At 50.6% G+C, this 71,581-nt stretch overlaps 1 long non-coding RNA gene across 1 annotated transcript; it reads right to left on the minus strand.

The window, feature by feature from the left end:
- Positions 1-14,598: 14,598 nt before the first annotated feature.
- Positions 14,599-52,347, minus strand: LOC123277589 (uncharacterized). The gene is made up of 3 exons (XR_006514647.2): positions 52,249-52,347; positions 25,987-26,124; positions 14,599-15,200 (listed from the first exon to the last, which is right to left on the minus strand). It is a non-coding gene; the product is annotated as an uncharacterized lncRNA (long non-coding RNA).
- Positions 52,348-71,581: the final 19,234 nt, after the last annotated feature.

Raw genomic sequence — 71,581 nt, forward strand, 5'->3', positions numbered from 1 at the left:
GGGCAGGCCTGGGGGCTTTGGGGGACCTGTGGAGTGGAGGGTGACCCTTTTCAGAGAAGAGAGGCGGGCAGTAAAGTCTTTGGTTCAGTCACAGTGCCTTCAAAGGGCACCACGTTCATCTCTTGGTGTCATGGCCACATTGGCAGCTCTGAGCTTGGCCAAGCCGAGGGGGCTTCTCAGCTTCACTGTCAGCAGAGACGGAGGTGGATCACCGCGTCCTCCTGATTTCCTCTCCTCCCAAGTGAGGCAGAGATGCCACCCAGCCAGGATCTAGCCTAAGGAGACGTTTTCTCAAGCCCTGGAGACAACCTACTGCTCACATGGCTCCAATCAATATCCAGGTTGGTACAGAACAGAGGGAGGAAATCTCCACTCCCTTGGAGAGGCAGCCTCCCCACCTCACCCGGCTGTGAATCTCTGGCTGAACAGAGGAGTGGGTGGGATGCTGGGTGGTTCTGGGTGGTATTCTCCAGCCTCCCCCAGCAGGGGGAGAGCTAACAGCTGTTCACAGCACCCCTGCCCTGGCCTGGGAAGGGTAGGACAGCCCTGCAGAGGACTCAGGCTGCCCAGGTCCTAACGCCAGACCTCCCTCAACCTGTGACTGCCCTACTGTGGGCCTCAGTTTCCCCATCTCTACAATGAACGGGTCAGACTAGACAATCTCCAAGGTTCGGTCTGGCTTTAAAGTGGAATGAATCTTTGGGGCCATCACTGAGGGACCAAAGAGTAATTTGGCCACAGAGGCACACAGTGTCCTCAGCCGGGGGCCGCCTCTTGCTTTCACCAGGAGTGGATGTGGCAGTACATGGGGCTGCTGGAGAAGCACCAACCACAACCAGCTGCAGTGAACCGGGAGGGTGATGGTGAGGAGGTGGCGTCCACCAGACCTGGGGGAGGAGCGAGCGGCAACGGGGGCGGGGGGGGGGGGGGGCGCTGGGGGCCTGAGACGAGTGCTCCAGGAGTCACAGCAGCACCTCTGACGGGACGGTGAAGAGCGGGGGTTAGCTGGTCCTTGAAACCATCATCGGGGGGTCTTCCCATTACTTACTGGGAAAGCTAGTCCACTTTGGGGGTGCATTCAAGGACAACCCAAGCCCACCCCCTCCAGAAAGGAGGCGTGTCTCTTCCCATTTGAAAGCCACTCGTGCAGCCACCCAACAACATCTGTGCTTCCTAAAGTGTATCCCAGTTAAAGCTGGGCCTCCTAACCTGGAAGACGTGATGGAGGTGGACAGCGGACAACCCGGGACAACGCCTTGCCTTGGGGTTAACTTGGAGCCCAGACAGAAGCAAAAGCAAGGCCGAGTGGAGCAGGGCTGAGGGCCGCTCTGTGAGCCCAGGACTCTCTGCAGGATAGATCAGCATTGGTGGATCAGAGCCCTGCTCTCGGCCCTGCCTCGGCCATCCCAGTCCTTTTTTCCTCCCCCTAGCACTGGGGCAGGAGTGCAGGCGGGAGTTTGTCACCTGGCGGAACGTGCTCTCGACCTTCTGGACGCTGGCACTTTCCTCCCGTGCAGGATAGCGTGGGCTTCGGTCTGCAGCTACTTCCTTCCACGAAAACTTTCTTCGTCTTCCCCTCTGCTCTTTTCCCCTCACTTTTTTGATTGGACACATGTAATTTACGGGTTGTGATATACTGCACTTCAGAATTGATTTTTGTGCTCAACTGGTATAAAGCATTTTTGGTGGACTAATGCCGCCGGGTGAGAGATTTTCTCATTATTGATGTGTGCATGGGGCTTTTGTCCCCACATCGTGGGGCCCTCTGGCCAGGGTCACTGCCTGGTTCCCTGCAGCTGGAACACTCAGCCAAAGGCGCAGGCAGCCTTTTGAACTAAAGAAAATATTAACTTAAGACATTGTTTCAACACAAAATTACGGGAGCCTTCAGAAGCCCTCGTTAATTTGATTCAGGGCCGAGTTGCACATAGTATCATAGGGCTGAGATTGGCCAACTTATGAAAAGTTTGTTAGGGGTGAGCTAACAGAGAATTCTGCAAGGGCCCCCAGAGTTTCTATTCCCCATGCCACCATTTCCAGGTGATTTGCCTGGAAACTCTTTGGTAAAGAAAGAAAAGCAAAAATACCCCTTGTCTTATCTTTGGTGTCAACGCCGCCTGGGCAGGTACTGGGCCCACAGTTCCTGAGGCAGGAATTGGACCGTGTGGTCTGCCAATTGCGAATGCACTTATGGGACTGTAGGAACCAACAGATATTGCAACTACATGGAGAAGATGGATCCTGTGGTCACCATCCATGTAAGATTCCGACAATGCCGCCCACTTACCCAGTGCCACGTGCCTCAGGAGACCTGTCATCAAGGTGGCATTGGTCCCATTTTACAGATTAGAAAACTGAGGTCAATAGTAACTTGGCTCAGGTCATTCACACAGGAAGAATGGTGGGAGAGATGAGATCCCAGGGCTTTCTGATCCCAAAGCACACACTGTCCCATTGTGCCAGACCGCCTGCCCAGTGCTGGGCTGTACTGTCCTGCCAAGATGACCCCACCGTTCCTTCCTAGACAAGTTCACGTAACACAGCCCAGCAGAGCAGAGTTACCGTCTCTGTCTGCCCTCTGGTCAGTACTGGGCAGGTGTTAGTTATTGGGAATGCAAATCCAAAGGGTGCCCTCCGGTCTTCTGAAGAGGGATGGCTTCTCAGGGACTCCAGTGAGCGGGGACAACGTATTCATTAGGCACAGGACCCACGACACTTTTTTACGGGTCCATGAAAAGTGTTTTTATTTCTCTTGAATCAGAAGAAATAAATGAATAGAAGAATAATGCGTATGTAATGGTGAATCCAGCCTGGATTATATTCACCTTCATTCGGAGGCTGCTGTGAAACAGAATGTTTAGTATGTCTTCATGGAGGAAAGCGTCCATGAGGCAAAGGTGCCCAGTGCCCCTAGTCGGGATGCGGCCCCCCACAGCAGGAAGGGCTGAGGGGAGGCCCTGCCTTGGGTGTTGTGTGGTGGATGTGGGCCTGGTGCATAGTGAGAGCCTGGCGGTGGTTTGGAGTTGATCTCCTGACTCCTAGGGGGACGGTCTTTCCCCCAAACCATTCTCTCATCCCAGAGTGGAAGAGGCTTCTCCCGCATAAGAGAGCCCCAGGGCCCCCACAGCCGCCCGACCTCTGCGGGGAGTCCCCACCCTGGGCTTTCCCCGCTCTGACTCCACTAAGAGGGGTGGTTGACCCTGGGGAGGGGCTGAGACTGATGCCTCTGAAGAGGCCAGTCCTAGGCCTCCACCAGCTGCCTGTCCCCAGCACAGAGGCCAGCAGGGTGACTTCATCTTCTTAAACAGTGGCAAAGAACGGCGTCTTAGACGTCACCTGGCCCAACCCTGTTGTTTTACAGATGGGGAAACTGAGGCTCTGCGGGGGGAACAGGGAGCTGAGCCCAGTGGAGCTATCTATTCATTTCTAGAGTGCTTTGGCCTTTCCTATCCCTGTCTGCAGAAGATTAGCCTACATTTCCCGTGTATCTTTTAGCGACCGTTGCCTGGGCTCATCAGAAAGGCTCCCTGGCAGACAGAATAAAACAAAGTGAGTCACTGCCTTTTATCCTCTGCCTGCATTCCCGTTCTCCTGCCAGGCAGAGCTCTGAGCCGGGTCCTCGAGCCGGTGGCGGGGAACAGGGACTCGATGACATAATCAGGGACAGTGCACTCTCTCCACAGGTGCCATTTATTTTCAAGCATCCGTTCGGTCCCTGCCGAGAGATGAAAAACATGGTGTCAACTGCCCTCCGCTCAGCCCCTTCTGAGGCCAGGTTGGTATTAACATCAAAGCCTTCTGCATATTTATCATTCCTCCTTCGGCATTAAGCAAAGACAGCTGACGGGTGCACAAAAGCTCCATAGTTTCCACTTCGACGCTAAAAAGGCATCAGCAAGTTCAAACCCAAGTTGAAAATTCCCTCAAATAGCTATATTTTCTTTCCTGGGAACCTGGGCAGGATTAGCACTTAGATCCTCTCCAAATCAATTTGTGTCCACTTACCAGTTGCTTCTGGTGTAAAATAAAGAAGCTTCTGGTTCGTCATTCGGGATTTGATAAATGACCCCCAGCTGCCTCTGAGGAGAACATTTCTGGGGCGGGCGGGATAATAGACAATAAATACCCCGTCTTTGGTCTTACTTCTTTTTTTCAAGGGCAATCAGTTCTCCTCTTTGAAATGTAATGGGAATGTGTTAAAATATAGATTTCAGTGAGATCCGACAAAAGGAAACACTCAACTCTGCTGGTGCTCAAAGTACTTAAGCTTTCTTTGAAAAGTTAAGAAAAGGATTGTAATCTGGAATTTTGGAAAAAAGTAGGTGTACATTGGTTCATGAAAGAAACATGAATAGAAATCTACTTCTGCGGTAATGATCATTTTCTTATTTCATGTTAAAAATGTACGTCTTGATTGTGGGGATTTGCATATATGTGTTGGCTTTGCCTCTGGGAGATGCAAAGGAAGCTTGTGTAACTTAGGTTTCTTTCTTGCCCTGGGAAGTTCCCAGGGATGCAACCTAGAAAGGGGCTCCTCAACTCGTGAGTCTGAGCACCGATCCTCGCTGCTGTGGCCCATCTTCTCTGCTCATAGAGTGGCTGGTGACTTCCAGGTGATAGACAAAGACTGTGATTTTTCCAGTAAGCTGCTTGGGTTTCCAAAAGAAGCTGAGTTTAAATATGGCCCAGCTGCAGACTGTGGGCCCCAGTGGTTTCTCCAGTGACGCTGCCGATAGCTGAGCGCAGCATCTTCACTTTAAAGATGAGGAAATGAAGGCCGACAGGAGGGAAGACTCCAGACCCATGCCCCTCTCACCCCAGGCCATCAGAGACCACCCACCCTGCATGAGCACCCATCCAACCAGCTCCCTGGAGCAAGTTGCCTTTTTACATTTTAGAGGTGGACAAACAATAGGCCTTGAAGGAGTGAAATGCCCACGGCCACAAGAGGAGTTGGCTGAGGAGCAGGACTCGGTTCGTTTGAGTCCTAGTTGAGAGTCGGCCCATTTTGCCATGCTGCTGAGGGAGGCCACGCCCACACACTTGGCCATGAATGGAGAATAGCACAGCAAGGGACCAAGGGAGGCAGGCAGGGCCCAGACAGCAGAGCCACCGAGGACCTCACTGCCAGTGGTTCACTCATTCATTCATTCACACATGCGATAAATATTAACTGAGTACTGGCGTGCCCCAGCTGATAACTCCTTAGCTTCCACTGTTTCAGCTGCTTTTAAAAGCATCTTACACACACTGTTTAATTTAATCTTCACATCAAATCTGAGGTAGGTAGTTTACTAGCCCATTTTACAGACAAAGAAACTGAGGCATGGCAGGAAAGTGGCAGTCGGATTTGGAATTTAGGACTTCCTGATGCAAAGCTGCTCTTCTTTCCACGGAGCCCCATGACCTGGGGACATTGGCCTGGGAGGCCAAGCTTCCCTGGGGTCTTGCTCCTTAGCTGTGTGGCCTGGGGCAACCCTCAGTTTCTGTGAGTCTCAGATCAGAGACTTTCTATGACTCCCAAGCCAAGGACAGCTTCCCTGAGGACCAAGAGGACCGACGTGCTCCCTCTCTCTCTCTCTCCCTGTCCCACCTGGGCCCGGGGGCACTCAGCACTACTCTTTCGGAAGGTTTCAGGGGTTGACTTCCTTACAAAGCTTCCTTACAAATGACATGCTCCTCATCCTAAAAGCAAGCCTCAGGGCTTGCCAACACAAACCTCTGGTGACCTTCCTGCTTTTGTCCTCTGGTCCCCCCACTTTGCTGGGCTCCCTTCTGCCTCTTTAAATTTTGCAATTACCAATAATTCCCTTTGTTGTACCCAAATGCGAGCCACCATATTAAATTATTAAATATAAGTGTTTCTGAAATATTTTATCTTGACATGTATCTCCGGAGTCAAATGACCCCGGGCAGTGTTCATAATTAATTTCATCAAAAGGGGGAAAAAAAGTGCTGGCAGGGGACTCTGTGAATGACCTGTCCTGCAGAAATACAGCTGACACTTGGCTCGCTTCTCCTTCCCTCCCCTTGCCAGGACTCCGGAGGGCGGGGGGCCTGCAGAGTTCCCCAGCCCACAGGATCCCAGAATTTCAGGCCTGCAGGGAGAGGACTGAGCAGGCACCATGAGAGTATTTGGCCAATTGCTTCTCTTTCTGGCTGAAGAAACAGGCTCAAAAAGGAGAAGTGACCTGCCCAAGGTGGCAGGGCTGACGGACAGCAGAGCTGGACATGCAGGTGCCCCCCAGCCCTTGCTGCCCCTCTCTACGTGGCCCCAGCACGGCGCTGACTTCCCAGTCGCAAGCTGCCTCCTCTGCGGTGCCCTTGGGGGCCAGATAGGTGCGTTTCAAGGAGTGGGGGAAGTAAAACTGCTGCTTAACATTAAAAATCCCCTGAAACAAAGGGCTTTTTTGTACCCTTCCCCCACCACGCTCCGAGAGAAAGAGAGATTAAGTTTTCGGAGTCACTTCCAATCAGAAAGCTACCATTTAATTACAATGCGCAGGAAATTACAGAGTGGATGGGCAGACGGGTGATAAGGGACTGCCCTGCAGGATGACAGCCCTGAAATCCAACCACTTCATCACAGAGCTTTATCACAAGAGGCTGTCTGGAAGGCTGACAATCTGATTGTACTGTCAACTCAATTCATAATTAATATATTTATCAAATTAATTACTGAAAATATCTCCCCGGCGCTCGCCATGAAACAGTGGCTAGCTTCACGGCGGGCTGGCTTCGTTTTCTGCTAATAACCATGCTGTCAGTTTAATGAGGGCCGGGAGTGGCCCCTGTTTTGCCTGCCTGACAGACAAATTGCCCTCTTAGAGAGAATGATCCCTAGAATTTAAGAGAAGAAAAGAAATATGGCATTGTTTGGTGACAGCCGCAATCGCAGGCTTGTCTCGGAAACTTTGCCTCAATTCTCCCAGACAAGAAAGGGAGGGAGGGGTGCTTTGGCAGCTAAATAAATACTTTGTGAATTCCTGACTGATCCCTTCGTCAGAGGTTCCCTGCTGGAGCTGTTTCTCCAAGTCCCGAGTTAACCCCCAGCCTGGCCGGAATCTGCAGGTTGAAGTTTAGATTTAGGGACATAAAAAGTAGGAGATTCCCTATCGATGGTTTTCTCCAAGGAAGAAAAACCCACGTGCCAAGTGTTCCCAATGGGTGATAAGATCCTAGGGTGACCCCTTGACCATTTGATCTGTGTGCGGAACGACAGTTTTCTTCCCTTTTCGGAATGAAGGTTCAGGCCTTAAGAGGGGTTCTGAGTTCAGGTCTTCCCCACAGGAGCCCGAGCCCCGTGACCCTGAGGCCCACCTGGTGAGCCCAAATGCTCCACCGCCATCCAGGCTGCTTGTGCGGTTTGTGCAGCTCTAGCACCTGGGCCTGCACCGGTCACTGGGCAGAACAGGCTGTGGAGACCTAGCTGCTCTTATAGGAGCCCACCTGCCCAAGTGAGATGGGACAGGTGGGCCGAGGGCTGTGGGAAGCCCACTTCCTGGCTGGAAGAGGTGGCGATCCCAGGGCAGCCACAGTCGTCCCTGCAAAACTGAGGCCAGGGTCAGAGGCACTGTGGAGACCCACAGCCAGCAGCTTTCTGGCCCAGCTGGCAGGCTTCCTGGAAGAGGCGGCATCTCAGGAGCAAGTTAGCAGATGGGAGGTAGCACCTGGAGAAACACGGCCCCAAGGACATGTTTCCAGTCGTTCACCTCCTGTCTGCCGAGTGCTGGTGGGCACTGGGGATGCAGAGCCCATTCTGACCTGACACAGATCCAGCCCCTGGGCGGGGCGGCCGGGCCTGAGCTGGGAGGCGCTTTCAGAGAGATGCCATGGGGGACCAGGAGAGAGAGTGCTGACCCTCAGGCCTTTCAGGCCCATTTTTACTGCAACCTTTCTGCGTAAGACCTGGTGAGGGTCAAGGCCCCCTGTGAGCAACGTGGTCACAGCCCTGAGCTCTTCCTGCTCTGGGCTCCACTTGCCTCCAAACCCAGCCCACCCCACTGCTTCCCTCTTGGCTTCTTTGTCCACTCTGCTTCTCTGCTCTGCCCCCAGCTCTCCCCTCCCCTGCACATCTCCGTCTCCCTTCTCCTCTGGCCTTTCACCACGGAGAACACAGCAATTGTCCTGATGAGCAGAAAAAACCATCACTTGCTTTTGTCAGAGGCCAGGGTGAGAGGTCTTAAAAGCCCTAGAAGTGCCTCACCCTGGTCTCTCCTCAGACCTTCCAGAGGCTTCCAGAAGGCCCCTGCACCCCTCCTCAGCAGCCAGCCTCTCATTGCCCTGCAGGATCTGCCCTTAGGCTCTGCTCAGCCACTGACCAGCTTTGTTCTCCACCTGCCCGCAGCTCACAGCTGTCCGCTTTCCGCTCACTGTAGCCTGGCTGTGTCCCCGGGCCGTGGCCCCTCTTGCCAGCTTCCACCGCGGGGTCGCCCTCAAGCAGACCCAACCCTTAGTGACAGCAGCCTGGGGAGGAGCTGCTGTGAACCTGGAGGCCACTTTGGGGAGAGAAGTTGCCTTGTCAGATAAATCTCCTTGTCTGGCTAAGCCTCCACAGGAAAAATAGCCTGAACCAAAAAAAAAAAAGTTCAGCCAACCGACCAGGGCTGGAGCTGGAACCACCTCAGGCCGCACTCCGGGCCCTGCCGGGGGCCAGGGATGGCTGGGAAGCCCGGGCTGTGTTCCCGACAAGCCCGGGGCCTCTGCTGTGATGGGGACATCTGTCTGCGTGGTTCTCCTGTGAGCCCGCGGGGTCCCAGAGCAACACACAAATGACGAATAAGGGAATTCAACTCTCGTGGTAATACTTGGGCTAACTTAAGAGGTTAATAATCTTCAAAATCATCTCGTGTATGTGTGTCTCTCCTGTTTTAGGCGTTTGAAAGTTTCAAAGGAAGGAAATCATGCTAAATTTGAAATTATAAAATTGTTGAAGGAGTTAGCTGTCTCCAATCAATGTATAAATACATGAACGCTTTATTTTGCGGTGCTGTTTGTTAGACATAGAACGCACACAGATTGACAGGAAATTTATTTAAATAGCTTGCTGTGCCGGGTGACGCCCAGGCCCAGGTGAGGGAGGCCGGCCCTGCTCGGTGACCGGGCACAAGTCAGTGGTCACGGGAGGCGCAGGTCTGCAGGGTTGGCAGGGGACACCCAGCAACGCGTGCTTAGGAGGCCTTGAGTGGAAAAGATGCAGATAATTTATACGATGTTTAACTATCTTTTAAACAGCCAGTTTTTCTTGTATAGTGACTGGGCTTCCATAAAACAGAGACGAGGCCTGCCCATTTGGCTCGGGTTTTAGAGGGGACGAGGCCGTAAAGTTAATGCAGTGAGAAATCTATGGCGCTCTGGCATTAAACCTAACACGGGACATAAAGAATTGGGGCTGCTCTACGCCATGGCAGCAGGTAAAGAGATTAAGAATCTCTGCAGATGAAAACCGCCCGAGTGAATGGGAGAGGGCCACCTCCCACCTCGAAGCCGGGAGCCAGGAGAGAGACGGTGGGTCCTGTGCCCTAACCAGTGTGGGGGCACGTGGGAGGGCAGCCCCAACCAGCCCCGGTCATTAACCATTGCTGGGCCCCGAAAGTCAGAGGAGTCACGAGAGAGAGAAAAAGAGAAAGAGAAGAAAGGAAAAAAGAGAGAAAGAGAAAAGAGAAAAAAAGAACTTTGAGGCTCTGGCAAAAGCTGCTACAGGGGTTAAGAAAAAAAGCAAATGAAACCTCGCAAATGGCATAGTGGTCCCTCCCGGTGCCCGAGACTGGGAAGAAGAGAGGAGGGAAGAGAGGCCCCGCTGGAAGGAAGGCCACCTCCGGCAGGTGGCCCAAGAGGACCTTTTATCTCAGGTGGACTGGTTGGCCCCCGACAATTTTTATTTTCAGAGGAAATGATGAGGTCACCTAAGTCAGGAGACAGAGAAAGAGCCCTCAAACCTGGGTAGAAATGAAGAGCCCAGAGGGCTGCCCAAGGTCCCCAACATCCTCCACCTCATCCCCACAAATGTAGAGGTTTAATGGGAGCGATGAACAATCATTTGGGTCTCGGTCAAAGGGATGAAGACGTGAGGAGCAACCTTGAAGGCCAGGCGACAAGGAGAGATGCTTTTGTGAATAAGAGGGAGTGTCGCCTGCCATGCCTGCCCTAGGTGTGCAAGTAGTAGGCAGGCAGGCAGGATGGGATGGGGGCAGTTCCGAAATAAATAGAACCTCTTTTGTAGTCAAGTTCAGGGATACAGCATTATTCATTCGTTCAATAAATAATTTGTCATCACCTGTTCTGTGCCAGGCACTGGGCTAGGCACGCAGTTGTAGGCAAAATAATTCTCCCCAGTTTCCTCAAGCACACGGTCTCAAATGCCAGACGCTGAAAACTCACTGGGGAGCTTGTTAAAGTGCACACTTCTGGGCTCCATCCCTGGAGAGTCTGACTTGTTAGGTCCTTGGTGGGGCCCAGACAGTCACACTTAAAAAAATACCCAAGTTGATTCTAATGCACGATGGCATGAAGACCACCAGGCTTTGAGAAACGCTGGCCTGGGGAAATACGAAGGGGTAATAACTCAAAGAAAGGAGGCCAGGAATTTCCCCTGATGCCAGCGTCCTAGAATTAAAAGAGCTACTGTATGCAAGGGACCCAACACAGGGGCTGTGTTTCCTTCATCATCATCATCATCTTCTTCATGATCATCAAATCGAATGAACTGAGGATGCGAGATTGTGCTGTCAAGAACCAATGCCAGGCGAATCACGTCTTGTGCTTTCCACTAAAACTCAGGAAGTCCAAGGCCCCTCTTAGGGCAGGGGCGGGGGTGCAGGCTCGGGGCCACATTCAGCACCTGGGACAGAGAGTTTACAGGCAGAGCAAAATGGCTGCCCAGGAAGAGATGAGAAGGAAATAAGGCAGCCTAGAAGAAGGCCTCCTGCAACCAGTGGGTCAGTCAGACACTAGCCTAGCAGCTGCCAGGTTCCAGGTGCTGAGGCGGGGCTGTGGCAGAACCGGGGAGCCTAAACTGGGGTCTCTGTGCTCATGGATCAAACCACTTCTTCAGCCACACACCTGCTGCATCGCCTCATGGCAGCACAAAGGACAGAGAACCATCTGACAGAACAACAAAAGGAGCTCACAGGCCAGTGTGTGGAATTGCCTTGGTGGCCCAGAAAGTGCTAGAATGGTCTGGAAAATGCTTAGAGCTGTAGCTGACTAACCTGCTGCTGGGACGAAAAGAAAGCATTGACTCAGAAGTTGAGAGCAACAAGCCCTCCAGTCAAAGGCCAAATTAGAGTGAGAGAGGCACCGTCTAGGCAGCAATGCCCTCAAATGAGCTATGTGACCTTGGGCAAGTCACTTCCCCTCTCTGAGCTTCAGTTTCCTCATTTGTAAAATAAGGGGGCTCAGCAAGATGTCTTCAAGGGTCCTGGTATCTCTGAAGCCTATAAAATTGTTCTTACTTAGAAGAACAATAATTCCCCCGAGCTTTGCTGGCCTTGAGGGCTTCTGGTCACGAAAGCCATAATAAAGAAAGTAGAGAGGAATTAAAACTCTTAGAGGTGTAAAAATACTAAAAATAAGATTAAAATTAAAGGCTGGCCACCATCGGGAAGCTTAAACATGAGCTGAGATAAACTCGGGTACTGACAGCCCTCAGCCCACCCCATACCCAGGACCCCACTCAAGCTGAGTCCATCTCCCGACGATAAGACTTTGTGTCACAGTTTGACCCATTAGCTTTGTAGAAAAGAGCAGAGCGAATGGCGAGGCTGTTCCTCTGTTGATGCCCGTTCAGTCAGCTTCTCAGATTTCCTTGTGGACAATGACTTCCTGAGGGTGAACTCAGCACGGGGAATCCCAAGGGCATTTGAGTGTGTGCGGACACCGGGCGTAATTTCCAGCTCGTCACCGTCACCGTGAATTAATTAATAGACGGGTCGTATCCCAGCGCCTCTGTTGCTGCTTCCTACCCTGAGGAGCAGCAGCCAGGGAAGGAAGCCCAGACCCTGAGTTTTACGTCCTTTGGACCCGCCGAGGTGTATCTGCTGGCTTCCTGCATCAAAGGATGGAAAATTGCCTAACAAACTGGACGCACCCGAAACAAGGTTTGCAAGCAGTTGAGTAAGGACTCAAAGGGGGTGAAGAGAGAATTTGTAGGTGAAATGGGCCTGGGCTCAGGACTGTTTGAGCTGTTTTAACACACTGCTTATCCTTTCTAAATCCAAATTTCCTCATCTGTATGATGGATACGGTGATACTGACCTCTCAGAGGTATTGACAATCCTTCTGCCTTGACTGTGTAAACAGCAAAGGGACAAGTGCAGTGCCTGGCACGTAGCAGGGCCCAGGAAGGGGAAGGGAGGGGATTCTATTGCCCGAAAATTGTCCCACATGCTCTTACAGAGCGTTTCCCTTTCCCATTTCACCTCCCTTCAACCTGGGTGGACCTTTGTGCCTTCTTCAATGAATAGAATGTGCCAGAAGTAATCCTGCCTGACTTCTGAGATTAGGTCATAAAAGACAACGCAGTCTCTTTCTGGCTTTCCTGGGACATGCCCCTTGGCATCCCTGGGCTGATATTAAGAACTCCGGTGACCCAGAAGTCACCAGGCTGGAGAGATGGTGTGGAGAAAGCAAACAGAGATGGAGAGAGATGCCAGGGAGCCCCAGCTGCTCCATCCTCCTGCGACTGAGTCTTCCTGGCCCAGGCATCAGACAGTGAGGGAGGGAGGGTGCCTTCAGAAGGCTCCAGCCCCCAGGCTTCAAGCCACTCCAGCTTTTGCCAAGTACAGTAGAGGAGAGGTGACCCTGGCCCTTGAGAAAGATCAGTGCTGTTGTGGTTTCTAAGTTTGCTATGGTTTACGCTGCAGCCCTTGATGTCTGGGAGAGGGCGACACTGGGATTGTCATCGTTCAGCCTGGAAGATGCAGAGAAGGAATCAGGATTGGGACTGGACGAGGCGGAGAGGAAGCCCACCAAGCAGGTGTGTGGGGCAGACCCTAGATGACCGGAGGCTACCCCTGGCATATTTCTACCAGCTCTTGTGGGGATGGGGCCTTCTTAGAATTCCCTGGGGCAGTTACCTGGGCAAGAAGACAGAAAATACTGACAAAGCCAGCTATAGGGTTGGAAAAAAGTTCTGAGACCTTTCCTACGACCGCCCCAAGAAAAGGAGAGAGGAAGCCAAGAGCAAGATGCTCATCACCCCCGCCGCAGAGCCCCAGCAGGCCATAGAGATGGCCAACCTACAAGCCAAATCCGCCTGCGGGAACAGCGGATGGTGCCGTTCCAAACCCTCAGCCAGGGATGGGCAAACTACAGCCAGTGGCTAAATCCAGCTTTCTGCTGTGTTGGTAAAGAAAGTTTTATTGGACCACAGCCATGCTCTTTTGTTTACACAGGGTCTATCGCTGCTTTCACACTACAACCAGCGAGCTGTGTACTTATGAGAGAGACGTCTGGCCCACAAAACCTAAAAATATTTACTATTTGACCTTTACAGAAGAAGGTTGCTGACCCCTGCCCTACCCTATCAAAAGTGAAATCCTGGTCCAAGATGCCCTGCCCTGGGGGTCTGCCCCATTCATTCACTCAGTCGTTAGACACTTGTGAGCATCTCATTCACAGCAGGCTCCAAGCTCCACCTTGGAACAGAAAAATGAATAGATACAGTCCTTGTCCTATAAGAGATCACAGGGCTGTGCAAGGGACCACCACACAATCACAGGATTATGGTACAGAATGGAGGCACAGCCTGTAGGAGTCTGGCAGCCTAGAGAGAGGCGACCCATCTTGCTTGGGAGTGGTGGCCAGGGAAGACTGGTCATTCCAGAGGAATGACGGTGGCACTGGGTCCTGAAGGACAAACAGGATGTGGTGAACACATAGGGTCAGGTGAGGATAGAGGGGGTTCTGGACAGAGGGAAGGATACACACAAAAGCAGAAGGGGAGGGGGAGGGCATCTAGAGAGGCAATTCAGGTCACTGTGCTGGGAGTAGCTGGAGAGAGGCGGGCAGTGGCAGGAGAAAGAGCTGGCAAGTTAGGACAGGCAGGTTATGGAGGGCAGGCAGAGCCCCAGGGCAAGGCAGAGATGGCAGGTGCCAAGAGCTATAGCTCGGCCACCACGAAGGACCCTGAAAAGTATAACTCACTCAGAAGGAGAGAGAGCACGCAGAGATGCCACGGGCTGTGCCTACCTTCACCAAGACATGGAGATTTCTATGTGGGTCTGTTTTTCTGTCTTCATCGTAGTGTACCCGCCCTGGGCCTCTGGGCCTTCCTGGGTTCAGAGGGCAGGAGCAGCCATAATGGGCTGTCCATAAACCGGCAGGGCCATCCCTGTGCACATCTTGCTGTTTCCAACCTAATGTGCTCAGTGTCCTTCCTATCTTAGCAAGTTTCTTCTCAAGCCAACTTCTAGGCAGGAAACAAAAACTAATCACCAGGTAGCACACATGAGTGGGCGGGGGGTGGGGGGGGCACAGCCACAGGGCGCATGACATCTTCAGGGGAGCTGAAGGTCACTGGCGCCCCCGAAACCGCTCTCTAAAAATGCAGCTGGGCACGTGTCTGGGAACAAGCCAAGGAGAGGCGTTCTATCTTCGGCCAGAACGTGGTAGATGAAAACTTGAGGGCAGACAGAGGCCCCCAGACCCTTTGTTCTGTATTGTGCACTCTGTAAAGTTGTGTTGTCCTCCCACTTTCCCTTCATGAGAAGCAGATAACTTTATTGCTACTTCCATAATATTATTGCTAAATACAGTGGTGTTTTCTGAAAACAATCCGAATTGTAAATCCTGTTCCCCACCACAGCTCGGCTTATGCAACTGTTATTGTTATGATTGTTATCATTATTATTTTGTCTAAAGGACTAAGGGGTTTGAGACACTGCTATGAAGAAGGCAAACCCTGAAATGGAAACTTTCCAGCAGGGCTGGTGGGGGGCAGGGCTTCTATGGCACCCGCCTCGGGCTGGACTATCTCGTGCACACCCCCTGCCGAGAAACTTGGTTTTCCTGTATCAAGAAGGCAGAGATGCCCGGGGATGGGACGGACACTCAGCTTGAGGGCAAGTCCCAGTTCTGCCCTGATGTCCTGGGTGACATTGGGCAACACGTCCTCCAACCTTGGTGGACCTCAGTTTCTTCATCTGCAAAAGGGGAAACTGGATGATCCACCAGTCTTGCAATAAACACTTTGAGCTCCTCTGCAAAATAAAACAAATTTAATTTAATTTAAAAGTCAAAGCCTGTTAAAAACCCACCATCCTAATCCTCAGAGTTGAGAGGTATAAAACCCACGAAAGCCACAGTCCTCCTGCAGCTTCAGCCTCTTGAACAGTGTGCAATTGGGTCAAGGATCTATAGAGGGCAGCCTCCTGCTAACTAAGATCTAAGGCAAAAACGCTTCCGTTGATCTATACTTTCTCAGCAAATGCAATAGAGCCAGAAAGGAAACGGAAACCAGACAATTAGTTTTTTATCTTTGGAAGTCAAATAAATCTCCCATAGACCGACATAGCCATTGGGAAAGTTTAATCTTGAAAATAAAAAGTATGTTTCTAAAGCAGTTATTCACAAATCTCGTTTTCACTAGGGGAAGATTATTCTGCAAACAGGGATGTAACTTGTGAAATATTATCACCTGAATGAGCAGTCTGGTGGCATAGACTCCATGAAAGTGGGCAAGTCTTCTTTGAGGTCCTCTTAAAGCAAATCTCAGGCCACCATCCCATCCCCCACCCCCAGTGGCTTCTTTGATGCCACTCAGGTGTGAAACTTCATGCCGAGGAAGTGGGGTTTTTCCTTTGTGATGTTGCACATCATTCTTTAAATGATCTAGCTTGAGCCTTTCATTCCCATTTTGTGAGCCTTGTGCAACTAGTTGAAATTTATGTTCAAAAGTCTATACCAATTAAGGAGTTTGACCTTACTGACAACAGAAGACATTCCAATTAAAACAAAGAGATACCATGTTTGTATCCTTGTTTGACAAAAATGTATGAATGACAAGTATTAAATTGAGCCATTATGAAATGGTCATTTTTGTAGGTCAAAAATTAGCAATTTTATATGATTCTACCTACATGCCAGGGTTGGTGCCAGGTGCTGGGTGCACAACCGAGATCCAGACTGGTGGGGTCCTGATTTTCTAGGGTCTGATCCCTTGGGATAACAACCAGGCGAGGGGGCAATTTTAATACAGGGTGGTAGGTGCTGTATTAAGGGCAGAACAGGCTGCTGTGAGCCATGAAATAGAGGAGCTGGCCTAGGGAGGTGGGGAATGGCTTCTCAGAGGAAGCGATGGCCAAGTGGAGACAAGAGCAAGGGGAAGTTTCCTTTGCAGTTAAAGCAGGGGCAGTGTTCTAGGCAGAGGGGCTGGCAGGCCTAGAGGGGCGAGCGGTCCTGGAAGAAGTCCAGGGTGCCTGACTCAGGAAGGGCCAAGAGGAGAAGCACAGTGCAAGAGGAGAATGGGGAAGCACGTGATGGATGGGGTGCGAAGGGCCCTCAGGGCTGCGATGGAGACAGGGTGCTCCCTCCTGAGTACAATGGGGAGCCACTCAGAGATCTGAGGCTGACGAATGGCAAGATCAGTTTGGCCGTTTAGAAAATAAATTCACTCTGCCTTTAGTGTAGAGAATGGATGAAGTGGAGTAAGAAGCTGGGCAAGGAGGCCAGCTGAGGTGAGAGGTGCTGATGGTCTGTTCGAAGGAGGCGGAAACTGAGACAGATAAACAGACAGAAGGGAGATTGTTTTTGAGTTGGAATCTCAGGACTTAGTAGCTGATGGATGCGCGAGACAAGAGAGAGGAGGTATCCGTCACGGGTGGTGCCCACTCAGATGGGGAACAGAGCTGGAGAAAAGATTTAGGGAGGAGATGATGAGCTCACTGTTGGACATGTTGGGTTTAGGGCATCTGAGTCTGGCAGCAGCTGCATGCTCAGGTCTGATGCTCAGCGGGGAGGTCTTAGCAGGAGTCAGCACAAAGCTCAGGGCTGGAAGAGGCTGTTGAAGGGGAATGCACACGGCTCGGTCCCCCCAACTCTAATGTAAACATGCATGGGAATCACGCGGGCTTCCATTAACGTGAGAGTTCATGGGCTCCAGCTCAGCCCCACTAATTAGGATCTCAGGGATGGTTGCTGAGAATCTGAATCTTTACCTGGCTCCCTAGGAGATGGATGGAGACAGTCTGGGACCAAACCTGTAGAAACTCTGCTGGTGCTATAGAGGCAAAAGAAAATAATGGCAACAACAGAGGAAACTATAATATTTTCAGTTTCTTAAAAAAAAAAAAAAGAATCAACACTAGTGAGAAAGACACTATAAATGGCTGTTGGGACAGGTACTGAACTTGTAAATCTAAAGACTTAAAATGACAGTGAAAGAAAAACCTAGAAAAGGAAGAAAAGCCTAGAACTAGGTGGTGAAAGAGGTGAAGAATTCATTTCTTCCTGCCAAGGTGCCCTACCAACCAGTGTTCTTATATTTAATGAAACTCTTGTCATAAAGCGCATTTATGATGGAAACCCAAGGTGGGCAGGTTAAACATACACAATAGGCCCCAAAGAACGAAATTGACCACAACAAAGAAGAAATAGATGCAATATTCAAAAGGAACTGTAAAGTAGCTTAGTAAGACATCAGGGTTCCTTATATAGTCAGATGTGTAAATATGCACTCATTGTCTGAGCCTCTACCGAAGGCACAAATCGGGGAGAATATTAATCTCCCCCCCGACGCCCCCACTCCCGTTATGCTGTTTATATCTCCATTAGTGCACTCGGCTCAGCCCGCCTGGGACTTGAGTTCTTTATGTCTGTGTCTGCTCTCCTGCCACACAGTGCATCCCTCTAGGCAGGGACCTTGTCTTCCTCACATCCGTGCCTAGCACCCTGGCTGGCACAGAGCTGGCATTCAATCATTATTTGTTGACTTGAGTGTTCATCAACAACAGAGCTTTTCGATCCTTTTTTGCAATTCCAGAGTTTCTCTGTTTATGGCAAAGCTGGACTTGGAATTCTCCCCGTGTCGACATCAAAATGATTTTAAAACACCAACCCTAAAACGGTTTTAGGAAAGAAGGCACAACAAAAGAGAAGGAAGGGGGACAGAATGACCTGACACTCAGAGCCGTGTTGCGTGACAAAAAACGGGTAGGAAGGAAGAGACTCCTGAGAAGGCCACTTATTTGGGATTCACGGGCTCACCCGCACTCTCACGGTGCTCTTCTGATAAGCTGCAAAATCTAAAACTCCTTATTAAATGTCAGATAAATCGGCTAGCCCGGGGCGAAGCCGATGAATGGGCGGTGTGGGCTCCAGTCCGGCTCTCTGTAATTGATGGGCTCTGAATAAGCAGAACCAATCCAGGCTGATTGTGGATGAAATGACTACAGCCAGCAAAGTTCACATAAGAAATATGTGAACTTTAAAGTACTTGAACACAAATCAAGACAGTGAGTTTTTATAAAAATCTTTACTAGCTCAAACCACTGAAGCTCAGAATGACCTTTATCCTTGGGTTGAGTAGCTGGTGGTGTGGGGAATGCGCACACCGTATATCAGGCTTAGAGCCACAGGAGAAGTGCGGTGGGAGAGAGAATTTGCCAGATTCACCGCTCCCAGCCCGCTGTGTCCGTGTCCGTGTGGAAACGGGGGCAGTGACTCGGGGTGTTAACTTCTCTCCATTGTTCCATCTGAGCACATTTTTCCCCTTCTTTTGTGGGGTGTTGGATGGGACCTCATATTTTCGCTTGCCCTTTGGATAATGGCATCAGGACTCTGGGCTGCAGTGCCAGCCTCTTGTCTCTGCTCAGACACAAACTGGGCCTTTTGGAGAGCCGGGGACCCCAGACCCGGGATCAGCTGAACTCAGCAACTGTGCTCCACATGGGCCTTGCAGATGCTGGACCAGCCACATTTGCACAGCACCTCTTTGTACCAAGCCCTTCGTGGGGGTTCCTCTCTCACCCACAACTGAGCCCTCACCCACCCCACCCCTGAGAGGAGGCCCTTTCACATATGAGCAAATGGGAGGTTCTGAAGGTCTTCAGCTATGAAAGGGTAGAGCTGGCTTTTCGGCTGCATCTGTTGGACTGCTATCCCCTGCTCTTTGTACCACACCAAGATGTGTCCCTTCATGACGGACCAGGTCAGCACTGTTCTCCTCGTATTCCAGATGGGGGTCTTCCTCTTTACCCTCACGGATCTCCCAGCGATTTGGTGAGGGCATCAGAAAAAAACACCGCCTAGAGTAACAATTCCATGCTATGACTTGTCAGAAAATTCTTTTCTATAGCAACTATGTGTTCTAATTGATTTATTACTTCATTCCTTCAACTAAGATGTCTTGGGTCTTCTCTACGCACCAGGCAACATGTAGGCACCCAAATGTGGTAGAGTTGATCCTTCCCACAAAGGATGCATGATCTACGGGACAGGGGAGAGGTGACCACGGTTCATTTTATCCCACAGCAGTGGGTAGGAGGACACATACAAGAAATATAGCAAAGGGGAGAACCTGCTTCCACAGTCAGGAGGGCTTCCTGGAGGAGCTGGCCCTTGTAGGATGGTTTGTATTAGGATGTGTAGATGGAACAGAATAAGAACCCTTATTATGTGCTATACTCTGCCTTCTAAACCCGTGTGTTAACTCAACTGTCCCTCGAAACAGCCTTACTAGGGTTTATTGTTACCTTAATTTTACAGATAAGAAACTGAGGCACAGGGAGTTAAATTACTTAAAGATCACAATGGTAGGAGCAAGCCTCAAGCCCAGGCAGTCTGGCGCCCCGCACTCACGACCTTGCCCACGGTGTGATGCTGCCGCTGTCTGAGGGAAGCGAGAGCCTGGAAGAGGACCATTTGAGCAGAGGCGGAGTGGCCTGGAAAGGATGGGGCGTGTGTGGGAAAGATCCAGCGGTCCTGTTAGACTGGAGTATATACTACATGAAGGTCAAACAAAGGTCGACAAGATGCAATGCACATTGAATTGGAGACCACTCATTCATTCATTCCACCAGTACTCACTGAGCATCTACTTGGTACCAGGAGCTCCATTAGGCACCAGGAGACCTAGCCATGGACCAAGGTTTCAAAAGACATGGGTTTGGGCATGAGTACAAGTCAGGGAGGGTAACTTTCCAGAATTATCTAGACATTTCACACTTGCCCTTTGCTTATGGCTGCCTAAAGCCGCTAGAAATCAAGACCAAAACCGTGTATCTCCTAGCACGGATTCAGAAGCTACTCGAGGCGGAAGCAACCTAAGGAAGGTTGACAGGTGAAGGGCAGGACGCCTAGTCAAGTTTGAATTTCAGATGAACAACAGATAAGTTTTTAGAATAAGTGTGTCCCAGATAAGAATGGGGCATACTCGTACAGAGAAGTATTCGTTGTTTATCTGAAACTCAGATTTAACTAGGCATCAGGTATTTTATTTGCTAAATCTGGAAACCCAAAACCTAGTGATGTTTTAACTCAGCTGCCCTGTTTTACAGATGGGCCAGGAGAGAGCAGAGTCACGGTCGTCCTCAGAGCTGGAGAGTGACTCAGTCAGAGGCCTGAGTTCAGGTTTCCAGGACCCAATCCAGGGTTCTTCCTGCTGCACCGGGCTGCCTTCCATGTGCCCAGCTAGATGGGCCAGGAGGCAGGGACAAGCTCTCGAATGAATGAATCAAGCCGTTCAGCCACTTCGCGCTCCAGGCGCCTTCCAATCCCACCGGATCCGAGACCCTGTTGTGTCGGCAGCAGGATGGCTGTGGAACAGTTCTTAATCAGGAGGGGAGAAGTACAAATTTTGATAGTGAAATTCCCCCCGAGTCAAGGTCGCTCTGACCCTAGAATCAAAGGCTAAAGGCACAACAGGAAGTGGTTTAGCCACCAGGATTGTCCCTGCCCCACCCCCAGGCCGAAATTGTAGACAGGTGTGCAGTGGCCAGTGTGGGGCACTGGTAAAATGCTTCAGGGAAAATCACAAAGCAATATCGGCCACAGCTTGGGGGAAGTCGAATTTTCCCTTCAGAGCAACATCTCAGGAGACTGTGGCCAGCTTCAAGGTGCCTTTATCTGAATACATTCCATTAGGAAAGGAGCAGGAAGACGCCCTGGCCTTTCAAGGTAACTCAATCAGACTCTGTGGCATTCACAGGGGTATCGGTTACCATAAGCCTCTCGGGGCAGCAAGGAGATTAAGACGCGGATTACCTGCCACTTACTATGTGTCATCAAGAAACGAGCAGCTTCGGCTACAAGCCCCGCTTAATCGGGTCTCGGCAGGCTTTTCTCAAAAGGATGGCTGACAGCATTTCTAAGCATGTTTTAAACTGTTCGTCATATCAGGGATAGGGACTCACCAGCAGAGAGTGACAGCAATGTCAACAGTGGCCATGGGAGGAATTTCTGATAAGTGGCCCTTTGTGAAACGAAGAGAAGCGGGACCAGGGGCATGCTGGGCGTTGTTATGGAAGCTCTGAACCCACTTAAATGCACCCTTAATGCCAACATCTTGGGCATGTTTCAGCCTTACATTTCACCCCTCAGTCAGTCGGTGTGCTTGGTCAAGACAATGTGGTTGTCAAGACAGACATAATTGTGTCTGACAACATCTCTGGCGACAGAAAAAGCCAGCATTACCCCATTCTTTGAATCTGGGCGGTCGGACCAAGAGCGGGTTTTCCTCGCCAATGATAGCCCCCTGTGAGAGCCAGGAAGCATGGCGGCCTGAAAAGGGGGTTGGGTCTCAAGTCACTTTGCAGTCTACACCAGCAGTCACCAAACTATGACATGTAGGCCACATCCAGGATCCTGGCTGTTTTTGTCTACAAAGTTGTATCGGAACATAGTCACACTCGGTCATTACACATCATCTATGGCTGTTTTTGCACTTCTGCAGCAGGATAGTTCCAGCAGAAACTCTGTGGCCCACAAAGCTTGAAGTATTCGCTATCTGCCCTTAACAGAAAAAAATGGCCGAGCCCTGGCCTCCAGCATTCCTTGGAAGAGCTCTCTCAGTCTGGCTTAACCTCAGATCTGCACTGCCGGCTGCGGGAATGGAGGTCACGTCTCGGCACGTTCTAAATTCCAAGATGTTGAAAGAGTAATTGTTGAAGAGAAAACCTTACTGAGGCCCAGTATCTATGAATTCCAGGTGGAGAATCTTAGCTATTCTCTCCACAGAGAATTTCAAATTAGCCAAAAGAGATAGAATACCCACTTATGATAATTTTCCTAAAGTGGATTGCTGATCAGGCTCAGAAATGTCAGGCTCAAAAATCCCACTGGCAAAGGGAGTAAGGAGGGGCCGACTTCTGACCTTGGCAGTGAAGCTGCCCACAGTTTGCACCCAGACCCCCTTCCATCCTTACCTGCCGTACTTTCACTGCATTGTGGTAAATTATGCATTCTGTGCCTGTGTCGCTCCTGTCACTGAGCGAGAACTGTAATTTCAAGATGGTCATCCCCACCTCTCTCTCCGTCTCTGGCCCTGCACCCAAAGGGAACAACTAGATGTTCCCTGAACACAACCTGTTCTCAAGCTATACCCTCCACAGAAATGTCCTTCCTTCTGTCTGTTGATGCCCTCCTGTCCTGCAAGGTCTTCTCCAGTTGAATCCTTGACATTTTTCCTGAGACCTCCAGGTGGGCAGCTCTTCTCCCCTGCTGCGCCTCAAAGTAATTCTTCCAAACTTCTCTTGTGAAACTGATCAGATTCTACCGGACATTGGTGTTTTCTGTGGCCAGAAAACCCATGGCACTCATAAATTAATGGTCTCCACTATTCTTGAGTGATACCAAGACGCGGGGGTTGGCATGGTGAGGATGAAGGTAATGCATTGTGGAAACTCTACCCACTCAACTCCAGGACCCTTTTCAAATCAACTGCCTACAGAGAAAGTGGGTGGGTCCTCAGACAGTGGCACTGTCCCTGTGGCTAGGACCGTGCCTCGAAAAAGGGATGTGGACCTTCAGTGGGCAAAGCCAGGAAGAAAAGCCCAACAAAGAAGGATGGTGGCTTCACGGGGCCTCCAGGCTGAGGTGAAGCTCTGCCTGATGAATGACAGCCACCTAGACTGGGAGAGAAGTCCACTTCCTCACTGTCTGTGTGGGCAGGGGGAGAGGACCACTCACCCCCAGCGCCACCTCATCCAGCCCTCCATCACATCAAAGAGGGAACAGGGTGTCAGGTCATTTTGTTAGTGAACAAACATTTACTGAGCACCTGTTGCATGCCAGGCCCTGGGGGAAGTGGTGAGCAAGACTGGCAAGTTTGCTGCCTTCACAATGCTTACACTCCAGCCCCGACCCAGCCCAGGAAGATATGTGATCCTGGAGAGTCTGGAAGTGAACAGGAGCCACAGAGCCTTGGCAGCCATCTTTCTTCCCAGGTTGGAGGAGTTTTCAGACGGTGCCGTTTTGAGTCTGAAAGTGGAGAGGTCACTGGGAAATAAATCCCCTCAGTGCTCGTGTGATACCACAGAGAACAGGTCAGTGCAGGAGCCGCAGGTCTCCCTACCTGATCCAGGTTTGGGGCTGGCCCCAGGTGTCAGAATGGCCCAATCATGGCCAGGGCTGCCTTGGAGTTTGAGGGAGGGCTGAGGGGGTGGCCCAGTGGCCCGCAGTGTTCAGACTAGCTCAGATGTCAGGGCTGGTGCCCATAAGGGCTCTGCACCATGGTCCAGGTGGAAACTGGGCTCAGATTCAAGAAGTGCTTTTCCCAGAACACTAGTGGGGGTGCTGGGGCTTGAACCCAGGCCCCTGGCTCCCAGGCCAGTGCTTTCTGCACAAGGTGACTGCCTAGGGCTCCTAGTTGGGTGGCAGGTGGATCGGCCGTGTGCTGAGTGACTCAGGGCAGCAGGTAGCTCACTCCACCCTCCCAGCATCCCCTTCTGGCGTCTGGCTGGGAAGGAAGTTCACAGTGAAGGAGAGCTTCAGTGGGTTTGCCAAAAACGCTCCAAGGTTATCAACACCACTAGTTGCCCGTAAGCCCTTCTAAGGCCAGAGCAGGCCCTGCTGACCTCAGCATCCGCAGAGCCCACACAGCGCCTGACGCCCTGGGAGCACTCTAAGCTCTTGGTGAATGAGCCTCTGACCGGCTCCCACCCCTGTCCCCAAGGGGTCTCCTTTTGCTCTAGAACTGGGCCCTCTGCCTCTCCTCTCCTCTGGGCTCACACAAACGGCAATGGGGCTGCTCTATACTGTACTAGAGGATGGTTTCCCCAGCCCTCCTCGAAAAAGCCTTTAAAAATATGATTCCTTATCTCTCTGGTGACCACAAACTAGGGTTAGGCCCAGGGCCTGACTTTATGGGTTCTCACCTGGTTGCAGATGCCAGGCAGGTAAGACTGGCTGCTGCCCCATGCTCTCCTCTCTACACCTGTCCAATCCCCCACCCATGGTGGACTTTCAGGCTTGGCCCATGCTTGGGCATCAACTGTGCGTGCTGTTGACCCTGTTGATGCGTGGATGGTGGGATCATCGGCAGCAGTAGAAGGGACCTGGCGGCATCAGGCCTTCCCCAAAGTTCCTCTACGGTAGGCAAACCCTCTCTCAGCTCTGTGACTCCTGCATGCCCTGAGCCCCCACTGCGCCTCTGATAGTCAATGCAACCTCCGACCTTGAACCTCCGGGGCTCTGGCCTCTGCTGCATTCACCTCTGTCTCCTTTTCCCGTGGAGAGGGAGACTTGTCCGACAGGAATGAAAACTGCATAGGCCAGTTCATCACTGTGCTCTAAATTCCCTGGCAGCCTTTCCAAATGCCAGTCCCTGCTCATGCTCATGCCCAAGGTGGGACACCTTCCAGGGGTCACTTGTGAGTGGCTATGCAGGGCGGGGAGGGATCCCTCAGTTCCCCGGCCCAGCCTTATCCCACAGGAAAAGCCAGAGGAGGGCCAGCTCAGAACGCGCACTCCCCCTGCCAGGGGCCCAAAATCGCCACAGCGAACCCACCCTGGGAGAAGCAGAGGGCAGCAGGTGCCCTGCACCAGACCCCGAATCCACCAGACTCACCAGGTCTCTGCCCCCCGAGCCGGCGCCACCCCCCACAGCCCAGATCTGCAGTCTTTTTCTGCAGACCCACGGACCAGGCGCACAGCTCTCTGTGTTGCTGGAAAGTGGAGAGCAACTTGTTTCTACCAAACACTGTTTCTATTGCTCCTTTCTACCCCCTTGGCTCCTGTGCCAAAGTCTGCCTTTAATAGGAACCGCCATGGCCTCCCCAGCACCACGAGGATCTGCCCCTTTCTCCCTTGGCCGCTCTCCCTCCCTCTCCTCTTGTCTCTCTCTCAATTTCTCCTCTTTTCTGCCTCGCATAGGTAATTGTGAGACGGTGACGGAAAGCTCTAGAGTATTCAGTTCCAAACGCTACCCCGCAGTTCTCAGAAGGGCACAAAGAACCGAGGTGAATGTCACATTGAGTCCCTCCAGCTGCACCTGCTGGCCGCCCCGGCCCCTCCGGTTCACCGGGGGGTCACCGAGCGCTCGCAGATTCTCCGATGGCAAGGAGAGCTACTATGTTTTCAGTTCACAGTGAGATTAAATCTACAACGTTTGACCCATCTAATTTATTTTGTGGCTGATGGAGCAAGGAAAGCCCGTACTAAGATCTGGATGCATTTCTTACCCCTTAAACAAAACACCGTGGAATTTGTAGGGAGGCGTCAGCAGCCCGATGTTCCGTCCCAGGCCTGGATAGGAAATCGGATGTGTAAAGAGCATTGGGTTCTGTAGCTTGGGCAAAAGTCAAGCTGACCCATTGCTGTTTTTTCCACTGAACTACAGGCTCGTGCTAATCAGTGTTGGTAACGTGAGGCCCTGATGGAGGCTGCCGACCCTGACCAAGGTCACACCCTGGTCTGAAGTGCGCCCAGACTTAGCTGTGCTCTTCAGTGCCCTCTGACTGCCCCATCCACCTTCGTCCCAGGCCGCCCCTTCTTCAGCCAGAGTCAGGCTGGTCCTCTCCTCCTCCTCCCAGCCTGAGACAGCACACTCACCTGTGGTTTCCAGGTTTGAGAAATTAAATTGCACTTCCAGTCCTACGAGCTGAACTCCCCCTAGCGGCGAGGCTCGGTCCTGGCTCTCGAGTGGCCACTCACTGCGGATTCCAGAACCGCTTTGTCGGCAGCAGAACACTTTAAGAAAAAAAAAGAGAGACTGTAGGTGGGACCCCAATAAACCAAACAGATGCAGCCCAAGCTGCCTGGCCTGGAGCACGGTGGGGGGCCTGGACTCGGCCCTTGGGGATGCTGAGACACAGCATGGACCTCAGTCTGAGAGCCTCAGGCAGCAGAGAGACAGTGCTCACAGCCAGGGGAGCAGTGGGGACACAAAGGGCCAGGAAGCACTTGCTCTGCCTGACAGGAGGGTTGGAAGGAAAGGTCCAGCCAAGCCACAGGCAGAGCTGTCCTGAGCCTTGGTCTTGTGGGCAGGAGGGGCATCCAGGGCTGGGGGCAGTGTGAAGAGGCATGTGGGAGGCCCAAGAGTTCCCGGAGTAGTGCAAGGCTTCTTCTGCATGTGGTGGCAAGGCTGGCCAGGGAACAGGACAGTCGCTCAGGGCAGGTTGGGAAGGCATGGAGGAGGAGCCAGGCCTAGACCCGGTTCTGGAGGCCACCTGTGGAGTTCCTTCAGCAAGTGCGAAGCAGTGCGGGCTGTGGGGTTAAAGATGGGCTGGCAGCAGTGGGAGAGGGTGTCGGGGAGTGAGCTCTCAGGCAGGGAGCCAGTGTGGACTCTGCTTGAGACAGGATGAGGGGGCTCAAAGCCAGAGGCAGTGGGATGGCGTTCAAGGGAGAGCAGCCCTGGTCCTGAGCGTGGTGAGGGACAAGGAGGAATCAGGGCGCTTCTCAGCTCTCTGCCAAGGCAGAGAATCTGTGCTGCTTATCAAGAGGAAACACAAGTAGGAGCAGATCCAAAGGATGCAAGACAGCAAGTTCAGCAACGGCAGACCAAGTGTGCCCAAGGAGGTGGGTGGCAGCAGCTAACCTCTGTTGAGAATTGACTGAGAGACTTTGCAAAGCACTTTATATTGTCTTATTTGATCCACAAGACAATTGGGTAAGGCGGATGCTGTTTTCTCTTCTTTTTTTTTTTTTGTGAGGAAGATTGACCCTGAGTTAACATCTTTTGCCAATCTTCCTCTTTTTCTTTTTGCTTCAAGAAGATTAGCCCTGAGCTAACGTCTGTGCCACTCTGCCTCCATTTTGTATGTGGGTCACTGCCCCAGCATGGCTGATGAGTGGTGTAGATCCACGCCCAGGATCCGAACCCATGAACCCAGGCTGCCAAAGCAGAGCGAGTGAAACTTAACCACTATGCCACAGGGCTGGCCTCTCTATTCTCTTTCACAGATGAGATCACTAAGGCTCAGAGAGGTGAGGGGATTTGCCCTAGATCACACAGCTAAAAGCAATGGAGGCAGGATCGGCATTTACATTGTTCGATTTCAGGGTCTGGCTCCTTAGCTGTGACCCTACAATGCCAGTAGAAACTTCAGACGTGGACCTAGGGCTGGGAAATGAGATTTGGGGTCCTTTTGTCGGGTGCCATCAAGTCTGTAAGAGCAGGGTGTTTGCAGAGGTCACTTAGGGATCGGAGGCCTCTCAGGTACAGCCCTCCAGTGTGGCTAAATCAAATCCTCTGTCTGCCTCAGGGTTCCTGGCAAGGAGGCGCCCGTAACGCCGGAGGGGCTTGACCTGCGGCCCCGGGACTGTAGCTCTGCCAAGATGCATGTGCCCCCTGGGACCAGGATGTGAATTTCAGCTGAGGCTAGGCAGCGCTAGTTATTAATTATAACACATTAATTACGACATTCGGGGAATGCTCGAAATGGAGGCCCGCAACCCTCTCCCAAGGCCATATCTTGTCTCATATTTCTCACTTGAAGCCGTAACGAAGGCCTGGAATTAAAGGCAGGTCGGCCCTCGCTCTGGTTGGCATTGAGGTGGGTGGGGAGAACCATATCATTGCTCCTCTGACTTTCAAATGCTGACCTTTCCACAAGAGAAGCTACAAAGACATGTCGAGGGATGGAGCAAGGAGCCCAGGGAAATGCACGTTCCAACAGGAGGTTAGGACCCAAAGAAGAAGCCACACCTTGCAATAAATTTAGCCAAGAAACAGTGAATTCGACTGGGCTTGTGTTTTTTATAGAAAGACAACGTTTGTGTTTTCAATAATTATCCCACATAAAGGAGTAAAGGCAGTGGGAAGGCAGTGCTACTGGCCGCTCTTAGTTGACCAGTCTTATTTTTACCGGTTTGACCATTGTGCAGTCGGCTGGGTCATTAGAGGGGCCGGCAGAGGGGGTGCTGGTGTTTTCAAAGAGGGATTTCTATAAGAATAAATTTATCAGGAGGGTCTGCAAGGAGTCCCTTCTGGCGTGTGGGTGTGACATTAAAAACAACAGCTAACACCTCCTGGGCGCTAATTATGTGCCGCATAGAGTTCTAAGGCGTAGGAAGGGATTGGCTCATTTAAGCCTCACCTCAGCCCTGTGGAGACAACATAGTTACCATCACCGTCTGCCAGAAGGATCAAGGCACAGGGGCATCCTGGCATCTGCCCAGTGTCCCCCAACTAGCAAGTGCTAGAGTCAGGAATTGCGCCCAGATGGTCAAACTCCAGAGTCTACCTCTGAACACTCTGTCACACTGATCAAACTCTAGGACATATAAGAACCACCTGGTATATAAACCCAAGAGAATTGAAAGCATATATCCTCACAAAAACGTGTACATGGATGTTCATGGCAGCATTATTCACAGTAGCCAAAAAGTGGAAACAACCTGAATGTCCATCAATTTATGAATGGATAAAAAATGTGGTAGGTCCATACAGTGGAATATTATTCACCCACGAAAAGGAATGCAATACTGACACCTGCTACAATGTGGATGAACCTTTAAAACGTTATGCTAAGGGAAAGGAGTCAGACACAAAAGACCACATAGTGAATGATTCTTTTAATATGGAATATCCAGAATAGGGAAATCCATAGAAACAGAAAGTACACCAGTCATTACCAAGAGCTGGGGAAAGGGTGAATTGAGAGGGACTGGTAATAGGTCTGGGTTTCTTTTCAGAGTGATAGAAATGTTCTGGAATTAGTGGTGATGATTGCCCAACATTGTGAACATACTAAAAAAAAAATCACTGAATTGTGTACATTAAAAGAGTGAATTTTATGTTATATGAATTATATCTTGATTTTAAAAATTGCCAAAAAAAACACAAACCAATCCACCTGATATATCAATGCAGCCACTTTCAACTTTGCCCTTGGCTGGTCCCTGGGTTGCAGGATGGCCACCCCAGTTTCAGGCACCACACACACAGACACAACAGCATCTAGTGGAGAAGAGAGGAATTTTTCAAAGAATAGAAGCCCCCCAGCATCTGTCCTCGCACGTCTCCCTGGTCAGGACTGGGCCCCCTGCCCTCCACTAGACCCACCTCTTGCAGGGGGATCAGGGGCTTCTGGACCCCTTTAGACTCATCTGGATTTGCCCCTGAGTTTTTGCCAGGGAGAGGTGGACACCTGAGCAAAGCAGGACTCAGTCAGAAGAAAGAAGGGCAATGGCCGTTTGGAGGCCCTCGTCTTTCTCTGGTACACCTGGAGCTTGTTAAAATACAGAGTCCCAGTGTCCGTCCCCAGAGCTTCTGACTGGGCAGGTCTGTCACAGTTTTCAGAACCCTACACTTGACGTAAGCTCCTCAGGTGCCTCTGACGGGTGTCCTCAGACCACACTCAGAAACATTGTTCAATGGGGTCTGAAAACCCTCAAGCTCTCCAGTTACCCCAGATCTTCAAATAATCCCCACTTCTCCTCCCACCACCACTCACCCTCTGGAAACAGAGCTCCAAAAAGTGAAGGAAGGAAGAAAGCGATGGGGGAGAAAAGAAACGAGGAAGATGGGAGGGAGACCAACGCTTCCTCAGCCTCTATCCTGTGCTTTGACACACGTCCCACAGTGTCTCTGCAAAGCAGCTATTGCTCTCCCATTTCACAGACGTGGAGACCGAGGCTAAGAATACCAGCAACTTGCCCAGGGCCACACGAAAGTGGAGGACCAGGAATTCAGACCCCGGTCCTGGGTCTGCATCTGGAGCTGCTGCCACCAGACCCTTCTTCTCACCACACACACTGCCCGATAGACCAGAGGATGGTCAGGCCCCAACACACAGAACTTCTGAATTAACCGCGAGTCCAGCTCGGTTAGAGAGCGACTATCTCTTCGCAAAGAGGGACTTCTAGGACTCTTATCGAGAACAGAAAGTCTTTCATTTTTTCACTTCAGAAAAAAAAAGAAAAAGAAAATTGTTCTTTCTCCCAGTATTAAAATTGTGCACCTATACCTTTTGGCCTTTTTTGCTTTAATAGTGCATTTTCTCTGCCCTTGGCTTTGATATCACTAAAAAGATGAACCTCATGCAGCCACTCACCATGCATTTATGCTAAAAGGACAAGCATTAGAATGCACTGCTTCCATTTCTCTAAAGCCACGTGCTTCTGCAATTCCTGCTCTCTAGACCCATGAATGGGCAGAACTGTGGGGAAGCTTCTGTTCACAGTCATGAAAATGGGTCAGAAAATACTTCACAATAGCTGTCACAGAGCGGCTCCCTGGGAAAGGTTGTCACCTAGAACCAGCTCGTTCCCCTTTTCAATCAGAAGCACTCGTTTTTTCCTCTAGCCGTCCAAGTCTCTTTTCTATGGATCAGAAACCTCTTAAAAAGATGGTTTTAGGAGAAATAGAAATCTGAATTTTAATGTAAATGTCAACTCTGCAGCATCATCTCCCTTGAGAGTTTTCCAGGACCATTCCCACAATCCCCCGCCTCCCGCACAACTTCGTGGGTTTTGGTTCTCAGAGATCGAGACTTCTCTCTGGCCACAAGGAAGACACTATTGAAGGCTCTGGGGTAGGTGAATTCAGGCACGTTGGCACTCTCCAAAGAAAACCGTAGTCTTGGGCTGGGACTCTGAAACACGGAATGGGGCGAGAAGGTCAAGTTCTGAGCATCAAGGTCGAGGTCTCATTTGTGCAAATCTACCTGAGTTGCTGGTGAGCACACTTGTGAACATCCCCAGTGTGGGTGTGGGGCGGCTCATGAATCTGCAGGTTGGATGGGGAGAAAACAGCTCCGTGGGAGGCTGGAATTCACAGGAACCCTGGCAAATTAAGGGGAGATTCCACGAAAGAAGAAGACAGGGGATTTGAGTGGAGAGGTAAGTGCTTGTGGGCAGAGGGTTTCAGACTAGGGCAGGTTGGTGCCCATGCAGATCAAGCTGGAAGACTGAGAAGGTACAGACAAATACCCTGTGAGCTAAGTCTGATCCATTAGCCTTAAAAAGTAAAATGTTGAGCCAGCCCCGGTGGCCTAGTGATTAATTTCAGCATGCTCTGCATCAGCGGCCTGGGTTCAGTTCCCAGGCACAGACGTACAGCACTCGTCTGTCAGCAGTTATGATATGGCGGCAGCTTGCATACGGAAAGAAGAATATTGGCAAAAGGTGTTAGCTCAAGGCAAATCTTCCTCAGGGGGAAAAAAAAAGCAGTATTTCTGGGAGTGTCACTTGAGCATCAGGGAAGCACAGGTGCAAAGTCCCCTCATATAAAGTAGATGACGGATCTTCAGTGTCATATTCTAGCTCTGAAGGCAGGACCGCTTTAAGCTGATAGAGCAGGTGAATACAACTCGGTAGCATGTGGGACATGTAAGGACTCCCTGTGAGACGGGCAACGTTCCATGAAACAACGACATAAGGAATTAGTGTTAAGAAGGGATCAGGGGCCAGCCCCGTGGCCAAGTGGTTAAGTTCGCATGCTCCATACGGCAGCCCAGGGTTTCGCTGGTTTGGATCCTGGGCATGGACATGGCACCGCTCATCAGGCCGTGCTGAGGCGGCGTCCCACATAGCACAGCCAGAGGCACTCACAACTAGAATATACAACTATGTACTGAGGGGTTTTGAGGAGAAGAAGAAGAAGAAAAAAAAAACAAAGATTGGCAATAGGTGTCAGCTCAGGGCCAATCTTGAAAAAAAAAAAGGCATCAAAGTTGGGTCACACTAGACGTATGCCAGTGTGGCCACCCTTCTGTCTGTGTAGTAGGCATCGGTCTAAGCACTTAAGCTGCATCATCTCGTTTGTCCTGGCTCACCAAACCCGCAAGGGAGGTTCTATTTTTATCATTCCCATTTTACAGATGAGGACACTAAAGCTCAGAGAGGAGAAGTAACTAGCCACAGGTCACATGGCTCAAAAATGGTGGAGCCAGGATCCAAGCCAGGAGCCCCACTGCAGTGCTGTCCTCCTCTTACAAGGAGCTGAATCGATACTTGTTGGACTGAATGCGAGTCAACGATCCCTTTCCTGTATTGATCTAAAGGCTCCTCATCGGGGGTGTGACCTCTGGGGTGACCCCTCCCTGAGGCCGGTCAATGGGGCAGGCCCTAATGCAAGAGGGAACATCCAGCTGCTCTATCTGCCATCTTAGGTCCTCGCTTGGAGGCGTTGCAGGCAAACCTTCCAATTTATGTGTTTGCATCTCAAGTTGGGAAGCGTCCTATGAAAACACCGACTAAAACAATGCAACTCTGAAAAGTCTGGGGCTGAGTCTTTACCGTGGACACATGCAAACCTTGCCCAAATCGTACTACTAGCTTTGCATCCTGCCATTAAACTGTCATGATAGGAAATAAATAAAGTCCCAGTGCGCTGTTCGGCAATTAGCAATTATAGCTCACCCTCTTTGGTAGCCTTCACACTGCTCTGTAATTGTGAGATTAAAAAGCTATAATTTACATCGTTGGCTATATGTGTGTGGATATCTTTCTATGACAAAGCAATTACCCAAGTCATTATCCTCATAAAGTAATCTGCAATTGTAGGTAAATAATGATTATGTAGCTGACAAATGTTACATTATTGACTCATAAAACAAACAGTAGGATTTATCTTTTCATATGACCCCATATGATATATATTCCAGGCGTCCGAGGTGGGGTCACTTTAAGCTAATAGAACGTGAGACAGATTTGCATGCCACTTCAGAGTCTGGAAAGTACTTTAAGGTGCATTTTCCTGACTGGTCCACACAATTATGACATAAAGAAGGCAGAACTGGTCATGTCATTTCCATGTGTTACAGAGAAGATGGGGGCTCACAGAAGATAAGGGAACCAAGCGCATGTGGAATTCCTTTCTCAGGGAGGCTCATGGAGATGAAGAATTCTCTCCTGGAACAGCCTGCCCTTCCCTCCCAAAGGCTCAGAGGCTGGGCTGAAGGACTTCTCAGTCTTTGCAGGGCACTCCTGTCCATGTTGATGAAATGGAATAATTCACGCCACAATGACATCCCCCCCCAAAAAATCAAAAGGCTCTATATACTTCAACTATATTTTATTGCTTTGTTCAGTAAAGTTGGCCAAAGGTCATAATTCTTTCATTGTGTCTACACAAAGCCAAATGGCCATTTGAAAAATGTGAAGCTAAAAATGTTCAAATGCAATGATTCTGTATCTACCAATCAAATTTTATTACTTTCCTCAGTGTGACCAACATTATAATAAATGCTGACTGATTGCTTGGTAAAGAAAGAGTCAAGAGCCAAGGCATGAACAGAGAGGGCAGGAGATCTCCAGAGCATGTGGCCCACAAGACCAGATTTCAGATCTGAGCTGCTCAAAACTGTGTTTTCAGAGACCCTGGAGTGGAAACAGGATGGACCATTGAGACTGAATTTACTTTTATTTCTTCCTTCATTCAACAAACACATTGAAGGCCTACTGTGTGCCAAGCAATGGCCCTGGGGCTCCCACATAAACAAGACAGGTGTAGCCTTGTCCTTGTGGAGCCTGGCACTCAGCCCAGATGGAGGAAGGAAAGGCATGAAGAGGACGGGTGATTATTCCACGTCAACAGAAGGTTTGAATGCTATTCAAATGCCAAAGTTTTATTAAATCTTATCTATTTTTAAATGAGTCTATTTAAGTATTTTAAAAATATTCCAAGTTTTATACTTACTTCCTTAAAAACAAAAAAATAGTCTAACAAAAAATCACTCAAGTCAATCTGTAGGTGTTTGTCACCCTATTGAAGCCATGTGCCAAGTGGTCCAGTCTCTGAGTGACATGGCGCTCAAGTGAACATGGTCTGGAAACCTAAAAGGCATTTCAACAGCACAACGTCCCCACCTACATTTCTATAGACATTCATGCATTCACACATACATACACTCATGAAGGGGATGCATGATCCAGGACAACATTTCTCAAATTCCCCCTTTTCGTTCATATCATTTTCCCTCACACACTACAGCTTCTCATCTACTCCTCTCTTCCAAATATCTAGAAAATTCTACTCACCTCCACTAGAGTCTTCCCATCAATACTGCCCCAGCCCCCAGTCTATAGTCTTTCTTCCCTGTACCCCTGCCCCTTCTCCTGTCTGTCACAAAAGCCCAAGAAACCTCTCTGATAATAGAAGGACTTTCCAAGAAGAATGGAGAGGGAGGGAAAGGGGAGTAGGTAACACCAGAATGTCCCCATATTAATGAATTGTGCCCCTTCACATGGATGTTTACAGCCAAGTTCTCTACCTATGATCGTTTCAATAAATCACGGAAGTGGGTTACCAAAGAAGATTTTAGAATTTCCATCCCTGGAGATAATGAAGAAGAAAAATAGGAGATTCACACTGGGGCTGACGGGAGCCATCAAAATATTTGTTTAACATCTGCTTTAGCCGGGATTGTTAGACTCCGCCACAATTGGTGGCATTGTTCCTGGAGCTAATCTCATAGATTCACCCCTGTCTGTATTTTTAATTGAATTGCCCTACAGGTAAATACACGGAGCCCCTTCCAGTGCAGACACCCTCTGCATGGGTATCATCCTTGCCCCGGACTCTTTGTGTGTCAAACGAAAGCCACTCCAGAGCCCTGAGTCCAAAGTAGTTAATTAACCGAAATCAAAGGAGCCTTTGTTGCCACCCCAAATCTTCCTCTCTTCTCCAGATGGGGACAGATTCACCGACAATTTAGTTCCATTTCTGAGAACGGGTTCTCAGGTTTCCCTTGTCGGTGACTAGAAAGGGCCAGGTGCCATCAAGGACTCCTGTTCCTGAGGCTCTGCCAAGGGCCAAATCAAAGGAAGCAGAAGGGCCTCAAATCAGTGGGCCAGGACCCATCAGGGATGTCGAGGCTTTTGGTCCGGGACCAGGATGGGGGGTGGGGTAATCAGCAGAGGGAAGTGCTGGAGGGTGGGGGTAGTTGACTGATGACATCACAGGGCCCTGCTCAAACCCTCGAGGAGGAGGTTCTGAGTATGGGCAGCTCCTCTCAGAGAAAAGCCCACTTGAGACCCCATCCAGCAGGGTCTAACAGCCCCGCGTTCCAGCCAAGCGAGTCACTGCTTACCTGGATGAAAGATCAGCGCCAGGATTAGCTTTAAGAGAATAAAAAAAAGGAACCCACCTTATAAGATCAGCACAGTCCAGAATAAGCAAAGGGCATTCCTTCCTTCTGTGTTTACCAAAATCCATTTTATAAACAGGAAAGATTAGCGGTGGGGTGCAGGAAGCAGGATATGGCCAGTGGTCAACATATCCAACAGTCAGAAAGGAAACGGACAAGGGACCCAGCACTGTAAAACCCGGGACACCAGGAGGGGAAACACATCTCATACAACGTCGGATGTAATTACCACGAGTCCCTGCAAGGTGGATATTTACCAAGGAAAGAATCGACACTCAGAGGAGAAATAGTCATTGGTTAGCCAGCTCCACACAGCTGGACTTAATCCCAGGACGGTCGGACTCCAGAACCCGCCTCATTCCAGAGAAATCGTGTGGCTTCCTGCGCTAACTAGAAAGCACCCTTTGGAGCTTGAAGGAGACAGTTTTAAAAATGAAAGGAGGTTCTGCTTCATACAGTGTGTAATGAGGTGCTAGGGTTTATTTTAATGCTAAGAACCAAGCATAAGCTGAAAATAGATGTAGATTTAAGAAGATTTTCAAGCAGTGGTTTTCAAATGATGCTTCTGCAGCCCAGGGCAGGTGGAGGTTGGGGGAGGGGAAGGACACAGCAGCACCTGGGGACCTGGGAGGGAGGAGCAGCAGCCAGGCCTCCTTCCCTCCTGCTGCTAGCCCAGAGCAATGTATACGCTTCTCACCCAAAATTGCCGTGAAATTCCACTGCTGAAAAAATAAGGATAAAATGAACAGCTTTGGTCAATCATTTTTACCAGGAGGATCCAGGAACGTTGGGACACTAGGGGGGCATACAGAAAGAAAACTTGCCTTCACGGCTCTGACTGAGCCTCTCTTCTCAGAGCCTCCAGCAGAGCACACAGCAGGGGGCGCTTCTAGACCCGCAGACATGCAGGGGCCGTGTTGGCTACTCTGGGGGAGCCAAGGTCTCGCCAGCTCTGTGAGAAAGAGGAGTTTGGGGTGATCGCTGTTGGAGATCTCCCCGCTGTGTAGATGTCATGGTACCGCAGAAGGAATGCTGTCTCTGGGTTCAAGTCTTGCACCCCTTTCTCACTTGGGTGGTCACGGGATCTCTCAGACTCCCATTTCCTCATTAGTGAGATTGAGAAAACGACATCCGCTTTGCAGGATTCAGTGAGAACAAGTGAGGTGCTGCTGTGGGACGCGAGGTCCTGCCAGGAACCCAGTATATGTGATGTGATTGTTATTGGGAGAGATGACAGGGCTTGCAAATCTCCACCCAACCCCACAGAGCATCTTGAAGCTGCCTGCTTGGCCTCCCCTCCCTGGAAGTGGGGTCGGGGGGGGTCCCTGCAGGTTTATTAGCACATGTGAAATAGGGCTTTCCCTTATTTGTCCCAAATAAAATAACTGATGTGATGAAAAGCCAAGGAGTTCAGGAAACAGTATTTTCTGAAATACAGTTCTCAGTGAACTGGGAACAATATCCACCAAAAACAAAAACAAACAAAAAAAGAAATAAAAATGAATAGAATCTACTGAAACCAAAGGGGACAGAAAAGTCTCAACCTCAATATCGTGTCAAATTGAGTAATAAAGTGAATTCCCCAAGTGCACGAAAGGGCGCTTGCTGACCACCCGGAGCTCCCAGCCCCGACAGCCACCTCCCCCACCTCCCAGAGTGGCTGCCACCCGTGTTCCAAGGTCATCGAGATGGTGCCCTTCTAGGTTGCCAGTACCTGGTACCAAGCCCAGATCTGAGCTGGTTAGTTCCTGCTCCTCCCCGCAATCTGGGTCACACCGAGCAACTTCCAGTTCCTCCACTCTGTGTTGTATTCTCTCCCTTCTCTATTCCCTCTGCAGGGAACACCATTCCTTCTTTCCATACCACCCTCCATCCTTACCTTTCACCTGGCAGACGCCTGCCTCTAACACTTCAATCCTTCCAGCATCAATTTGAAGGCCCTTCCCCAAGAGGCCTGAGTCCCAGCAGGCAGGCTGCCCAAGGATGTCTTCCAATGGCCTCTGTCCTGTTATCACACTGCCCTGCCCGCATGTATGTCTGCAGCCCCTCCAGGCTGCCTACCACCTAAAGGCAGGGACCAGCCCACCTGTCCCCACTACAACCTAACCCCTAGGTCGGTGCCTGGTACTTAGTAGGTCCTCAATGTTCCAAGAGGGTTGTTTGCAAAGCCAGGTTTGAGCAGTCCAGCCTTCCGGCAGGAGAATTAATGCAGTCACCAAAACTCGCTTTCAGCTGCTCCTCACTCAGGGGAATGGGCAGGACACAGCCCATATTGCCTCCTAGCTGTCTGAGTGGAATTTCTTTCCAAATCCGTGAGTGGAGACAATTATATTATGAACTTTCTAGAAAGCCCTGGCCTTGCCCTACATTGTTGTCTGAGCCTCCAGTCCACACTGACCCCCCAAAGCACACCACAGAGCAACCCAGTCTCTTCCTCTAGAACATTCCCTTCTCCTTCCTGGGCACCCCCAATGCCTCTAGGGTATAACCAAATTGGGGATGTGTATCTCCAAGACATTTATCACAGAATTACAGCTCCAGGATCCCGTTTCCGTGGCTGTGACATGATGACTGTGTATTTCACGCCTTTCAGTTTCCCAGCTGGGATTCGGAGATTTAAAGACATGGGGATGTATTTTTAAATTTACGAGCGGGCCATTGATTTAATTAATTGTGCCCAAAGAGTGTAGTCAGTTGCAATAGGAATTCTTAAAGGCGAAGGGGACCAGAGGAAGGAGGTCTCTGACGGTTGGGCCACAAAAGCTTGTGTTTCTCGGATAAAGCTGGTGATGTTAAGGGTCTAGGTTAAAATAAATTATTTTAGAAGGCATGTCCATAGCAGGCAATGCACCCAGGAGCATTTTGAGAAGCACCCGGTTGCATACACCAAAATACATGCAGTTGCGTACACCAAAAGAGCTATTCTTTGAGGGTCTCCACGTAATGTGATCCTTCAAAAAGGACAGAAACCAATTCACCAGCCAGGAATAGCCTCCACTTTCACACTGGTCCATTCCGTCATCTGACTGGGGCTGCTTGGGCCAGAGCCCGTTCCCCTGGAGGACTCTCTGAATCAGATTTTCCCCAATTGGTTACACGGAGGAACATGTTTTCCTATAGGTTGTCCCAGTCTCAGAGTCGTGTGTCAAAGACATCTATAACCTACAGCCTGCCTGGTCTAACCTGCTAATTTTACAGATGGGAAAACTGAGTCCCAGAGGCCTTGCCTGTGAGCAACAAAGCCAGGATCAGAGTCCAGTCTCCTGGTCCCACTCAGGGCTCTGTCCGGCCACCTGGGGCTGCCTCTTGGCTGAGAGGGCCCCAGCTGGAATTCATTTCCCAATGTCCAATTATTTTTTATGTTAGACTTCCACTCTTGCATAGAAAAAAGTTTTAATGAACTTATGTACTTTCCTCCAGAATTACATCCTATTTTTCTCCTTATGTGCTTACAATGACATCAAAATTTCATGTAGCTGTCATAAACCCAGAAGCTGTGTCTGAGCAGAGATGTGGCCCTATAGAGACAAAGCTTGAGGCTGGTGCGACATAAATTCCACTGCCTAAGGGTCTAATGGGGACATCTCTTCTAGGACATGCTTTCCATTTCTCAATATCGGAGGAATGCTAGCTGTCATCTAGAAATGATCTCAGAATATCTCGAGTGGAGAGTCCCCGTGAGGGCAGACAGGAGGGGCAGAGACCCGAGGGTCGGAACGGGAAGACGGCATTGCCTGCCCCAGAAACCCCTGGCTCCCCCTCCCCGCCTCATCCTGGGTTGGTCCTATCCTTGCAACACCAGGTTTCTCTCTCTTCCTAAGGAGCACTGTTGGCAGCAAGCTGGTGTCGGCTGACCTGCCTGACGCCCTCCTGGGTGGGGAAGCTTTTGCAAGGTGGGACCTTATCCATCCTGTTGTATCTTCATCTCCTGGAGGGTACCTGACACATAAAAATGCTCAGTAACTGCCCGTGGCTGAAATGAGACGTCTGGCCCTATTCATTCATTTTATAGAAGAGGAAACTGAGGTCCAAAGAGGTCAAGTGGGAAATTGGAGTGAAACCAGGGCTGGGCTCAGGGCCCTGCCTGGACTTCTCTGGATTTCATATCTTTGCAAATAATAAGGAAGCAATAAGGGTTAAGCTGAACCACTTAGTTCTGCTTTCCCAGGATCATGCAAACTTCCTCTCCCGCCACCTCCTGCTCTCTGCCCCACCTTCAAGGCCTTGGAAATGCTGCAGGTTTTTATGCAAATAACCCTTCTAGGGGCCTAAAAGAAGCAAATGTTTATTTTTCATTCAAAGGCCCCAGGTGGGTTTTATGTGCTGGGCCTGGTTAGGCCCCTGCTATCAGATGGGCATGCAAATGACTCCGCTAGAAAGGACCTGGAAGAGAATAGCTCTGTTTCCAAACACACAGACATTTGCCTGGACATTTCCCTAGCTCATTTTCCTGTTCCATTCTAAACAATGTGCGGCTACGATGACTGTCCTGCCTAGTAAAATTCTAACAGCAGGTCGATAGCGCCCTATTGACTGGGAACAGCTTAACCACCTTCCAGCCAGGCAGCGAAAGGGGCCTAGCCTCAGCACCCAGACATTCTCAGTCTAGCAGGAGCCCCATCTTATCCATTTGCCACCAGCAGGGACCCGAGGGCACCAGGAGGAAACACTTTGGGGAAGGCTCTTGAAAAGCGTCATTGCAAAGCAAGAGGTTGACAAGTCCTGAGTCATCAGCTGAGACTATTGAGAGGAGAGGTTTTTTAAATGCAAGCTTTGTCCCCAGTTCCAGCCTGCCTCTTTCACTGGGAGGCCCTGAGGGCCATATCGGAGGACCATGAGATCAGCCCCGGGAAGGGACCGTTCCACAGCAGGTGAAGCACAGGTCTCCTCCCTCCCGGGAAGAACAGGCTCAGAGGCCACATTTCAGCATCATCCATGGGCTGGACCCATTTGGATCTCAGAGTGAGCTGGCCACAGAAAGCCACCTCTCCGGGCAGAAATGTGACAGTACACATACCATGCGACCCAGCAATTCCACTCCTGTGTCCGAACAAAAACTTGTGCATGAATGTTCATAGCAGCTTCATTCATAACAGCCCCAAACTGGAAATTACCCAGATGTCCACCGAGGAATGGATAAACAAATTGTGGCATATCTCAATAATGGAATACTACTCGGCAATAAAGGAATAAACTACTGATAGCCACAACATGGGTGAATTTCAATGCATTGCACTAAATGGAAGAAGCCAGGATGTAGGGTGGAGGGTTGCTGTAAAAGCAGGGTGACATCATGAGAAGATGGAAATATTCTACATCTTGATTGTGGAGGTGTTGGACAACTGTATTCACGTGTCGGAGTTCATCAGATTGTACACTTAAAATTGGTGAATTTTATTGCATGTAACTTACACCTCGATAAGGGTGATTCTTTTGGAAAAGAAACATCATGATGAATTATGTTGAATTAGAGGTTATTCTTCTTTGAGGATTCTCATTTTTCTGCCTGTAAAATGGTATTCAAAACACAGACCAGCCAACAAACCCATTCCTCTAAGAGTAATAGGAGAGGATTGCCAGAGAACACCAATCCACCAACTTTTTAGCCCAAGATCACCTACTTAGACATGTTGAGAGGTAGTGGGCTCAGAAGTTAACAGTGGAGATTTCAAATCCTGTATTTAATGCCCAGCTTAGGCTGTCAGCTGGGTAAAGCTGGAAAAGAGAATAAAACTCTGAAATTCCTTATCTCTGAAATGGCCATAAAAATAGCCCTTCCAAGGTGGAACAAACCCAGGTGTCCATCAGTGGATAAGTGGATAAACAAATGTGGCACATTCCAACTGTGGGATATTCAGCCACAAAAAAGGAATGAGGTACTGATGCATGCTGCAATATGGACGAACTCTGAAAAGGTCCTAAAGCGAAAGAAGCCAGACACAAAAGGACACGTATTATGATTCCATTCATGTGAAATATTCAGAATAAGTAAATCCACGGAGACAGAAAGCACATTAGTGGTTACCAGGTGGAGGGGGGCGAAACTGCTTAACCGAGTACAGGGTTTTATTTCGGGATGCTGAAAATGTTTGGGAACTAGGTAGAGGTGCTGGTTGCACTGCATTGTGATGTGCTAAATGCCACTGAATGTCACTTTAAAATGGTTAATTTTATATCATATGAATTTCGCCTCATTAAAAAGAAGAGCATTTCCCTCCTTGTTATCAGGAGGAATCAAGAAGGTCGCTAAGGCAGAAGGCACAGTACCGGGACAGAGAAAACCTCAGCGACGATGCTCAGCTCACTGGGGAGCCCTTCTTCTGGCGGCTCCGAACTTGGGGAGCTCCTCTGACCCATGGGAGCCACCTCTGCCGGAAGGAGAGGCGGTCACAGCGGGTCACCTTGCGGGTACAAACTCCAGCCTGCAAACCCCTGTTGCTGCCTGCCCCTGGGACATTACCCCTCCCTTGAATCCGGGCTGGACTGCAAGAGGAGCCACTTAGGAAAATAGCCTCGCTTGTGTCGTAGGTCCAGCCCTGGCCCCAAGGGCCGACATTCGATCTTTGTCCTGTGACCCCGGCTCTGACCCATGCCTAATCCCACGGCCGTGCCGACAGCACCGCAGGCCTGTCTGGGACAGCGGCTTTCCCATGGAGGCCCAGTCAGGCCTTGACTCCCAACAGCTTGAGCGTTTTGAGGGGCCTGTTGGACCACAGGTACAGAACACAGCACAGGCTGGGAGATTTGAACAAGCTCATAACGATGAGACAAATTAGCATCCAATCAGAATCCTGTTAGTGTGGGAACACACTGAGGAAAGCAATCCACATTCATTAAGACCGTGTTTTCTGATAGGAATCAACGGGTGGCCTTCATCCTGAGAGATGCTGAGAGTGGTCCTCAGCCCTGTGTGAAAGGAAGGCTCAGGCCGGTGTGGGCTCTGGAAGCAGAGAAGGAGGTTTCGACCCGAGTTCTCCTGGAGGCCTGCTTTAGACACCCACACCCATGAAATGAGCGTCTGCACCTCCAAACCTATGGATTATTTTGAGAAAGGTTCTACCTGGCGAAAAAGAAGGGGCTCTTTGGATTAGAAGCTCTGTAAACTTCATGGGCCACTTCACCCTTCTGAAGCCCGGGATTCTCACCATTAAAGTGAAAAGGTTGTTCTGATTGACCTGTCTCTGGGCTTCCTCTAGATCTTTCTCTGAATCTCGTTCATCACCCTGAGAAAGCATCAAGCTTTCATAGACTCACCAGGCACGAAGGAGAGGGCCAGGCTGGAGAGAGAGATTCGAGAATCATTTGCTTAAAACATCTATAGGGCTCATCCAGGAAAGTGCAGACCAGTGGTTCTCAGAGGCACCTGGAAGGCTGACTAGACACAGAGTGTGGGTCCACCCCCAGAGTTTCTCATTCGGAGGGGTCTGGTTTCCAACAGGTTCCCAGGTGAAGATGATGCTGCTGTTCCCGGAACTACACTTTGAGAACAACTGGTGAGGAGTGAGGGAGAAGAAGGGGAGAGGAGGTCCCCGCAAGGACAGGAGCTGCATCAAGGACAGGAGCATCCCTGCAGGGTCAGGTAGGGGGAGCAGCCTTTGAGGGACAGACAGGTTGGCCCAGGAGGAGGCGGTACCAGGGAGATGCACCAGTGTTCAGCCTTGAATGGATGGAGTTCCAAAAGGGAGGATGTGCTCCCTTCACAGACAGGCCAAGCAGGAGGGAGAACAAAACCAGGGGAGAGACAGCCAGCAAGTCTCGGGGACCAAAGGCAGCATGCAGGGGCAAGGAAGGGGAGGATTTGGTCCATGGAAATAATATGCCCACTCTTCAAAGGAGAGACACCTGTTCTATTTGGCTCCAGGTCATGTTTCTGACACACGTGGTCTATGTATGACAGTTAGCTCTCCGGCTCTGGCTTGCAGAAGAATCCATGCCACGCCAGAGTTCACAATGGCAGTTTCGCACTGAATTCAGGAAGGGACGGGACTGCTCAGGGACAGACAGAGAGCCGGGGGCAGGGTCTGCATTCAAACCCAGGCCTGTCACAGGTGATTCTATCCCCACTCCATCCGCGTCTCAGTTGGGTCAGAGGAGAGTTGTGAAGTTCCCATGTCCAGGGCCCTGTCCTTGGGAAAACGACTTAACTGCCAGCCTCTTCTGCCTCCTCTGTGAAATGGGCCTCTTACCACCGTGCCCAAGGGCTGAGTCGACTCCTCCAGGGAACCTGCTCTGTACATAGGGAAGTCTTACACTTTATTGTCAGCATTTACTAATAGGCACTAGTTAATATCTATTGGTTCCAAGCAACTACGATTAAGGTAGACAATAGAAGCTGAAACAGTAACATTTGGGATTTTATAGGTCGGTTCTTGCAGGCTCAGACTGGGGGCGTAGATCAGTGTTTGGGCGGCAGCAATGGCTGGATGAAATTTTCCTTCAAAGCTCAGCCAGGCAGAGCCCCAGGGCAGGACACTGCAGGACTGTGTGTGAAGGAGACAGTCGGCTCAGGGAGGGGCCAGGGAGCTGGGCTAACTCCGCATCCTGAAGATCAGTAAAGAACGCTTGTCAGCCCAGGAGCGGAGGAAATTTTCCCTGCAGACTGTGAGGCACCAGGGAGCCTAAGAGGTCACTGGCCTAGGACCCCAAGAGCCAGATGTTATCAGGGTCTCCACTGTGAAACCGGAGCCTGGACCCTCACACCACACATGACATTCTGGGGCAGGCGCCAGGCGGTGATCAAGACAGGGAGCTGTTCCCGGCCTGGGGTGCTGGGGATGCTGACCAAAGCCTGGCGATAGTTTCTCCTTCCTTCCCCACCCATCCTTTCTTCTACTCTCTGCACCTCAGGGTACAGGGGTAGTCTCCCTCTGCACCTGAACCAGACTGAAATTGCCAAGCAGCAGCCTCATGATCCTTGGGGACTGCAGGAATTCAGGAGAGAGACAAAAAGACCAGGCAGATGGGCCAAATCCCAACAGTGCTGCTCCTACCTGACCCAGCACCTTGGCTGGACTCAGAAATTCCTCCTAGGTCCACCACTCTGCTCTCCTCCAGGCAGACACCCTAAGACTACATGAACCACACCTGTCTACATGAACATGACTGTGTGTCCCAATGCTTCTGTAGCTTGACTTTGTTTTTCTGGAAACCTCTTGCCAAGGCAAATGGCTTGATTATTCAGTGGAGCAACTACCTAATTCTTCAATGGGAAGCATCAACAGATAGTTTGCACCCTAAGATTCTTTGAATTCCTCACCTCAAAAACCCTTGCGTCACTGTTTCTGCCAATCCTGGATTGTTGTGTCCCTATCCTTATCTGATCCTATTCCCACGGTGAAAGTCACCCCCTTAAACCAAACTCCCAATTCTCAACCAATTCTGACCTTGCCTTCCCCGCACTGACACTAACTACCAAAGCTCTGTAGGATGGTGTTCTCCATTACCACAGTAAGCAATAAACTCAGCTTTACCTTATCAACAGGTTGTGTTAGTGGTATTTCACTAACATTCAACAGTGTTGAACGCATTCAACACTAGCATTCAATAAGTGTTTTTGAAAGGATGAATAGATGGATGGATGGATGACTGAATGTGGGGAGATGAATGAATGAGTTGATGGATGGATGAATATATTGGTGGATGGATGGATGGGTGAATATGAATGGACGGATGATTGAATACAGATGGATGGATGGACGGATGAGTGGATGGATGAATATGGGGGTGGATGGATGGATGGGTGGGTGAATGAGTTGCTGGATTCCTACCAATGCTGATGAAGCCTTCAGGCCTAGACTTAGCCTAACTCCAGAGAAGGTCCCATCCTGGTCTCATGAGGACTGGCAGCCTGTCTGATCAGAGAAGCATCTTCCCCTCTGCAAGGAAAACCCTTGAAATTATAAAAGTTAATTCTCAAATAGCAAATCAGGATGATTTTGGTTGAAATTTGCAACTCAAAGACAAGATTTGAAAACAGCCTGGGTGAATGGGGCTGCCCACCCCGACTTGATGTGATGTGTGTAGATCAGTATCAAATTAAATTTCCCTATTGTGCCTTTTCTGCAGTGGACACAATACAGGGTGTCACTACCCCCACCCTCCTCTTGGCATCATCCTTTTGAGCTTAAATTATACAGAAGCAAATAATTATCAGAGCCTTCTGTTTACTCTCCTTAGAAGATTTAATTTATCCCAATAAACATGGGAGGCAGACCTTTTGGATTCGAAATGACATATAATTTACTTCTAACAAATGCTCAGGGTCCCGGAGAAAGGGCATTCATCAAGCCGATCTGAGTCCCAGGCAGCTTACCAAAAGGACCTTTTGTCTAATTGTTTTCCATCACAAACAACATGTGGGGAGGAGATTTAGGCAATATTTCCAAACACTGTAAGCTACATAATTATTGTCCTCAGCAAACCTGGTGATAGTGTTAGAGTCACAATAGCAATTTATCTGCCTAATCCCCCATTCACTAGGGCCCATCACAAGTGTCATGTGGTTGAGGAGGCATTTAACAACGTTCCATTCAAACCCTAGATTTAAATAACATTAGCCGGTGACCCAGGCCCAACAAAGCCCAGGAAATCCAAAGGGGGCTGGGGAACCATCCTCGATGCCTGGCATTTGGCTGAGGGTGCCGGGATGGCAGAGAGAGGACTCTGGGCTGCCACTCTCTGCAATCTGGACCAGGCATAAAAGACATCACTGCTGGGAGTACAGTCAGTGGCTGGGCTCCGGCCCGCCGACCTGCCTGTCTGGTACCATACTGGAGCTTCATCTGTAGCTCTTTTGTACAACAGCAATAGCGTAGCTTCAGCTGCAGCCTGTGGACCTAGCTCTGTCTGAGCTCCAGATCTCAGTACGTGATTGCCTGCTGGACATCCCTTCGGATGTTCCACCAACACCTCAGACACAGCCGTTCAAAACTCAACTCCTCATCTCTGCACCTCCCTCCCTTGCCCCCAATTTGCTCCTCTGTGAATGGCATCACCGTCTACCCGACCATCTAAGCCCAAAACTGGGGGGCAGAACATTCCTCCTTCCTGCAGTTATTGCATATTTCCTTGGGCAGCAAGGCCCTGTTATTTCCAAGACCTGGACATTTTGCGAGTCCATCCCCTCTCAAATCCAGCCCAGTGGCCACTTCCATGACTACAGCACTGTAATCCTCCAGCTGGTTTTCCTGCCTCTAGTTCTTGTCTCTTCCAACCCCTTCTTCTCAAGATAGCAGTACAAAGTGCAATTCTCAAACTGCAAATCGAGACTGATTTGATTGAAAAATGCAATTCAAAGACAGTGTTTGAAAAACAGCCTCGGCGAGTGGGGCTGCCCACTCCAGCTATAAAACTGCATGGCGTCACTCCATTGTTTGATAACGTGCACAGACGTTCTGTTATCTTCAGGGTCAAGTCCAAGCCGGCCCTTGCTTTCCTTGGCGTCTCTCTCATAAGTCTTCAGGCACACCAGTAGTTTCCCATAAGCGTCATGCCCAAAGCCAAAATCAAAAAGATTCAAATCCAGAGCATGCGGTGTTTCCGTGAACGCCACCTTGGAGCAATTGGCAGGGGGTGGGGGTGGAGGGGTGCCTGGAGATGGGTTCTGGGGTGTGGATTCCACCCTAGTCCTTCCAATTCTATCAGCTCCTTGAATTTCTAGATGGAAGAAGCTGGGGCTCTTCTACGAACAAGACGAAAGGACTGATTCTGCCCCTGCACCAAATTCAACAATCCTTTTGAGAGAGAAGCACATAAAGGACTAAAGAGTCGAAGAAACTCACATGAACTGGCTTCTAATCGCAGCTTGGTACCTCAGGCTGGTAAGTCACTGGGTTTTTCCACGCCTTTGCTTTACAGTGGGGATGGGAATAGGACCTGTTGCCTAAGATCGTTGTGAGGGTTAGATCAGAACACTCACTCCTGCCCATTAGGCCTCCTTCTTTGCCTAGCTAACTCCTACTCTCCTGGCAGAATCTTATCTTTCACGTCCCATCTCCTAGGACACCTCCCTGTGGCCCAGCCCCAGAATGGGTACGGGTAGTCCCCGTGATGGCATCCTTGACATTTTTTATTTGGGTCACAGTTGCTTACTTGGTTTTTGGACCATTTGGACCATGAGCTCCATGAGGCAGGGTCCAGGGCTTGCTTGTCAGTGTGTCCCCGTGCCTGGCCCACGTCCATCCTGGCCAACTGAGTGAATGCTGGCTCGCTCTACTAAAGCACCTCACACGACAGCTCGGGTCTCAGCAGTGAATCTCCCCACACTGCCCTTTTCCTCTTCCCTTTGTCTGCTTGGCACACGCCTGGGCCAATTTGTATTTTGTGCCTTGAGATCTTCTGTGCACGTTTTTCTTCAAAAGATGAAGGAAAATCCCCACCTTTAAAAGTTGTGACAGTTACGCAAACACTCAGTAACAGAAATGTGCGTGGGCTCTGGCAGATCCTGCTGCCTCCTCCATCACTGATTCAAGGATGCAAAATGGCACGGCCAGCTCCACCAGCTCTTCATGGGGACGCCTTCCTGGGCCCTGGGTTTGCCATCCGTGTGGTGAATGCCTCCGGCCTGCCAGGCGGGTCTGGCTGCTCCTTGGCTGCGCAGGTGTAGGAAGCAAGCCTGTCAATGCCGTGTTTTAAAAATGAGATGGGGGCTTGATCAACCATCACGCCTCCCAAGCAGCTGTTATGTTCAGCTGTGCTTGTCTTTCTTTGTGCGGGTCACTGATCCACTGGCAGGATGGCAGCTTGTAGGGGGGTGCATGAACCCCTGTGTCCCCCTGCCTGTGTCCATGGGTAAGGCCGGGATGAGCCCCTTCTGATGGGGTGGTTAATGAGGCCAGGCAGTGGCTGCGGATGGGCCAGCCGCTCTGAGATTTAGAGGCTAAGCGAGGAGGTGCGTGGTGTTTCATTCAGTCCGTGGACACCAAGTGAACACCGCTGTGTGCCCAAGGTGGGCGCTGAGAACAAAGAAAACAGGCCCCAGTGGAGAATTGGGGGTCACGCAAGGCAGAGAAGTTTCCTGGGACTAGCGACAGGACAGATTCACCTACTGGCTGTGTAATTTGGAGAAGCAACTTAACCATTCTGAGCCTCATTCATTCAACAACTATTGTCTTAGTTTGGGCTGCTGTAATGAGATACCACAGACTAGGGACGCTTAAACAACAAACACTTATTTCTCACAGTTCTGGAAGCTGGGAAGTCCCAGTGAAGGTGTTAGCTGGTTTCCTATCTGCTGAGAGACCTCTTCCTGACTCGCTGGTGGCCACCTTCTCTGTGTCCTCACGTGGCAGGGACAGACAGAGTTCTGGTCTTTTCCTCTTCTGTGAGATACTGTTCCCATCGTGGGATTGACCCTCAGTATCTCATCTAAAACTAGTCACCCCCCCCCCCGGAGGTCCCACCTCCCAAGACCATCACAATTGGGAATTAGGCTTCAACTTAAGAAAGTGGGGTACACAAACATTCGATCACAGCAGCCATTTGTCAAGTCCCCACGATGTGCCAGCCACTGTACCAGGCTCTTTGGACACAAATCCTTCTGCAAAATAGGGATTTCACCACTTCCCTCATCAGACCCTTGTAAGTCGGTACAACACGTAAGGAATAGCTATAGCACTCAACCCTCCATTAATGTGTGGCGTCCTCTCCCACTGGGGACAGGCAGAAAAAAATCGATTCAAAGCCCAGCATTCAAGAGAAAAATGCATAGTAGGTAATAATAGCACGTTCCCAACCATTAAGCTCTCTCTGTGAAAGGAGAGGACCAGGTGGGGCTCAGGATGCCAAAGTTCCGGCAGAAGAGCAGCCGCCAGAACGCTGAGGTCCAACCTCTCCTGCTGTCTTGCTGTGTGACTTTGGTTAAAGGTTTTGTCCTCTCTGTTTCTTGCTTTCCTCATCTACCAGAAGGAAATAATACTTGCCATACTTAGTGATCATAGTAGTAACATAAAGCTTAAGTTATATATAAAGCTTAAGTTAGTGTATTAGAAAGTGCTTTGAAAAATATCCGAATGAGACCAAATGCAAAGTAAAACCGCTCCATTTACAGCACTCCCACGTTTGACATTACCACGTGTATCTCAGCTCGGTTCCCCTGAGGTAGACCCGGAGAAGAGGGCTGGACCGCAGGCGGACTATTTGCGGGGGGCGGGTCTCAGGAAGCAGAGTTACATGGTGGGGCAAGTGAGAGCGAAAAGGGAGGACAGCCACGGGGCGCGTTACTGAGCAGGTTACTGCTGTGGGCAACTGGGGCTCAGTCCTTCTGGGACCTCTGAGGACCGTGACTACACAGCCCCGAATCGCCCCACCAGGGGAAGGCCAGTAGGGTGATTTTGCACCAAACCCCAGACCTCTTCGGTTGGAGGTGTTGCCTGAGGAGGTTAGATCAAGGGCATTGTGGGCTGCCCGATGTGGGTAGAGCACGCTCCTGTGCCCCAGAAAGCTCTTGGGGCATAAACCAGAGAGCCTGGGGCAGATGCTGGAGGGGGGAGGCTCTCGGTGAGCTGGGAAGTCCACAGATCTGCAGAGAACTCAGAGTGGGACAAGAGCATGGGGCCGGCCATCAGGGGTGTCTGCCACGGCAAGTACTCCCACACACATGACAATCTTCTCCTCAGCACATTCTCATTGTCGTAGTGATGAGAGCATTTGCCCAGCAATTTTAAGGCTCAGGAAAATTTAGAAAGCATCCTCAAAGGTTAAAATAGGTGCCACGGAATTCATGTGCTAAAGTTCGTTCAACAAAAGTTTGTAGTTGCACACCACGTGCAGGGTGTGACGCACCAGAGATATAGGGGCGAACCAGGCAAATTTGCCTCGCCTTTGAGGAGCTAACGTTTTAGGGGGAAAGACCAGCCCCCAAATTTGATATGTGCTGAGAATGAATCCAACAAGGGGCAGAAATAGAAGAAGGGGAGAATGGGAAGGCCCGTGTCAGTAGGGGAGTCAGGAAAGGTCTCTTTGAGGAGGTGACTTTTAAGCTTAGAAATACAAGATGTGGAGAAACTAGCTATACACATAGTGGGACAAAGGGTATTCTGGGCCCAGGAGGTAGCCTGTGCAAAGGCCCTAATTTACACTCAGTTCTAACACCAGGCTTCTCTTGGCTCCTGGTCCAGAGCGCATGAAAAGTAATCTTAAAAGGACCAGGAAAGGAACTCAGGGGTGAGTCCCAGAGTTAAGTTTTCTGGAAGAAACTAAAGTCCCGGAGACAGCTTAGGAAGTCACATAAACCTGAAAGGCAGACCCCAGAACAACAGTGTCACTGTAAGAGGCCCCTGGGTGCCAGACCAAACAGCCCCTGCACCTCACCAGTGCTCCAGGAGGCTCCACCTGACGACCAGAAGCAGCATTTCCTTGACCTCAGACTGTTCCAAAGGACGGGCACCAAGCACACCCACTTATCCTTCCCAGAAAACTCGCTTCAGTGCTGGAGGGAGGTGAAGCGGCCGTGGATGCTCTCAGAATGGTTCACACACGTGCAGCGCTTCCCACGCACCTGGCAGGCTCCAAGGACTCCACGTGCAGGAACTCGAGCCCCGTGAAGTGGGTACTGTGTCAGCTCATGTCACAGAGAAGCAAGCTTGGGCATGGAGCGGCGAGGTGACGTACCCAAGGTCACCCAGGTAGTACATGAGGAGCCGGGACAAGAACCCGGGCAGCCTGGCTTGAAGGGGCATGCCCTTCAGCACGACACTGTGCTGAGCTGCTGGCCACACATTCATGCTGATCAAGCCCACAGATGTCGGCGCCACCGAGATCCTGCTGCCTAAGCACCAAGTGCTAGGCCCTGAGGGTTCCTGCTGTGGCACAAAGGGGCATCTGTTGTCTGGTATGCAAGCAAAGATACCAGAGAACAGCTACACATCAGCACAGTCCAAGACAAAATGCTTCCCCCTGGTGCTCCTCACAGGTAAAGTGCAATGGCTCATTCATTCATTCAGCATTTACTAAGCACCTACTGTTTACAAAGCACGGCCCTGCAGCCTGGACCATGGGATAATGGGAAGATCACAAGTTCTGGAGTCTGAGTCCCGCTCTGAACCTTGCAGGCACCACGGCCTTGGGCTGCCCACCTAACTTCCCTAAGCCTCTGTTTCTAACTCTACCATGGATGTTACAAGGGTTGCGATGAGGACTTCAAACAAAAAGAGAAAAGAGAACCGAGTGTGAAAGCAGCTGTAAGGCATCGAGGCCTGAACGGTTGAGTCCCTTTAATTTCTGCAAAGGCAAAGCACAGGTGAATGGAATCCCCGAGGAGCTGGCAGCCTGGACCAGGGGAGAATTCTCCCAATCCACTTTGGCTTTTCAGCCCTTTGGGAAAACAAAGCGGACAAAAGTTTGTCGATTTACGAATGTGACATAATTTGGCCCTAGGCTCTCAGATGCACAGAAGGAGATGAAATGCTCATTTCAGCTGGTCCAAATTTCCTTCTATGACTTGCATCTCTGATACATCCTACTTTCTCCCAGTGAAATCAGCTTGATTACCCCCGATGTTGGGGACCTCACTGCCTGCAAGGGGATCCCTTCTATCTTAGCTGTCCTCTTGCAAACTCTCTTTATTGTGCTGTGTCTTAAGTGAGTCCATTTTCCCACACCCACAGTAACCCGTTAAACGAACGAACTTCTTTGGTACCTTCTGCTAAACAATTAAAGGTCAGAGGAGGGTCCGGTGGCCAAGGAGAAGTTAGAATCTCGGCCCTCCACAACTTCCAGATTTAGACCAGGCTGTTTTAAATAAGGATGCAACAGCTTACGAAACACAGGCTCCCCTCCTTACTTGAAAATGATGACAGTGGCTTTCTTCATGTCAGCTTACAAGATGGAGCAGGTCCCTCCTTTCTGTTTTTCTGCATACTGTGCTCCTTTGGGGGAAAGGCCACTTCAATAAATAAATAACAGCAAATCACAAATAAAATAACACCCGAGTGCTTCCTGTCCCGGAGTTACACATGATTTACCAGGACTGAATTCGCGACCTCCGGCTTCCGGGTGGGGGTGGGGAGAAGCGGAGGGAGAGCAAGCACAGGGGGCCTCGCACCGTCTGAATCCCAGATACGCGCCTTGAAGGGAAGGGTTTAGCTCCTATTCTCCCAGAGAAGAGAATCAACAGAGAAGTAATGATAGTGTGCAGTGAAGGGAACGAAATGAATAAATAAGCCCTCTATGAGCTGGATTCAAACATTTATTTTTACATGAAAGAGGGCTAATGACATTCAATAGGATAGAGGAAATCAAAAAGTCGTAGCCAGCAGCCGCTCTTTTAAACCAGATTTTGAGCACAACCCCCCAAGGGCTGTTTCCACCAATTTTCCAATAAATCATGCACTGACTTTTAGAAGAGACAGATATTTAATTCGTGCATTAGAACCACAGGGCCATGACGGAAGGCTGCGGCCCTGGAGGCCCACGTTCTTCTCACACAGTCCCTTAAACCACCCGACTATAAAACCACTCATTAATTGGGTAATTAAGCACTGGGCAGGCTGCTGGATGAGGGGCTGATGGCTGACCTTTGGGCCCAGGATCAAAGTTCACGGGTTAAAGGACCTGCCCCACTGGGAGCCCACAGCTTCCTCTTCTGCTTCAGGTATGTAGATTATAATTAAATATTTAAATGGATCGATCTGCCCAGGGGTTTTAAATACCCGGGTGAGAAGCCAGAGTACCTGAGAGTGTTAATTACCTCCTCCGGAGTGTTGTGAGCCTCTGATGGGAGGGCAGGTGGCAGAGGAAACACAGTGCCACCAGGGCTGGTCCTCCGGCAGCACTCATGGGCACACGAAGGGCCAAGACCCTGACCCGGAGCGCAGCCTTCCAACCCCCACCCCACATTCACACTCCTCATTTATCTGCTCGTGCCACGACGGTTTGCAGCCCTCGTTTGTTCTGGACAATCCAGTGGGGATCAGAACCTCCTGGGGTTCACAGTTTGTCCAGCAAGAGGGGGAGATGAAGTCCTCACAGCCCCTTCTAGCTGCCCAGCAGCAGACAGCAAGGAACAGAAAGCCCTGGTTCCCCATATTGCCCAGATCCTAAATATGTGCACCTAGGGCCGTGTCCAGGGTCTCCTCTCCCGGGGGAAGGACTCAATAGGGAACTAGGGACTGTGTCTGAGAAGGGGTCATGCACAGTCCTCACAGCAGGGGAACTGCTCTAGAGCGGGAACCGGGGAATTCCTGACGGAGTGAGGAGCTGAGACCTGAAGGATGGGACGAGGCAGGGCCCAGCGTGCAGGGCTGTCAAGGGCATTCTTAACATGCAGGGACAGCCTGAGGGGCTCTGGAGAGAAAGGACACCTGACACTGGAGTGAAGGGGTGGGGGTGGGAAGAAGGCTGGGCAGCCGGTAGTGACACCAGCCGACCCCAGTCCGAGATTTACCTGTCACCACGAGGAGGGCACCGAGGGGTTTTACACGTGTGTGTGCACTGGGTGGCTGAGTAACTCAGTCAGATTGGCAAGGTCTCACCAGGACCCAAATCCAAATCCAAGGCAGAGGCCTCTGCCCAGCCAGGAGGAAGGATGCGACAGTCCGAGGACCCCACGGCCCTGCCCTGGAAGCAGCACACCTTTCTCCCTCCGTGTTCCTTAATGGCTGGTGGTGTGGCAGGTGGGGGGTGGGAGCCGCCCAGGCCTGGGGAGGTTTGGAGCTTCTCTCGTGGAGCCCCTGGGAGAAGGCACCATTGCCCTTGCTCCCCTCATGGCAGCACAAGAGCAAGGCCTCCACCAGGAAGTCTGTTGGGAGGGTTGGGGGCTTCTCCTGGCTGCCAGAAAGGCCCCTCTTCTGCCCTTTTTGGAGCCGAATGATGCTGGCTGGTGCCAAAGCCTGGGTAGGACAGCCCAGACCCGGGTCTTCCTATAGCACACATGTCCCCGTGGGCTTCCATGCCTGTCTCCTCCCAGACAAGGAACCCCTTCAGGGACTCCCTCACCTTGTACCCTTAGCCCTAAACACAACACCTAGTGGGTGATATGAGTGGCATTTTCCTAAGTGGCAGCACTGTCCTCGGCCTGCCACCCCCAGTCACTGTTGCTTCAGGTGGGAGGTGAGAGCTTTCTCCCCCTCGGCCACAGGATTAGATCCCCCATCTTAGAAAAATGGCTTCCTGGGCACATCTGAGCCAGGCCACAGGGATCCAGCCCAATATGGCAGCCACGGAGGCTGGGGGGCTACTGAAGACCAGGCCTTCCACTGTGACCACGGCCACCATGTGACAAAGTGGTATCGTCCATACATGGGAAGCTGTGTGGAGGCTCTGCAGGCAGCTGGAAATTCTACCCCAAGTTGGCACCATAATAAAAGAGACAATGGAGAGGTCTTTATTCCCCTCAAACCCGCAGGGTAGAGCACTTGCCCTGAGACACAAATGAGACACAGGCATGAGGCTTAGCAAAATCCACAAATTACAACACCTCTGAGATGCCCATTGTGTCCAAGCTGACTGGAGCAGGTTTGCATGTCCCTGCATCCCGAAAACAATAGCTCAAGTAGTCATCAGATGGCCAGAAACCAAAGCCACTGTCATTAAAATCCAAGAGGTGCTATTAATTAAAGTACCCCTCACCCATGCTGTAGAGGGAGCCGCTATTTCCATTTGAAGCCTGCTAGTTGGATAACTGCTTCCATTAAAACAAAAAACTCACTCGGAGATACAATTTAACATGCAAGTGCTTTGGGGTTTGAGACCGGCTGCTCATGCTGTTGAAACACACACACCAGATTTTCAGGGGCTGCAGCTACCAGCGTCGATCTGCCCACAGGCCTGCAAGGAAACAAACACATCCTCTCGATTAAACTCTGCTTGCCAGGACGGCATCGCCAAAGTCAGCAAAGGCACGCCGGAGGCTGGAAAACTCACACGGGTGTCAGAAGTCAGCGTTCAGAAATAACATTCATTCATTCATTCATTCATTTTGTTCATCAATGGTCCACGGGGTTTGGGTACCTACCATGGGTCTGGACACTGTAACAGCCACTGAAATAGCACAGTGAATCAACAAGACCCGTGCCTGCCCATGTGGGGCTTACAGGGAATCCAGGAATCAAGACAGAAATGAAAGCAGTGACAGCACAAATGGAAGGACACTGGGAGTGCCCACAGTGCAGGACCTGCCCACCGGCTGGTGCCTGCATGAGAGGGGCACAGAAGGCTCTGTGCAGAGCCCCTGGGGACCAGCAGGCACCAAATGCAGTCTCTGAGCTGCCCACGTGCTGACGACCTTTGGATGGAGTGAGATAGTCCAAAAGTCCTCTCAATCCGGTCAATTCAACTCAAGAGCTATAACCTAATACAGAGAGAAATGTTAGTATGTGCTGTCAAACCAGGGACAGTTGAAGGATCAGAAAGCGCATCTTGAGCCCCTCTCTATGCTGGCGATGAATGTGCCCATCTGCAGGCTCTTCCCTGACAGTCTGCTGCGCGGCGCTCTGACCAATTCTGAAAGCCGTCAGTCCTCAAAAACAAGAGGGGGTGGAGATCAGCGTCTTCTAACCGGCCTTGGGGCCGAGCCCATCCGCAGCAGCAGGGAAGGCACACGCCGCAGCGTTGACCCGTTCCATCGTGTGGGCTGGGGCCAGACACACTGAACCTGACTCCCAAGGCCTGAGTTTGTAGGATGAGGTGTAATAGGAAGGAAAGAAGGAAGAAAGGAAAGGAGAGAGTAAAGAAAGGAAGAGAGGAAGAAGGAAGGAAAGGGAGAGAGGAAGGAAGGAAGCAAAAAAGGTCCAGATCCATTTTGTTCAGAAACTAATTCACTGCTTTTCACACAGTAGGTACTCAACAAATATTTTTTAGACGAGAAATAGATGAAGTCAATAGATAGGACCAAGGTTAACCTAACCCTGCTATAAAATTCCTTTTCAGTACAGTATAAACTGCAAAATCACTGATTCACTGGCATTATTCCATGAGAACAAATGATTGCTGATGAAAGCCATGCAGGTGATAAAGGAACTTGAGAAGCCAAAGCTGCCAGCTTTGGGTTCGGAAGCAGCTGCGTCCTTAATTACGTTGCTTGATTTATACTCTATTAAATCTGTATATAAGTAACCCATTTCTCTGAAAGCATTTAAACCTCTTCTATTCCACCAAACACAGTGCTTTTATTTGAAATAAATGTATCCAGCTCTTTGGGGAACATATGGTATATTTCTCTCTTATTAATAATTCAGTTCAAATGAGCAAAAATTAGTTGGTGCAGTTACGGCTGATTTTGTCCTGAAAAGATCCGCATTAATTTTAGACGTTTTGTAAATTGGGCTATTAAATAAAAGCATTATATGTGAATTACCCTTTAAATTTTAAGCAACTTGGTAGTTTAATGGTATTTTCTAGTCAGATTCATTTTCAATCTTTAAAAAATTATAGTCATTATGGTAAGACAAATTTTTGAAACCTGCTCCTTCTATCCAATTACATATTGTACTAATAAGTAAACTGGAAAACTTTTATGTTCTCATTTCAGTGCTCAGTCCTGCTTTGCTCCATCTTTGGACGGCATCTGTCTTCTGAGACGTTCCCCAGAGGGAGGATGCTGGTCTTACTGAGAAGCTCTGATCAGGGCCGGACTCGGAGGGAGCTGGGAGTTCATCTAGGGGGAGTTGTCGTGGCGCCCTGGAGCTGGGCTTCAGGATTGTTAGCTCTCTGCTGATGGGGTCTCCTCTCTGGATAGGGATAGCCCCTCACTCATGGTGCAAAGCTCTGGGTCTGCAGAAAGTGCCCGCAAGGCACCGGCCGGGCAGTTATGCTGGAAAGACCTAAGGGGTTCATAACTAGCGAGGGGGATGTTAGTCACAGGAGATGAGCACACAGTTTACCAGCTCTGTAGCCCAGCCTGGCAGAGATCCCCAAAGCCAGGCCCACTCGGTGGTCCCCTGCAGCTGTCTGGGAGAGGTAGGGCAGGAGTGTGCAGGCCCGGTTCCCAGGGGGCTTCCCCTGGTTCAGCCCCATTCAGAGAGCCTGAGAGAAGTGGCTCTGGGGGGTAGGCTGCTATCTCAGCTCTAAGACTGGCTGGCCTTGTGATTTGGGACGAGTCTGGCCCTGGAACGTAGTTTCCACAACTGCAGAGTGGGAATTCTCATAGGGCTATTGAGAGGAACAAATGAGACGGTGCTCAGGAAGTGCCCGGCACATGCCTGGCATGTGGGAGGTGATGGGAGCTGCTGATCCCTTCCTTCCCCACGTCCCAACCCGGCATTTAGTAGTATCTGGCTGACTGTTCAAGCACAGTGCCCATTTGGGACAGCCAAACATCATGTCCAGCTTGCTTTGTCCCCTGGAGAATGTCCTGTGCTCACACTAAGTCTCCCACCCACCCCCCTCAGGACTGTAACCCCGAGATTGGATTCTTTTTCATACTGTCTCCCAATCCCTTCCTGTATTAGGTTCCGTGTTTTTCCAGGTGGCCGGATGTGACGCTGAAAAAGGCAGTGATGTCCACATTCCTTGACAGCCAGAGCGAATGGGGAACCCGGGAAGGATCATGCACAAGCATCCAGCCGAGCCTTCCTGCCTTACCCAGCTGCCTAGCATGGAACTTTCTGGAAGGGTTGAGGAGCAGAATAGGCAGAGGGATTGAGGGGGGCAAAAATCTGTCCTTTCCACATGCAGACAACTGTCAGATCTCCATCCTGTGGGGTGGATCTGCTCTTGCTGAGTGATGCAAGTCACTACGTGAGAGCGGGACGATGAAAGATCTCAGAGCAGAAGCTGGAGCCTGGAGTCAAGGAGGCCCCCCTCCCAGATGGGGAAATCACAGAGCCAAGGAGGGCAGCATGGTGGGGCTCCCACTGCACAGATGGGGAAAATGAGGCCCTGGGAGAAGGGACCTTTCCAAGGTCCCACAAGGGTGTCTTGGAAGCACTCCATATGAGTATTTACACAACAAATCACTGAACTCCCTTAGGTTCTGGTGGTCTCTGGTGGTCCCTAGTTGGGTGCCAGCCCCTAGGAGCAGGCACAGAGAAGTGGTTAGGAACACAGGTTCTTGTGTTAGAGCCCTGGGTTCAAATTTGGGCCCTGACAGTTACTGGTGTGTGGCCTTGGGCAGATTACCCAGTCTCCCTGTGCCTCAGGCCCCATCTGTAAAATGGGAAGAATACTACTGACTTACTAGATGTGATAAGTTAATATATACAAAGTGCTCAGAGACTTTCCAGCCAAGGGTTTTGTAGGAAAAAAAAAAATTAGTGTGAGCCACATGTTGGGGTTTCCACGGCAGGGCCACATCCTCTCTCCTAAACTGCGACATCTGAGGATGGGCTCACTCCCAGCCTTGCCTCACATCACCAACCAGACACCAGGCCACTCTCCGGCTGCCCACGATTCGCCTCCTTTGAGAACGTGGCCTGATTGTCCAGTATCACGTCCAGTAAAGCGGAGCTGCCTTGGTATCCAAGACGGCCGAGCCGTCGGAAAGTCCTGGCTGGAAACGCCATCCTGATGGGCTGAAGGGCTAAGTCTGTGTCTAAGCAGAAAATGATAACAAGTACAGATCGCTTAGCTTTATCCATCACCTTAACGCTTTCAAAGCACTTTCCCACGCACTTTGTCATTTAATCTCCCCATCAGCTGGGGTTATTCCTCCCCGTGATCAGTTCCAGTTAACCGTTGAGGTTACTCTGCTCTCCTGAGGTCTCCTGGTGAGTAAATGGAGGAATCGGGGCTCCCATGAGGCTCCAGAGCCGACTCTTGATGATCACACAGTACTGAGCAAATGACCAAACGTCTCCTTGACTGTGTCCTCAAAACAGAGAAGAGGGCTGTGATGGTTAATTTTATGTGTCAACTCAGCTGGGCCAAGGTGCCCAGGTATGTGGTCAAACATGATTCTGGATGTTTCTGTGAGGGTGATTTTGAATGAGATTAGCTTTAAATTGGTGGACTTTGAGAAAAGCAGTTACCCTCCACAATGTGGGTGGGTCTCATCCAATCAGATGAAGGCCTGAATAGAACAAAAGACTAACCTCCCCCAGGTCAGACAGCCTTCAGACTTGAACTGCAACAGCTTGGCTCCTCCTGGCTTTCCAGCCCGCTAGCCCACCTTGCAGATTTTGGACTTGCCAAGTCTCCATAATTGCATAAGCCAATTCATTAAAATAAATCTCTTTATATGTACACACATCCTATTGGTTCTATTTCTCTGGAGAACCCTGACTAATACAAGGGCTTAAAAGAGAATAAAAACACCCCCACCCACCCCCATCTATGCTTAAAACTTCAGCACTTTAGACACTTAGACTGTGGAGTCCGGTGTACGTCATTCTTTCGTTCAGGCAACAGGCATTAGGCACTGCCCATGACCCAGGCTCCATGGGGGACATACGGATGCAGGCCCTGGTGCTGCCCTCACGGAGTTTCCAGGCTGGGAGCCAAGTCAATGGCAGTGTGAGGGAGCACTGTAAGGGCCTGGGTTAAATGCAGCCTTCAACACTGATTGGCCATGTGGCCTTGGACTTGACCCTTCAGGGCTTCAGTTCCTTTCTGTGCCAAATAAAGACAATAGTATCTGTGGTATAGCACTGGTTATGAGGATCAAAGGGGAAAACGCAGGCCAAGCATTTGATACAGCACCTGGCCCATAGTTGGCTCTTAATAATTGGTAGTTGTTACTGGTACTATCATCAAGAGAAAATGAGCTGAACAAATGGACTTCAGCACTGCTCCTGAAGTTTCTGAGCCAAAATTCTTCAAGAGGACGGCTGTTTCAGGAGAGATGAAAACGCTTAGGTATTTAGCCTAAAAGAGGGTCGTGTAAGAGGACCCTTGTGTACGGAGACGACTGCTCGAGGGCAGGTGAAGCAGTGTCTCTTTGTACTCTGCTGATGAAGGGACAAGAGGGCTCTTGATGAAATTAAAAGGAAAAAAGTCCAAAAAGCACAAAAGGAAATACTTACATACATGCCATGTTGTTAACCTGTAGAACTCTGGACCACAGGTTTTATTTAAATGAATGGCTCAAAGGAATTAGATGCATCAAGAATGACAGCCCAGTTCAGTTCTGTCACTCCTGTTGGCATCAAGTGACCCACGTGGTTTACAGGAGCAGCTCTGTGTGTAGTTACAGTCAGCCACAAACTCAAACAGCATCACCAGCTACCACTCTCTATCAGAGGAAGACACTTAGGAGATGACATGCCAATTGCCTGGCATCGGAATGAAAAAGTCTCTCCACGCTCAGGGTCGAAGGCAGAAATTGCCTGGATCCAGAATGCCCACCCCACAGTACAGCATGAATGAGGTATCATGGATATTTCTGTGATGTAACTGTTGGTAATAATAACAATGCGATATGAATAGTACGGCAATGACATTTAGTGCCACCATCCTGTCCTACAAACACTGGGTGAAGGGAGACAGATAGATAAACAAACTAAAGTGGTCCAAAGTCCTGGGCACTGTGACAAAGCCATACAGCAACAGAGGAGACCATTCTCCTGTGGGTGGCAGGGGAGTGGGCAAAAAAGTCTTCAAGGATCAGCTGATGCTTGAGCTGAAATTCCCAAGATGAACTGGATTTCTGCTCTGGAGATGGTGAGGAGCCTGGCACGGGACTCCAGACAGAGAAAGTAATGGAACAAAGCATGGAGGTGGGAGTGGCTTTGCTCGACCAGGGAACCCCAAGGGATTGAGGATTATTGGAAGCAGGGAAGCAAAGGGCACAAGAGGTGTGATGAACACTGAGGCCAGAGGTAGGTAGGGGCAAGACCGAGGTCACCAACAATGTGTCATATACCTTGATGAGTTTCAATCACATGGACACTCTTGATGCCCTCATTAAAAAGCAGAAAGGGAGTCTATATTCTGAGTTCATTCCATGGTCTTTGAGATCGCTTCAGCTGCATGGGTGCAGGTCACACCAGCAAGACCATCAGCAGAAAATTCTCCCAACACAAAGGAGAATGACGTGTCAAATAGTTGTGTGTGGAGAGTTTTGAGAAGGACTCAACTAAAGAGATGGGAAAGGGGAAAGGCAGGTGCTCCAGCCAGCTGTCTCTGTCCATTACACATAAGGTGGTTAAGGGCTAAATACTGGCTAGGTCCATAAGCAGAAAACACACACGACGTCTCAGTGAGTCTTTATATCTAAGTAAAATGTCCTCCTTGAAATTGGAAGTTTATTTGCTGACCCTGGTTCTGGATATAACGTGCAATCTTAGTGAAATGTCTACGTATTTGTAAAACCAAAATGCTTCCTATTTACTAGTTCTCAGATTCGAGGCAGAAGTCTAACTCAAAGTGCCACGGTGATTAAAGGCAAAATGGAAGCACTGTCCATTCCTCTGTGGATCAGGCAGCTACAGCCTATGCTTGATCGCTGGCAGTGACACATGAGGCACACAAAGAATTAACTGGGGATTGGAGAAAATCAGTAAATCCACTCTATGCTGGTGCGCATGCTGCACCTTTGTTTAGGGTGAGTAATGTCAGCTGCTAAAACAAACCAACCCCAAGATCTCAATGGTTTAACCCAATAGGAGTTCCTTTCCAGTTCAGGTGAAATTTCCTTCTACTTCTACTATTTGGAGGCAGGAGGAAGAATCCTCTGAGTCTTCTCCATTTATCCAACAGATGGAGAGAGAGCAAAGATCACGCATAGGAGGTTTTCACGGGTCGGACCTAGAAGAGATGTGTGAACACATTCTTTCAGCCCGAACTCAGTCATGTGTCTCCACCTAACAGCAATGAAGCCTGGCAAATGTGGTCCAGCGATGTGCCCAAGAATAAGACGTAAGCACAGATGATGGTGAGTGTGAACGGTCTTTGCTACATAGCTTAACACACCAGAAAACGAACTTTAAAAACAGATTATAAAATAGCAAAAAATATTTTTACCTTTGTCCCTGTTCCAAGTCAAAATTATTTCTTTCCCAGGCTGGTTGAGATTCGTTTCGCTCACTTTCAAAAGCTGTACAACTACGACGCATGTACCTCTGGAGACAATATAGGATATAAACCAACAAATTCTACTCTAAAAGCTTGCACAGAGAAGATGTTCATTTGTGACAAGAGCTAGTGCTGGCAAGTGGGGCCAGCCTGTTTCCAGAACAAGTCCCCATGTCTCATTCATGGCCTTCAGCAACCCTAAAAATGCAGGAATATACCCAACTTGCCCCAAATCTTTACTTGGTTGTCTAAACTGGATAGAATCCGCCAGCTCTCAGAAACTAATGGCTTTACTTCAATCAAATTAGCTGTTGGCTAAAGAAATCAATTCTTTTGCCATCTGCTTAGAAAGAACCAGAGCCACCGCCTGGCCGGGTCCAGAGTGTTAATATACACACTGGACCAAAGCCGCAGCTCAACTCAACACAGCCGCTCACCGGGCAAACAGATGGTGCGGACAACCGGCTCTCTGACCCGGCCATTTCTCACGCAGCAGGAGTGACCCCATAATTTCTCCATCCCGGCTTCTTAGGGTCTGCTTAGATGAAGACACATTACCATGTGGTAGCCATGTGACAGCCGAGAGAGAGAGGGCAAAGCCTGCGTGATTATCGCTAATCATCGTCTGCCTGTCCCTAGGTAGTTGATACTTATCAATGAATCGCGCCAAATGTGGTGTAAAATCCCAGATAATTAACTGTGAACCAGAGCTAACTTATGCCAGGCCCATTTCATTCATATTTTAGAGGGAAAGCATGGATAAACGTTCAAACCACGGTGTTTATGCCACCACCAAATTTAGTAAGGAAGTGTCCGTATTGTCTCTTGCAGGCTGTAAATTGCTGTAAATTCAAAAGAGATGCACAATTTACGTCCTGCAAAAGGCTAGGCCCAACCCACCAGGACAGGGGAGAATTTATTTTTTCCCCTTTTCTCCTTAGCCGAAGTTATTATCACAACTGCCGGGGAATTTGTGAGATTGGGAGATAAGGATCTTAATGACTCTTCGGAGACCCGTCAATCACGGCAAACTGCTACCAGAATCGAAATTACATCTGCATTTGAATTAGCAACATTACTCGCCAATTTAGATCAGAGTGAACATTTTTCCATTGAAGATGGAATTAAATTAGAAAATGAGTGAGTCTTTAATTTCCAGATTATAAATCACTGAAAATAATTCAACTCCTGTACCTTAAGGCCAATTACATTATCCTAAGCGACATTTTATCTCCCAACCTTCGGAGTGATTTGGTGACGGGAGCCTTCACACAAATCAGTCTTGCTCTAGCAGCAGGAAATATATCTGCCCACCAAGTCACACACATAAAACACCAGGAGCCGTTTTAATGCCGAAGCTTATTTTACATGAAATTTGATTGTCTGTTTGATCGTGTATTTTTGTGTTCTAATGAACTGATGCGTTAGCCAGATACGAGGTCTGAGTTATGTCGGGTTCAGCAATGAAATTTTAAAATGATTGACTTGTTCCAGGTTGGGGCATCTTCGTCCCGTCCATCGTCTCCCTCCCCTTTGGCCGTAGGAAAGACTAAGATATCGCGACTGTGTTCAAGACTGGACAGGCTCCCTCCCGTCTCTATCCTCATGGCACATGGCTGTCCCATTTCCACCACCTTTCACTTGGGTTACTGTCTGATGTCCGCGTGTCTGTCTCTCTCCCTACACTCTGAGATCCTCAAAGGCAGGTCACATTGCAATAGTGCCAGTACCCATCCAGCAAAGTGACCGGCTCAGAGAAGGTGTTCATTAAGCATTTGGTACACAAAGGATTGAATGACTGGATGATTTCAGGTCCTTTCCACCTGGCACCATCACATTCAGATGGCGGCCATAGGGATTCAACAAACAGATAACCAGGTCACCCACCCATCCCACCACCACCTTCCCCAGCACCACCACCCGGGTCAACCAGAAAGCCAGGGAGGGGCCTCTTTCACCAGCAGGGTCTCATTTTCTTGGGCTAACTGGACTAAAAGATCAAGGAGTCTCCCCAACAAATGACAAGGCTTGCTCATCACCTGACAAGAGCGGACTTGACTCAGAAAACTTCTGAGTCCCTGATGCGGAGACAGAGGGAGAAGGAAAAGGAAAAGCAAGAAGCAGTGAGGAGGCTTCAGGCCTTCTGACAAGGGCTCACTTGCAGGCAGGAAAGGAGGAGGAAGAAACCACTATTCTTTTCTTAAGATGCAGAGTGGTGACCAGGGTGATGCTTACTGACTCAACCTGGCAAGATGGACAAGGCCTTGGCCAGCTCTGGCCCACGGTGTGAGCTTGGCACATCACTGCAACTCATGGGCCTCACTTCCCCAGGTCTAAAGGGAGAGGCTGAGACACTCCATCTGATGGATACAGAGCTCCCACCAATCAAGCCTTGGGATTATTCAAGTGACCCCCAGTGCCCCCATCTCCAAGGACAGGGGGCTGCAGGTTCTGATTCAGCCCTGCCCAACTATCGGTGTGGCCTGTGCAAGTGCCCCCTCTGGACCTCAGCTTGCCCATCCACAAAATGGGGCCCCAAACGTGGACGTGGATATCTGGGAAAGGGTTTGAGGAAAGTTAATGAACAAGAACCTGGAAGACCCTGAGTGAGCTCAGCCTGGTCCCACCCCAGGCAGGAAAGAGAACAAAGTGCTGTCTCTCCGGCTCAGAGCAGCTTGGACTCGAGTGCAGCAGCGACAATGAACAAGCTGCTCCCCTGATTAGATAGGGAAGGCCCCGCTATGCGTCCCTGCCGCAGCTGGCCTGGCCGGTGTACGGACAGGAAGCACAGGGGCCTCCCAGCCATTGGGCCTGACTTGTGCTCCCAGAGCCTGCTCCTGCCACCCACCCACTGCCCCCAGCTCTGCTGGCCTCACCCAGTGATGGCCCCCATTCGTTTTCTCCATCCTGGCAGAACAGACACCAGGCTCCCAGGTGCCGGCATGAGGGTGGCTAGAGTCAGGCTGAGCCATGGAGTGGGGCATTTTGCAAGTTGGTCTCCAAGCTCTATGCCCCCAGTGTGGAGAAGTGAGGAAACACTCTCTTCCATTCACTCACATCCAACAAGGAGTAGGTACTCACCCGTAAGGGGCACACCTCCAGATGAGTGTTGTCAGAGCCAGAAGGAAATAAGCCGTCGTCCAGGGCAACAGTTCCACTGGGTCTCAGAGTTCTTCCAGACATACCCAGGTGAGTAAGGAGAGCCGAGGTCTGGGCCCCCGCCTTCCCAAGCCCCAAACACACACACACCACTCAACCCCAGCAGCTCTGTTTGTCTAGTCTCTATTCTGAGGGTCTTTGTGAACTCTTACTCGAAGGAATGGTTCTGCTGCTTAAATAAAACACTTGGTTTAAGTTTTCAGTTGACCAACTGAGTCCAACTCACTGGGTCAAGATATGGCAGGGAGGTGGGACCAGCCTGAGGAAACCCTGCAAGCTCGGGACGGAGCTTGGACCGGAAGCCAGGACCCAGACGCCCTCCTCACACCTACTCAGAAGTTACACAAGAACCACCCCCTCGGATTGTCGCCTTGTATGACCCAGTACACTGTCTTCACGAAGCTCACAACAGCCCTACAAGGTAGGAGCTGTCCCATGATACCCATCTTACAGATGGAGACGCTGAGGCTCAGAAACGTAAGTAATTTCCCAAGGTCTCCCAGCTGGTGAGTGCCAGAGCCAGGGTTTGAACCCAGGCCACTGAGCTCCCCAGCCCACATCTGCACCTGTGGAGTCAGTTTACAGGGCCTGGCGTCACAGACTCGGCAAGTCCCTCCCACCTCACTAGGGCTTTCTCCATTTCCATGAAGTGCAAGAGGCTGAGGCCCTAGGCCCTTCTGGCTTTGGAGCCTGGGTGTATTTGGCAAGGGTTTAGTGTTGCCAGACTTAATAAACAAAAAATATTGAGGACAGACTTATACAAAACAAGTGTCTGTTGTTTAACTGAAATTTCAAACGTGACTGTGTACCTCATGTTGTACCTGGCAACCTCACCAGGGTGGCCCATGTTCGGGGGGCTGTGAGGGCAGGGAGGCTCGCCCGTCCCTCCCTCCTGGGGTCCACAACTGTTCTCACTCCAAGGCCCTTGTCCCGTGTCCTCAGCTCCTTCTCAGCACACCTGCCCACCACTGCCTGGGGGAGGCACTGACTCTGGGGCTCTCTTGCCACCAGCAACCCTCCAGGTGTATTTGCCATCGCAGAGGGACTAATGGGCAAGTGAGGATGCAGAAGTCATTGATGCTCCTGCCAGGGTCGTTGGCTACAGTTCTTCTTGGGGTCTTGCCCTGGCTGCCTTCTGCTGCTACAGGAGATGCCTGGGCTGTCACTGCTACCTTCACACTGGAGGGACAGCAGAGCATGCAGCCAAGCATCTCTGAGCAATTGCTAACCTGTCCCTTTTTGGCCACCACAGCACCCCAAATAGCACCTGGGACATTGGTGACCCCTGACTAAGGGAGGGATGGCAATACTCAGCACCTTCTCCTCCCCAAATCCAAGGCAGACACTGCTAATCAACCACAGCACTCCCTTCCCCCTGAACCAAGGTGCAGCCTCAGCATCCTCCTCCACACTGCAATCCAGGCCACCGCCATCAAGGAATCAGTGTCAGCAAAGAATTAAAGTCGTCCCTGAGGTCAATTCAGCCACAGCCAAGGGACTGGGTTGGGTTGGGGAGAGGAGGATAGAGAAGATGGGGAACATCAGATTGGAAAGAAGGAAAAGCATGGACTCTAGAGGCAGAAATCTGTTTCACAGCCTGGTGCTGCCTCTTTGCAGCCCCGAGACCTTGAGCAAGTGGTGTTCCTTCTAAGGCCCAGCCCTCTTCTTGGTGAAACGGGCTGGGTGTTCTCTCCCAGCAGCACCGTGGAGGCCGTGAATCCTGTGCGGCGTCCGGCCTACACAGTGTGTTTCCTAGCAGCGCTCAGCATGCGTCCTGTCCCCTTCCCCGTGAAACCCTCTGAACAAGTCCCCAGGTCCAGGCAGCTAGAAACGCAGGCACAGGGAGGCCCAAAGTTCTCAGTCCCAGATGGCGTGTCTGAGGGACTTTTCCTGGAATGAGTTCAGGATCCCAGACCTGCTCTCAAAGGCTCAACGTGAAGGGACTTTCATGAAGGCTCCATGTGCGAGATTCCAAACCAAGTAGTGGAGCAGAAGGAACTGAGCTATGCAACACAGCAACAGCACGGCAAGGGTTTCTGCAGGGCCTCTGTTCATTGCCCACGGCTCTTCACCCATCCACCACTTGGTCCCAAGATGCATGACCATGGCAATTAGGTCTTTTGGTAACTGAATTATAATTAATCGACTTGTTGAATGACATACTAGCAAGGGACATTTGCTCAGGACTTTACAACCTGTTTGTTGACATACACACACACACACACACGCATGTATATTTTTAGTTTTCACAGCAACCGTGAGTGAAGTTTGCATAGGACTTCTTAGGCCCACTTTAAAGATAAGAAAACTGAGTCTCAGACACTGCTCAAGGCCATGCCAAAAGGCAGGAGATGGCCAAGCCCACCTTCTTTTGGAAGACCAGCTTCCGCTCTGCGTCCTGTGTGAACCAGCAGTGAGGTCCTAGCCCCGAGAGGGGTCATGGGCTGTGATCTTAGGAGTGGAGTCCTTGAGTCTGAGAGGTGGGAAGGACCTCTCCTCCCTCAGGACACACAGCTCGGCAGTGCGTGTGCCCCCTGCTGGAGCCCCTCCCTGCAGTGGCACCTCCTCTGGGGCCACAGGGAGAAAGAGAAGGCACGACAGCGAGCGCCTACACTGGGCTAAGCTGGGCGGGGGGCAGCATCTGCCCTTTCTCCCAACCTCATGTCTACCCTACCCCGCCTCCACGCACGCACACATAAGCACGCACATGCGCAGACACTCGAACAGACATTTACACACGCACAAGCACGACACAAGCACTTATACGTGTACACATATGTGCACACACAGCTGTGGCCTTTGCTCTCATCTGGGGTCAGTCAGCCCATCGCTCACCCTGACCCTGGGGACCACATCCATTCTTCCTGCCGTCCCTTACTGTAACCTGATGAAAAATTCATACTTTCTATTTCCCCACTCCTCAGCCTTATTCTTCAGGGGAAGTGCTGAGAAGCCGTGGAGCCTTGTTTAAAGCGTGTCTGTCCTGTGAGGTGATTTTGAAGCATTCGAAGGGGAAATTTCTGGAGTGTGTGGCGGAAGCATCATCCAGAGCAGAGGCCTTTGCCTTTTTATGTGAGAATCTGGTGAAAACTATGAATTCTCTCCCCAGAAAAAAAGCACACACACACTCACACACACATATACACACCTTCACAGGGGCATCTATATGGGAAGATTTTGACACGTTCTCTGCTCCATAAAAAGATAACTCTTCCCAGGGAGACAAGACTCACATGGGTCACATATAAATTCGACAGGGTGTGAAGATGATCTAAATGGCCCCTCTGACATCTTGTCCAGGGAGAGGAGAGCTGAGTCGTGGGGTACAGGAAGATGTGGGGTGGGGTCAGGTCTGTGCTTGAAGCTTGAGTAAAAGTGGGGAGGGTTTTTCTGAGCCTCGGTTTTGTCATCGGTAAAACGAGCACAAGAACAGTCTTTCCCGAAAAAGCTTGTTGGTGAGATTAGATGGGTATATACGGGAAGTGCCCAACCTGGCCTGGCACACAGGACCCCGATGCTCACCCCGGCCTCACAGAGACAATGCCTGGCTGGACATGCCCGTCTGTTTCCGCAACGCTCTGTCCCTCTGCCTCTCCCTGTCTCTTCTCTCTCCCTCCCACTCTCTTTCTCTGTCTCTTTCCTGCTCTCTCTCTCTCTTTCCCTCTGTCTCTCTCTTTCCCTCTCTTAGTCTCTCTCTGTCTCTCTGAGCCGCCCCCCCCACCCCCCCGCCCCACCACCTCCTTTGTCTCTCTCTCTCCTGACTTCAGTCCCTCTTCAGGACTCCAAGTAATACGGCAGCAAAATTACTGACCTCCAGCCAAGCAGGACTTTGCAGGACCCCCTCCCCCAGGCCCAGGCCCCTCAGTGGCCCAGCAGCCCTCTCCCTACCTGGGGCTGCCCCAGGGCAGGAGGCCTCCTGCACCCTCGGCCCCCAGGGTGTCAGCTCTGCACCTAACCCTGCCCCGCACCTGCCCCACTCGGGGCCTCCACGCTGCCCACACTGCCGCTCTCCCTGATGACGCTGCCAGCTGCTCTGGTTTCCCAGACTCGCGGGCCCTTCGGAGGAACAGAACCATGTGTGCCTGGCCTCCCCAAGGGAATCCTAGTGGGGATCTCCCGTCTCAGTGCCAGGGTCCAGCTGGGCTCAGGGCTGCAGGGGGCAGCGTACCTCCAGGAGAGAACCTATTCCAAGGAGGGGTGTGGCAGGAGGTGTGTGAAAATGGAGAATGCTGTCTCCACTTAAATAAGACCACGACGAGTGAAGATGCTGTGCTTTGGATGCTGGCGGCAAAGCTGAGCCCAACAGGGAGGAGAAAGAGCTTCATGCTCGCAGGCGCTGACAGAGCCACCTTGTCTGGCCACCGAGCGGGAGCCCGGCCCTGCCCTCAGCCCTTTGCCTGCACACGGGATTGAGCCTCACACAGCCCTCTGGGATCAGGATCACGCCCATTTTACTGATGAGGACACCGAGGCTCAGAAAGATGAAGTGGTTTGCCAAGGTCACTTAGCAAGCAGGTGGCAGGGCCAGCACTCAAACCCAGGCCAGGCTGCCTGCCACACCCATCCTCACAGGGGTCACAGTGCTGCAAGAGCCCCTGGCACGGCCCTGAGCACGGGCAGCACTGCGCAACTTGCACAGCCGTCTTTCCAGCAGGTGCAGGAATGGTGGCCACGCCTGTCTGGCTGTTGGCATTCCCCAAGTCCTCTAGCTTTCTGTCGTGGCTGCACGGTCTTTCAGGCTGAGCCAAAGGCCTCAGGAAGGAAAACCAAACTCGAACACCTGTTGGTGAGTTGGCACTGTCTCAGGTCCCTGACCCCTGGGGCTGTGGTAAGTTTCTTGGGGGGTCTATGTAACGGTGTCTGCGGACCTACGGCTCCTCTCAAAGTGGCCCGAGGCCCCTTGCTCATTGATCAGTTGAGCTGTGAGATGCACATGGCTGGACTTCCAATACTTGGTAAATGGGGAGGGCCAGGGATACCTGAGATTGGTCAAACCCCAGGCTGTGGGTAACTCTGGGGTTTGCTGCTCTCATGACCACCACAGCTGGCTTCCCCAGGGGCCTGGGATCCAGGGACATGGTGGGTAGTGGGCCGTATGTGTCAGCTGGTGCCCCGGGTTCAAGGCAAACAGCACTGCCCTCTTAGTTATCCTCCCGAGGCAGTTCTCATTGCTCTGTAGGCCAGAAATGGGGTGCTGGCCCCTCAGGCCCACCTCATGGAGCAAACGGCAGGGGGCGCCATGCTGGCACACAGAAGGGAGCATGGCAGGCTCTAAGTGCTTGGGGAAGTCAGTGGTGCCTGTTCAGGGATACGGCAGCCCACATCCACTGAGAGGGTGCAGGAGGTCAGCAAATTGACTCAACAAGGAAAGGCGCAGGCCCACGGTGAGGCTGCCCCACGTGCTGGCTCTCCTCCCCTGAAAGGCTGCGGGGGCTGGCGAGGGACACCTCTGTCAGTGTGGTGACTGCCAGCCCTCAAATGAAAGACCCGTGTAAACCCCACAGGAGTTAAGGTGCTTTTGCTCCCAAAGCAGCCACTCTACCCACAACAGTGTTTTGCTTATCAACGCTTTCGTAAGAGGGCCCAGATTTCGAGTTACACGTGATATCCACCGACATATAACCTCCATGAGGACAGAGAACTTGCTGAGCTGTCACCTTTGTATCTCTGGAGCCTAGAACGGTGCCTGGCGTATTGCGGGTTCTCAGTCAATACTTGTGGAGTGAATGCTGAAGGGGGGAACGAACGCTGGGGAGACTAACTGGAGGGTCACTAAGATTCATTTTTCAAAATTAATCGCAGGAATTCCTCACCTCTCTTCGCCACCTGGGATAGTTGAAACAGTAGAGACCCTGAACCAAAAAGTCTAAAAAGAATAGATCCCAAACTCCGATTAGGTGCATGCAGCATCAATCCTAAAGAAAACACGGGTTTCTGAAACTTAAAGGTTGAAAACACCCACTAAAGAACCTTATGGGCAACAGAAAACACCATTTGAGGATTACGGTGTCTGGCTCATTGAAGGCCCTCAATAAATAGTGGTTGGTTGACCAATGGAAGAGATGGAG

The sequence above is a fragment of the Equus asinus genome, chromosome 2 (assembly GCF_041296235.1).
Source record: "Equus asinus isolate D_3611 breed Donkey chromosome 2, EquAss-T2T_v2, whole genome shotgun sequence".
NCBI lineage: Eukaryota > Metazoa > Chordata > Mammalia > Perissodactyla > Equidae > Equus > Equus asinus.